The sequence below is a fragment of the Papaver somniferum genome, chromosome 5 (assembly GCF_003573695.1).
Source record: "Papaver somniferum cultivar HN1 chromosome 5, ASM357369v1, whole genome shotgun sequence".
Classification (NCBI taxonomy): domain Eukaryota; kingdom Viridiplantae; phylum Streptophyta; class Magnoliopsida; order Ranunculales; family Papaveraceae; genus Papaver; species Papaver somniferum.
In genome coordinates this window covers 143266719-143338807 of record NC_039362.1, presented here as the reverse complement: position 1 = coordinate 143338807, position 72089 = coordinate 143266719, and the positions used below count along the sequence as shown (strand labels likewise).

At 36.6% G+C, this 72089-nt stretch overlaps 4 protein-coding genes and 1 pseudogene across 7 annotated transcripts; 2 read left to right on the top strand and 3 right to left on the bottom strand.

Annotated features, from left to right (window-relative positions):
• Positions 1-21640: 21640 nt before the first annotated feature.
• On the bottom strand, positions 21641-22510 carry LOC113279775 (protein pxr-1-like). Its single transcript, XM_026528441.1, has 4 exons — positions 22339-22510; positions 22065-22175; positions 21861-21973; positions 21641-21766 (listed from the first exon to the last, which is right to left on the bottom strand). The coding sequence occupies exons 1-4, from the start codon at positions 22508-22510 to the stop codon at positions 21641-21643; spliced, it is 522 nt and encodes a 173-aa protein (XP_026384226.1).
• Positions 22511-29047: 6537 nt separating this feature from the next.
• Positions 29048-32423, bottom strand: LOC113283025 (selenium-binding protein 1-like). 2 transcript variants are annotated; one of them, XM_026532160.1, is made up of 7 exons: positions 32170-32423; positions 31664-31859; positions 31157-31381; positions 30751-30982; positions 30118-30225; positions 29749-30021; positions 29048-29536 (listed from the first exon to the last, which is right to left on the bottom strand). In XM_026532160.1, exons 1-7 carry the CDS (start codon positions 32312-32314, stop codon positions 29255-29257), a joined length of 1461 nt encoding a protein of 486 aa, XP_026387945.1. In that variant the 5' UTR covers positions 32315-32423; the 3' UTR covers positions 29048-29254. The 2 variants fall into 2 exon arrangements, with proteins under 2 accessions (XP_026387945.1, XP_026387946.1); XM_026532161.1 differs by having other exon boundaries at positions 31664-31914; positions 32170-32306.
• A 16448-nt stretch (positions 32424-48871) lies between these two features.
• LOC113283023 lies at positions 48872-55580 on the top strand. Of its 3 annotated transcripts, XR_003327290.1 has the most exons (5): positions 48872-49877; positions 50534-52128; positions 53930-54039; positions 54162-54285; positions 55451-55580. XR_003327290.1 is itself a non-coding variant. In XM_026532157.1 (4 exons), the coding sequence occupies exons 1-3, from the start codon at positions 49154-49156 to the stop codon at positions 53990-53992; spliced, it is 2382 nt and encodes a 793-aa protein (XP_026387942.1). In that variant the 5' UTR covers positions 48872-49153; the 3' UTR covers positions 53993-53997; positions 54162-54470. The 3 variants fall into 3 exon arrangements, 2 of the variants coding, with proteins under 2 accessions (XP_026387942.1, XP_026387941.1); XM_026532157.1 differs by lacking the exon at positions 55451-55580 and having other exon boundaries at positions 53930-53997; positions 54162-54470; XM_026532156.1 differs by lacking the exon at positions 55451-55580 and having other exon boundaries at positions 54162-54470.
• Positions 55581-55879: 299 nt separating this feature from the next.
• LOC113283024 (phosphatidylinositol/phosphatidylcholine transfer protein SFH9-like) lies at positions 55880-63123 on the top strand. The gene is made up of 15 exons (XM_026532158.1): positions 55880-56339; positions 56427-56474; positions 56560-56860; positions 56946-57045; positions 58076-58342; positions 58429-58506; positions 58603-58704; positions 58785-58834; positions 58928-59027; positions 59359-59442; positions 59542-59655; positions 60473-60557; positions 61559-61956; positions 62090-62164; positions 62630-63123. The coding sequence occupies exons 2-15, from the start codon at positions 56468-56470 to the stop codon at positions 62684-62686; spliced, it is 1818 nt and encodes a 605-aa protein (XP_026387943.1). The 5' UTR covers positions 55880-56339; positions 56427-56467; the 3' UTR covers positions 62687-63123.
• Positions 63124-63570: 447 nt separating this feature from the next.
• On the bottom strand, positions 63571-65374 carry LOC113279774 (annotated as a pseudogene).
• Between the last annotated feature and the right edge of the window lie 6715 nt (positions 65375-72089).

Sequence of the window (72089 nt, the reverse complement as noted above, 5' to 3'; positions counted from 1 at the left end):
AAATGATTAAGGAATCAGAAGATTCAGAACAAATAGATCGAGATTTCGGGTACCCAATTCACTCCTTAGTCTAAAATTAACTGAACACACACACAAAAGGAAGATAATAATCAAAATCAAAATTAAAAAAAAATAATTAAAAACATCACAGATTCACAATCATAATCATAATCAAAGGAATTAGTTACCTATTGTAGACTTCTTGTTAACTTATTGAATGAATCAAACAAACAGTGATGGATTTGGTGGTATGTTCTTATGAACACAGTGATGGAGGAGGAGACTCAGGAGAGCGGCGAAGAAGAAGAAGGAAAAAAAATGACACACTTCTGTTTCTAACCCTAAGTCCCTAACCTCATTTCTATATATACTAGAAATCTACCACCGTTAGATCAAATATAAATCTAACGTTCACAATTAATTGGTACAGTCGATACGGTTCGGCACGGGATATAGGTAGGGCCGAGTACATGTACCTCCCTAGACCCTGTTCCTAATTTTTGGAATGGTACATGGACCTCCTTCCTCGGTTCGGTACAAAAACAGGTACGGTTCCACCGGTTTCGGGACGGTCCGTCGGTCCGACTCGGTTCCTGTGCACCCTTAGGGTTAATACAATGTGGTGTTTCAAGTTTGGACTAGGTCTCGAGGTTTTTCTGCATTTGAGGTTTCCTCGTTAACAAAATTTCTGGTGTCTGTGTTATTTATTTTCCGCATTAATTGAAATTTCACAAGTTGTGTCTAGTTCAATCATAGTTGATAAATCCGACCTTGTTTGTTGGATAGAATTTGATTGACTCTCGGACATTGGTCTTTGGTACCATCCGAGTTATTCTCATAACAATTAGGCTCACGGATTTCTATCTGTTATATTTTGCTGATTGTATTGAGAAAGAGATAAAACTATTTGATATCTTTTTTGATTGAGTCACACTTTTAAGTTGGTGCTTTCAGAATTATATTGGAGTTAGTCCATACAGATTGTCGAACGAAAAAGTTGGGTGTGGTTTTTCTACCCACGCGTTTTCAATGAGTTAAATCTTCATCTTAAGCATACCTAGGAGGATGAATTTTGGGAGGCATTGGTATTGATTAGAGTGAGATTATCTAGAAATCGAAAAACAATTATAGAAAATTTTGGTGTAGAAGGTGTGATTTTAGATTTGAGAACTATTGAATTAATAGAAGATGAAATCATAATTATTGGATGAACCTAGCCGTTATCGGCCTAATGAGGCTCGAGCGTCTCAGTTTAAGACAAGTTACTTCTCAAAACGATCCAATACTCAGCCATATCGAGGCCAAGCATTTCAATTGTGAAAACTACAGGGAGACCTATTTTTACACATTTCCCTACTGTGAAACCCACCCCCACAAAATCTCACGAGCGCACCCAAAATCGGCCAACAAATTATTCACAGGCCCAGAGTTTTCAAAATTCGTTTAATTTCTTTTTTATTTCCCAGTTTAGCCTCAGTTTCAGTTTCAGAGATTTAGGCGCAGAGATTTAGATTCAGTGATTCAGTTTCTGAGAGATTGAGAAGGAGATAGAAAACGAGCGAGAGAGAGAGCTGAGAGATTGAACTATCGATAGCTGAGAAGGAGATGATTGAGATATTCGATTTACTCAGAAAATGTAATTCAATATTTAGCCTCACTGTTTTGATCGAGAGATTGATTATCGAGAATTGTCCTCGATTACCGAGATTCAATTTACTCAGCAAGCTTTAGCCTCACTTTTCCTTGATTACCGAGATTCAATTTACTCAACAAAGCTTCAGGTTCGTTCGTTTTCATTCCAATCTGGATTCTGATTTTTGTTTAATCTTGATTCGATTCTATGTTTTAGTTTCTGTAAGATTATGATCTATTATTTTAGGTTTTCGAAGCTTAATTTAGTTTTTCGAATCGTTTTTTAGATCTTTTAATCTTGTTTTTGAATTTTTGTTTATTTTCTAGGTTTTAAATTTGTTACCATCAATGTAGATCTTTTCGATTCAATTTTTTTGTTTCGGTTTCATGTTCCGATGTTGATATACCAATTTACTAAGTTTTGCTTCTGTTCTGTTGGATTTTTTATTTGATTTGTTTTTCATTCTTATTTTTGATCTGTTATCTGTTATTTATTTTGATATCTTGTTGATTTCTCATCGGATTAGGGTTAATATAGATTGTTTGCTGTTGTCGATTTGATCTTTTAATTTTGAGTAAGAATTTTTGTGAAGCAACATGCATGATAGATATGTTTGATTTTTTCTCTTTGTGTTTTGCAGGGTGAAAATGCCTGTTGGTAGTGCACTAGCTGTAAATCACTACTTCAGTCAATTCTTAGCACATCCTGTTGATGTCAACACAACTTTGGAGTCTTTGAAGACAGCCGTTTGCCAGAAGTGGACTCGTTTACTACCGCATCATGTCAGATTATCCTTTAATGATGGAAGTAAGTTTGTGCGAGTTTATTCTTATATTCTGCTTCAGTGTTTTGTATCTCGTTGCCACTGTAAAGGTTAGAAGATCTTTGATTTACTTGTCGAAGTTGGCTGTAATTCTTCCAGAAGTCGTAGTAGAGCTTCAAGTAGTCGTGTAATAGAACCTGAACCCGAACAAGCTATGGTGAATTTCCTTGAAGATGGTTCTGTGCATGTTAACAAGGTTCTTATTACTGAAGGTTGGGATAAATTACTTGGTAAAGTTGGTAAAGTGTTTTTTGGAGGTGTAGCAGAGGTACGTATTGCAGTAAAGAAGTATGAGTTAAAACCTGGGCGTGTTCTTGTATATACTAAGAATGAACCTAGCAGGTTTTATGCAAAATGCTCTAAAGAAAACTGCCCTTGGGAGTATAAGGTTTGTGTTGTTGATGTTGAAAACACGATGCTTAAGGTTAAGAAGTATGTCAGCAGTCATAGTTGTGGTGTTGGATGTGAAAGGCTTTTCCACAGGCTCAGTAGTAAATTTGTTTATAGTCTGATCAAGGATGAAATTAGAAGTGATCCGAGTTTCAAAGCTTCTGACTTGAAAAAGTTTTTTAAAACTAGCTACGGGATTAATGTGAAATTTTACCAAGCTTACAATGGAAGTGAGAAAGTGTATGAGGATATATTTGGTGATGAATCCATGTCGTATTCGCATCTGTCATGGTATGTAGATTCCATTCGAAGCACAAATCCTGGGAGTTGGATTGATTTTCAAGTTCAAACGGATGAACCTGAAGCGAACGAGGATAGTTCAGCTGAATTAGAAGATGAGGCACCTTCAAATAAGTTTGTGCTTTTTTTTATTTCTTTCGAGGAATGCATCCATGGTTACCGTTACCTTCGCCCCATGGTTTATGTCGATGCTACCTTTCTTACAGGGACATATAGAGGATGCCTCATGGCTGCAACCGCTATCAATGCTGAAAATGGTAATTTTTCTGATAATGCATCCTTTTTATATATGTGCATAATGTGTCATCCATTATTTATTTTTGCTTCATAATGTCTTATGCATTATTGTTTTCACTTTTCTGGCTATGCATCATTTCTGTTTAGATGCATAAGACATTATACATTTTTTGTTTTAGCTGCATAATGTCTTATGCATTATGGTTTTTACTTATTGATTTTATGCATACTTTTTATGCACATGCATAATGTATTATGCATCATTTAGTTTAGATGCATAAGACATTATGCATTATTTGTTTTCACTTTTCTGGTTATGCATCATTTCTGTTTAGATGCATAAGATGGTGTGAATTCTAAGATGCACACAAAACACTTGCAAGTATACAAGGTCAAGATTTATAATATAATGATGAGTAGGGGTTTGTCCACAGGGAGAGGAGCATATAAGAAGTTTTCCTAGCTAAGGTGTGTAATGAGCTAAGGGCAGGCAAGGTTTCAGGCAGAGAAATAAGAACACAAGGTAAGGCAAAAGAGAAGCAGGTTAAGAACCAAAGCAAGGAAAGATAAGCAAGAACCAAAAATGCAGGGTAAGGCAACAAAGGAGCAGTTAAGAAAAAGCAACAAACTACCAAGGCTTGGCAGCCAAGGGCAAGAGGCAAGATTGTGCACTGCCTTCAGTGCACAGTAGCTACAAGATGCAGGAACATAAAAGGCATGAAAATAAAGCTGAAATGCAAAAACACAGAACTTGAAAAAGTGACTGAAATTAAGATTGATTAAAAGAGAAGTGGTGGGCAAGCCAAAGCATATGATCCACCTTGTATCCTAATCAAGTAACATGGTCTAGGTTAAGTTCTTTCCTAAGCATACAACTAGAAATGAGAGAACACCAACTTGCTTGCTAGGCTACCCCTAGCATTGGCTGTCTTTTGACAGTACAGCCAATCACAGGCTCTATAAGCATTGGCCTCTCTCAAATACACATTCACAACACAGCAGGGAAGAATTATCCTAGCTCAATCACACTTGACAGTGCACAAGGCTTCACTGAGCCTTGGCCTGAAAGTGATTAGCTCATGCTAACCATGTTTAAAACAATCACATTCAACATATGTAAAAATTCAAGCACAAGTAGCATCATTTGAGATAACAAAACACATAAGCAATATTCTACTGATAAGTATTGAAATTTGAAATTCAACAAAATTTTGTTCAATTCTCTACTGGCTAGTCCAGAGAGGTAAATAGTCTCCCTCTAATACTTCCCCCAACACCCATTTATACCCAATTACAAAAATCCCCAAAAATCAGGACTACATCAGTCCAATTAAGGTTTGGTGAAAATACAAAATAAATCAAATAAAATCCTACCTAACTATGATAACAACCCTAATTGGACTAACCCATGCTTCAATTAGACGTACAAGTTATTTCCCCAAAAAATTCCCAAATCAGAAAAATTAGGGTTCTTAAAATTTTTTTTACCTAATCACTGTTGACACTGATGGATGTCGACCCATGCCTCCAATCCTTCTCCTGATGCTTCTCTTTTTCTTCCCATGCCCTAATTGCTTTTCTAGCTCATCTATTCCATCAATTTCTCTTCTAGGGTTCCTGTGAGAGGAAAAGATCGAGGAATTGATGTTATAGAAAGCTAGAGGAGTAGGGGAATGATGGCTCGAATGGTGATGGTTGAATGATTTGGGGAGAGGATGGTGGAGTGATTTGGGGAGAAGATGGTGGTGATGGAGACGGACATGGTGGTGGTACGGGTTCTGAAGGAAGAAGAGATGGAGAAGAAAGAAGAAAGGTGCGTTTGGCTGGGTATAGGGTGTTCGATACTTGGGTGTTAGGTGGGCGTATCGAGTGTGATGATCTGCGACGCGCGCGTGGGCGGGGAGATGAAAGATCAATCGGACGGTGATGAAGTGAAGCTTGTAGAGACCGCAGATTTTTTGATACAACGAAGTTAACGGCTCTAGATGGGGTTAGGTGTTGTAGTGTAGGCGGAGATATCAAACTTGATGAACAGCAAGGGAGCGACCGTTGGATTCAACAACCATCTAATCTGAAGGCTTGGAATTTCAGCGCTGTGGTGCTTGGCAGAGACTTCAGATTTTGATGCTCTATGAAGGAGCGACCATCGGATGCTTTGGGAACTGATCTGACGGCTGAGAACGGAGGCGCTTTTGTGTGTAGAAAATGAGGTTGTGCGCACCATTCTTCGCGGCTTCCTTGCGTAATTTCTCCCGGCTTTTCACTACTTTTCTGCTCTTTTCGCTCCGCGACTCATCCGAACTTTATTTATTACCTAAAAATGCAAAATTAATTAATAAAAATATTTATTCTTGAAAACAATGAAAATACAGAATATGGGATAAAATGTAGAATTAATGCATAAAAGATGAGTTAAATGCCAACAAAAAGGGATAAATATATACAATATTTGGCACTCATCAAATACCCCCACCAAACCTGAATTTTACTTGTCCTCAAGTAAAACAAAACTAAGGAAATCCTAACTATACCACTGTCGCTGGTCTCTCGAATGCATTTAGCGTATGCACTAAGCCTTTTAAACCACTAAGTGTCCCTAGTGGACGAGTTGAAGTCTCGTGAAGGTTTACCAGAGTGTGCCTACAAAACCTAAGGACAAAATATAAGCTCATATTCCATCAAACGTGACATGTGCAAAACAGTTAAGCTCACAGCAAAATGGAGATGTCAATCTAGCTATCGAAGGCACAATCCTAGCACTGATAACAAATAAACATGTGATAAGAGTGTAAAGTGTATCTACACATGTGTAAAGAAAGATCTGAAGTCATGACTACTAATCACCAAGAGATAGTTTCTCAGGCTAAGAACTGAGGTCGAAATCTAGCTAGCTGTCCGGACTTTACGAGAATTGTGAATGAGTTGGAGGTATTTCACAATTTCTCGCGTTGTACATCAATGGCATACACCCTCCTTGCTTATTACAAAACAAAAGATGACTATTTACATGACTCTTATTTACATTGACAATCTCTTTTTATTTTTGGAACAAGAGATGATGGAATTGATAAATACTTGATTTTTTTTTTTTTTTTTATTTTTCTGATATTTTTTTTTTTTTTTTTTTTTTTTTTTTTTTTTTTTTTTTTTTTTTTTTTTTTTTTTTTGACAAGGAAACACTTTTGATAATATACAAAAGGAAACAAAAGATTACATGACACTTTGCAAGAGGTAGCCCTTTTTGATGCACCCAGTTAAATTCGATGGTTGTCTTTCTTAATGTAACCTCCATCTTCTATCCCAACCAACCAAAGAACAAGCTAGTCCAGTTTCGTTCAGTATTCTAAAGTGATTGGCAATCGTAACTTCCTATCCAACACCTTGAAGATCGAGGCCATACATGTATTGGTAGATCGTGCGCGTGCAAATTTCTTATCACTATGTGAATTGTGCTAGAATCAGGGTGCCTAAATATCTAGACTAAGACTCCTAATAAAAATACATATTTGCACAAGAGTCAACATTTCACGGTAAATGAGCTCCATTTTTATGATTTTTTCATTTTTTAATTTTTTTCAATTTTGATTTTTCAATTTTTTTGGAATTTTCAATTTTTTTCAAAAAGAAGAAGGAGTTCGTTTTCAATTATGGCAAATTATCATGGTATCTACTCTATACCCCAAACCTAAACTAAACATTGTCCTCAATGTTTCAAAACATGGAAAGAATTATAAACACAATTATGAAGAGGAACATGCTGAGTAGAGTAAAAGAGGAGAGAGAATACCCGATTGTACGGTGGTAGCTCGATTAAAACTCCGTTATTTCAAGGCAAAAATCCATCATATTACAGTCACAATGGATGAGCACAAAATATATACAAAAGGAAATTTAACTAACACATTATCTACAAGAAAATTTGGTTTTGATGGGAAAACGAAAAATTTTGGTTTTTAGGGAAACATTTGGAAAACTTTTTGGTTATTTAGGGAAAGAGTGGACCAGTTTAGTCCACATAGACTGGGTCCTCCAGGTCGGTTGTTTCAATGTCGGGTGGAAATGGCTCAAGGAATGGCTTTAATCTCTGCCCGTTGACTTTGAAAACGTTCTTGTTGGAGACATCCTCCAACTCTACAGCTCCATGAGGAAAAACTGTGCGTACTAGGTACGGACCCTTCCATCTGGAACGCAGTTTTCCTGGAAAAAGATGTAATCGGGAGTCATACAGCAAGACTTTCTGACCAGGAGTGAAGGATTTGCGCAGAATACGCTTGTCATGAAATATCTTCATCTTCTGCTTGTACAGCTTGGCACTGTCATAAGCCTCATTTCTCAATTCTTCCAACTCGTTGAGTTGAAGTTTCCGTTGAATTCCAGCTTCGTCCAGAGAAAAGTTCAGCTCTTTGATTGCCCAGTAGGCACGATGTTCTAATTCCACAGGTAGATGGCACGGCTTTCCATACACTAGACGATAGGGGGACATGCCAATTGGTGTCTTATAAGCTGTTCTATAGGCCCACAAAGCATCATTCAATCTCAATGACCAATCTTTCCTGGACGGGTTGACCGTCTTCTCCAGAATGTGCTTAATTTCCCTATTAGACACTTCCACTTGTCCACTAGTCTGAGGGTGGTACGGAGTAGCAGTAGCAACCTTGTGAGTTATGCCATACTTGCGTACTAAAGACTCAAAGTACTTGTTACGAAAATGTGAACCGCCGTCACTGATGATAGCTCTAGGGGTACCAAAACGTGAAAATATGTTCTCTTTAGAAATGAAAGTACCACCTTGTGGTCATTTGTTCTGGTTGCTATGGCTTCTACCCACTTAGAAACGTAATCAACTGCGACTAGGATGTACAACTTGCTGTCAGACATGGGAAATGGACCCATGAAGTCTATCCCCCAAACATCAAAAATCTCCACAATCAAAATGGGGTTATAACCGGAAAAGCCATCTAGAAAACAGTAGTGACTGTGTCCAGACACACGTTCTAGCATTTGGTCAATGAAAGGGAGCGGGAAGTGATCCTTCCTTGTTACTGTGTTCAACTTCCTGTAGTCGATGCATACTCGCCATCCTGTGATTGTACGAGTAGGGACTAATTCATTCTTGTCGTTCTGAACAACAGTAATGCCTGACTTCTTAGGCACAACTTGAATGGGACTAACCCATTTGCTATCGGGAATTGGGTATATGATACCCGCATCAAGTAGTTTCAGGATCTCTCCTTTGACTACATCTCTCATGTTAGGATTAAGTCTCCTTTGCATTTCCCTCGATGGTTTGGCATTCTCTTCAAGGTTAATGTGGTGCATGCAAATGGTGGGACTAATTCCTTTGAGATCTGAGATGGTCCATCCTAAGGCCTCTTTGTGTTCCTTAAGTACTTCTAAAAGCTTACTTTCCTGTTCCGTGTCTAAACATGATGAAATAATGACAGGTAAAGTATCAGAAGAACCTAGGAATGCGTACTTCAACGTACTAGGCAATGTTTCAATTCAAGCTTGGGTGGCTCAACAATGGATGGAATAAGCTTGGAATCAGAGATAGGGGTGTTCCACTTCATATTTCCTTTCAGTGATGTCCATTTGAGGTACAGATTCGAGCAGAGATAGGACGTCACTACAGTATGCATCATCATAGAAATCAGGGTTAAAGTTCTCCATACATGCTTGAAAGGGGTCGACGGATAGAATGTTAGTCAACGAATCTTGCATTAATCCTTCAATCATATTAACTTCATGCACATCATCATCATCAAGATTCACAGGTTGTTGACTAATATCGAACACATTCAATTCTACCGTCATGTTACCAAAAGACAGTTTTCAACACTCCATTCCGACAGTTGATGATCGCGTTGGACGTAGCCAAGAAAGGACGTCCTAAGATGACAGGAATGTGACAGTCTGGGTTTTGTACAGGTTGAGTGTCTAAGACAATGAAGTCTACGGGAAAATAGAATTTGTCAACCTTGATCAAAACATCTTCCACCACTCCACGAGGAATCTTGACAGATCGGTCTGCCAGTTGTAGAGTGATAGATGTTGGTTTCAACTCCCCAAGACCTAACTGCTCATAAACAGAATATGGCAGTAGGTTAACACTTGCACCTAGGTCTAATAACGCTTTATTGACCGTGTGTTCTCCTATAGTGCAAGAAATTGTTGGACATCCTGGATCCCTAAACTTGGGTGGAGTTTTGTTCAGAATGATGGAACTCACCTGCTCAGCTAAGAAAGCACGTTTTTGCACATTGAGCTTGCGCTTTTGAGCACAAGTCTTTGAGGAATTTGGCATAAGCAGGGATTTGCTTGATTGCTTCAAGAAAAGGAATGTTGATGTTGACTCTCTTGAACAGATCTAACATCTCATTGTAATGGGTACTTTTCTGTTGATAGATCAATCTTTGAGGAAATGGAGCAACAGGAAGATGAGTTGGCAAAGGGACATTCACAGCAGTAGAATTGTCAGATTTTCCAACTTGCTCAGATTCTTTGGTTTTCTGGGGTTGTGGAGACACGTGGAATTTGTATCAGATTCATTAGGTTCGCCACGTTGTTCTCGATGACTTTACCACTTCGGAGGGTGGTAATGGCATGGATTTGATCAGGTGAGGTTTCAGTGCAGGATGTTGTGCCTGTTTGAAATATCCTCTTTGGATTTTGTTGGGGTTGGCTCGGAAGTTTACCCTTTTCTCTCTCACATTTGATCCATCTTTTGATCTAGATTTTTCTGACTTTGCATCAAACTCTGGAACATTTCCTCTAAGGTGGACAATCTCTTGTCGGTATTGTGTTGAGGATATGATTGTTGTTGAGAGTTTGATTGTTGTTGAGGGTTTCTCGGGTGTTGATAACCTTGATTGTTCTGATATCCCTGATTGTTTTGATAGCTCTGATTGTTGATAGCTTGAGGGTTGAGATGGTCCTCCTTGAGTGGGTCCTTTTGACCATGAAAAGTTAGGGTGGTTTCTCCATCCTGGATTGTAGGTCTGTGAATAAGGGTTATGCTCTGGTTTTTGAAACATGGCATGTGCCTGTTCAAGCCTAGACTCCTGGACTGCAAGCAAATCTGGACAATTTTGGAATTGATGGTTGGGGTCGTTACAAGCAGCACAAATAGATGAAGCGACATGTTCTCGAGAGTAGTGGTGGAAGGTTTTGAATTTTTTATGTAGTTCTAACTCTTCTAATCTCCTAACTATTGATGCCATGTCTGCTCTACCCTCAAAATCCGCTTCAATCCTAAAAGCCTTTGCTTCGGATGTAGTCTTTCTGGTTTCACGGATGGATTCCCACTGTTGCGTCTTTTCAGCTACTTCAATTAAGAAGTCCCAAGACGCGTCAACAGTTTTATCTACGAATAGACCATTACACATCGACTCAACCGTTGTTCGGGTGGACACATCTAGACCTTCATACAAAATTTGCACAAGTCTCCATTTTTCAAAACCATGATGGGGACATTGGAGCAATAATTCATTGAATCTCTCCAGGTATCTAGCTAAGGTCTCACCTTCTAATTGCACAAAGCTATTCAGACTTTGACGAATTGTCGCAGTCTTGTGGTTCGGGAAAAACTTTTTGAAAAACTCCTTTGTGAGGTCATCCCATGTTATGATGGATTGAGGCTGTAAAGCATAGAGCCAGGCCTTTGCCTTATCTTTCAGGGAAAAAGGAAAAAGCCTTAACTTCAGGGTTTCGTCGGTCATTTGAGTGAAACGCAGAGTTCCACAAATTTCCTCGAATTCTCTCACGTGGTGGTAAGGGTTTTCATTCTCAACACCTCTAAAAATAGGAAGCATCTGTATTGTGCTAGATTTCAGCTCATAATGGCCATTAGCCTCGGGCAGCAAAATACAGGACGGTTGACTGGCTCTAGTTGGGTACATATAATCCTTGAGGGTACGTGGTTCTCCCATTGTTTCTGGTTGATCTGGACTGTCTCCCTCAGAACTTAGAATTTCGATAGGTTCGTCTGGGTTAATTCTAACAAGTCTGTTTGTCTGGTCTCTGTAGGTCACAATCATGTCCTAGTAGGTACCTTAACTAACATGTTGGTCAGACAGAGCAATCGGAAACAATTTGGCCCAAGGGTTACGAAGATTTGGTTTTTGAATGGGTTTTGGTTTAAAGAAGGGATTAAAAATTTTGGGTTTTTGAAAATTTTTGAACTAAACCTAGCATAAATTATCACAACTCATAAAAGAAAATAAAAACAATAATAATAATTAAAACAAACCCATAAAAGAAAAAAGAAAAATAAAAGAAAAATAAAGAAAAACAAAAAGAAAATAAAAAATTATTACAATCCCAAATAAAAAAAAGAAAAAGAAAATAAAAATTATTACAATCCCAAAATAAATAATTAAATAAATTATTACAAGCCCAAATTTGAATTTAAATGAGGCCCAAGTGGGTTAACTCATGGGTTAGGCTTACTTGTTTTTGGAGGGAAGCCCAAAAATAGGCTTTTAGTCCCCTTTTAGTTGCAAGGCCCAGTTGGGCTTTAGGATCGTCCTAGCAGCTCACGCCCAAGCCCAGCAGCAGCAGGTGGAGCAGAGCCCAGCAGCAGCAGCAACGGAGCCCAAGAGCAGAAGTTGCAAGCCCAAGAGCAGAAGTTGCAAGCCCAGCAGAAGTTGAGGTTACTGAGCCCAGCTCAGTTGGTTCAAGCCCAGTTCAGAGATTGTTGCACAAGCCCAGCAGAAGAGGTTGGCAGCAGGCCTGGCAGCATCAGTTGGCAGCAAGTTGGCAGCAAGTTGGATCAGAAGCAACAGCAGCAGCAGCAGCTAGGCAGCTTCAGTTGGCAGCAAGCTTGGCAACAGCAACAGCTTGGCAGCAGCAGCTTCACTTGGCAGCAGCAGTTGCTTTGGTTCACCAGCAGCAACAGCAGCAACAGCAGCAGCAGACTTTGGCTTGGCAGCAACAGCACAGCACAGCACAGCAGCAACAGCAGCAGCACAGCACAGCAGCAGCAGCAACAGCAGCAGCAGGCTTTGCAGCAACAACAAATAATGCACAGCTCCAGCAGCAGTTAGCAAGTGAACAAGATAGCAATGAACACACACAACTATGCAAGCACAACAAGGCCACAACAGCTATGAAAACTTCAAAAATATGGCAGCCAGCTCCCCGGCAGCGGCGCCAAAAACTTGGTGGTCCCCGGCAATGTGTGTATAAAAATTATCCCCGGCAGCGGCGCCAAAAACTTGGTGTGAATTCTAAGATGCACACAAAACACTTGCAAGTATACAAGGTCAAGATTTATAATATAATGATGAGTAGGGGTTTGTCCACAGGGAGAGGAGCATCTGAGAAGTTTTCCTAACTAAGATGTGTAATAAGCTAAGGGCAGGCAAGGTTGCAGGCAGAGAAACAAGAACATAAAGTAAGGCAAAAGAGCAGGTTAAGAACCAAAGCAAGGAAAGATAAGCAAGAACCAAAAATGCAGGGTAAGGCAACAAAGGAGCAGTTAAGAAAAAGCAACAAACTACCAAGGCTTGGCAGCCAAGGGCAAGAGGCAAGATTGTGCACTGCCTTCAGTGCACAGTAGCTACAAGATGCAGGAACATAAAAGGCATGAAAATAAAGCTGAAATGCAAAAACACAGAACTTGAAAAAGTGACTGAAATTAAGATTGATTAAAAGAGAAGTGGTGGGCAAGCCAAAGCATATGATCCACCTTGTATCCTAATCAAGTAACATGGTCTAGGTTAAGTTCTTTCCTAAGCATACAACTAGAAATGAGAGAACACCAACTTGCTTGCTAGGCTACCCCTAGCATTGGCTGTCTTTTGACAGTACAGCCAATCACAGGCTCTATAAGCATTGGCCTCTCTCAAATACACATTCACAACACAGCAGGGAAGAATTATCCTAGCTCAATCACACTTGACAGTGCACAAGGCTTCACTGAGCCTTGGCCTGAAAGTGATTAGCTCATGCTAACCATGTTTAAAACAATCACATTCAACATATGTAAAAATTCAAGCACAAGTAGCATCATTTGAGATAACAAAACATAAGCAATATTCTACTGATAAGTATTGAAATTTGAAATTCAACAAAATTTTGTTCAATTCTCTACTGGCTAGTCCAGAGAGGTAAATAGTCTCCCTCTAATACTTCCCCCAACACCCATTTATACCCAATTACAAAAATCCCCAAAAATCAGGACTACATCAGTCCAATTAAGGTTTGGTGAAAATACAAAATAAATCAAATAAAATCCTACCTAACTATGATAACAACCCTAATTGGACTAACCCATGCTTCAATTAGACGTACAAGTTATTTCCCCAAAAAATTCCCAAATCAGAAAAATTAGGGTTCTTAAAATTTTTTTTACCTAATCACTGTTGACACTGATGGATGTCGACCCATGCCTCCAATCCTTCTCCTGATGCTTCTCTTTTTCTTCCCATGCCCTAATTGCTTTTCTAGCTCATCTATTCCATCAATTTCTCTTCTAGGGTTCCTGTGAGAGGAAAAGATCGAGGAATTGATGTTATAGAAAGCTAGAGGAGTAGGGGAATGATGGCTCGAATGGTGATGGTTGAATGATTTGGGGAGAGGATGGTGGAGTGATTTGGGGAGAAGATGGTGGTGATGGAGACGGACATGGTGGTGGTACGGGTTCTGAAGGAAGAAGAGATGGAGAAGAAAGAAGAAAGGTGCGTTTGGCTGGGTATAGGGTGTTCGATACTTGGGTGTTAGGTGGGCGTATCGAGTGTGATGATCTGCGACGCTGCGCCGTGGGATAGGGAGATGAAAGATCAATCGGACGGTGATGTGAAGTGAAGCTTGTAGAGACCGTCAGATTTTTTGATACAACGAAGTTAACGGCTCTAGATGGGGTTAGGTGTTGTAGTGTTAGGCAGAGATATCAAACTTTGATGAACAGCAAGGGAGCGACCGTTGGATTCAACAACCATCTAATCTGAAGGCTTGGAATTTCAGCGCTGTGGTGCTTGGCAGAGACTTCAGATTTTGATGCTCTATGAAGGAGCGACCATCGGATGCTTTTGGGAACTGATCTGACGGCTGAGAACGGAGGCGCTTTTGTGTGTAGAAAATGAGGTTGTGCGCACCATTCTTCGCGGCTTCCTTGCGTAATTTCTCTCGGCTTTTCACTACTTTTCTGCTCTTTTCGCTCCGCGACTCATCCGAACTTTATTTATTACCTAAAAATGCAAAATTAATTAATAAAAATATTTATTCTTGAAAACAATGAAAATACAGAATATGGGATAAAATGTAGAATTAATGCATAAAAGATGAGTTAAAATGCCAACAAAAGGGATAAATATATACAATATTTGGCACTCATCATAAGACATTATACATTTTTTGTTTTAGCTACATAATGTCTTATGGATCATTTAGTTTAGATGCATGAGCCATTATGCATTTTTTTAGCTGCACATACTTCATGTAGACGCTGGCTTGATTTTATATTTTTTTCTGTGCCGGGTTCTTTCCACTAGCCATGGCCCTGGTACCTGGTGAAGATAATGATAATTGGGAATGGTTCATGAGGAATTTGAGTAATGTTCTTGATCTTGATCAAAGGCCAATCACATTTTTATCTGATCGTGCAGAAGGAAAAAAGAGAGCGATTCCATTTTAATTTCCTGGAGCCTTCCATAGTTTCTGCTATTATCATCTTAAGATAAACTTACCTATTAATGCATCTGACGAAAGGTATGGTTCCGTTATTGATTCATTTCAAGCTGTTGCGTATGCTCTTAGTCCCGAAGGTTTCCAAACTGCCATCGCTACTATTAGGGGTCTTGGTTGTGGTTGAGTTGCAGACTATATTGAAGATATCCCTTCAGAGAAGTGGTCAAATGCCTTTTTCCAGGGTTGTAGGTATTGTAGGACATCTTCTACTCTTACTGAATCCTTCAATAGTTGGATGAAGGTACACAAGAAGCTCCCTGCAAATGCTCTTTTAGATTAGATAAGGAAGGATGTGATGAGTATGATGTCAGAAAGGCGGAATACTGGTAATAGTTTCATAACAATTCTCACACCGAAGAATGAAAATAAGATGAAGGCTCTTATTGATGAGGGTTTAACCTGGATGGTTATACAGTCTGATACTCATGTTTATGAAGTGGAGGGAGGGGAGAGTTCTCATAGTGCTAACCTTGAGGCAAGGACATGTACCTGTTAGAGGTGGCGCGTCTATGGGTTTCCATGTGTGCATGCTTTCGCATCGATAACAATGTCTGGTTCTAATCCATATGATTTTGTTGAACCTTATTTCACTACTTCATACTTCAATAATGCCTATATCCATGCAATTCATCCTATTCCGAACTATAACATGCTTGAAGTTTATGAAGGTAATGATATTATCGATGTACCTGATGTTAGGAGGCCACCAGGGAGACCACAAGCTAATAGGCATTTGAGCAGATTTGAGAAGCCGCCCAGGAGAGCTATGCGTTATGGTAATTGTTTTGAGCTTGGTCATCATAACAAGCAAACATATACAAATCCTACCTGTTACAAGAAGCCTCCGAAGCCGCCGAAGCAGCCTAAGGGAAGTTAAAGGAGAGCAATTATCTTGTTTTTTTCTTCAGACTATTACTTTTATGTTTGAACCTTATTCATTTTTCTTTCATTAGTTTATGTATTAGTTTTTATGAACAAGTACTTTTTCTGTATTGGTTTTATGAAAAAATACTTTTTTTTTCACTGTGTGTTTTTCTGCTTCTATCAGATAATGTTTTCATTTTTATTCTTAAATGCATAATGGATTATGCATTAGTTTTTGATGATGCATAACGTGTTATGCATTATGTTTGAAGATGCATAATCTCTTATGTATTCTTTTTTGAAGATGCACAATATGTTATGCATTTATTCTTTTAAAGATGGCTGCATAACGAGTTATTCAACTGTGGTTCCTTCATGCATCTGCATCTGCATAACAAGTCATTCGTCTGCATAACAAGTCATGCAAATTTATTTGATATTGCATAACATGTTATTTCAGGGTTTTTTTGTTGCATAACATGTGTTTTTTTATTGTATAACATGATATATTTATATGTTTATATGTAACCTGTTGTTCCTTCATTTTCCTTGTAAGATTTATATCATGTTATGTTTATAATCGGGGGTCGAGGGGGCAGCGCCCCCATGTTATCATAGTACAGTTAAATGAAATAAGATTGCAGCAAATACAAGCACTGAAACAAGCATTGATATATAATAAATATATATATAAACATTGACAAGATATAAGTTGTTCAGACAAGATTCATACCAACACATTACACATAAATACTGACTTAAGTTAAGCTTCACACTAATTACTTTCCCATTAGTTTTCACTCCCAAGTTAAATTGCTCAACCTACCAACAACACACAGGTTGTTAAAACAAAGCTACGTTTCAACCTTTCTATTATGCACAACATCAGGAACATTTACGCACAGCTTCATCACATTGACGCGCAGCATCATCCCAGATGTCTTCATTGGCATCTATCGCCCAAATGTTTCCAAGATCCGTCAGCATTTTCTATACCAGACTTACTCTTTTCTTGTTGGCTTTTTCTACTACATCTTCCTTTCCCAACTTCAGCCATTTCTCCCTGACTTCATACTTCATGCTCATCTTCATATAGTAGCAAACAAATATGAGGCAGTCGGGGTGATGAACTTGTTCAGGAACAATCTTGGCAGCAATATCCTTGTATACAAGTGGTTCCCTCTTTATATCCACGATTTCTGGTGATAGATTCAGTTTGTCATATCTTTCGATCAAATAAGGCATACAAGCCTTTGCCATTATAATAGCTTGTTTCTTGTATACAAGTGGTTCCCTCTTCAAGACTGTTATAGAAGTTCCATTCACCCTCTGAAAAGTCATAGTCTAACAATATCCAATGTGTACCAGACGGGTTTTCCTTTTTCATATAGTTCATTGGAATGAACATTTTCTCAACTTCAATGGGGAGATTCAAGATGAATTCTCCAACATATTTGGCAATCCCATATTTCTCCTTTCTTCTAACAAAGAACTTCAAAAGAAATATTTTTTAGGAAAAAAAAGGTTAGTGGATGCAATTGAAAGGGTGCACAACAGGTGTAGGAAACAATGCTGAATAACTTGTTATGCAGTTCAAACTAGTTGCATAACATATTATGCAGAAGTAATTATATGGGCATAAGATAATATGCAATAATGACTTGTTATGTAGCAAAATGGTTTTATTTTTTTTGACTTACCCAAGCATCTGGCATCATGAATGCAGACTCCGCATACCTATGTTCAACACTATCATCCTGCTTTTCATTTTCCCGCTTCGTGAACAACCTATAACTGTAGTAGCGCACTACTTGTTCTTCTAGGTATTCTTTGTTCATTATCTGCCTTATTATATCTCCGTGAATTCGAATATCCCACAAGTACGGGTCTTCTCCTTCTCTGATACTCCAAGCTGAATTTCTGCAGACAAAACCATAAACTAGTGAGATGTTTTATTCAAGTGACATGCAGCATAACCATAAACTAGAGGTTTGTGATACACATGGATTGTTTAAAAACATAACTTATTATGCATGGTTTCTTTTTAAGCATAACTTGTTATGCATTTACTTCATAAGAAGCATAACCTGTAATGCATTGATTTTTTAAACAAGCATAAATGTAGCTTTTGATGTACTTACAGGCTGTTGGCATTCTTAAAGTATGTCTCCAGTACTTCCATCAAGGTTGGTTCTATTGTATCCTTGTAATCTTAAAAGCATTCCATTGTTTCCAGCGGAGGTAATTTTCTGAGCATCCCGCCAGTAGACGTACGAAGATTTTCTTCTTCAACTTTATTCTCATCAGGCTTGTCTTTTTGCTTCTGTTGCTTCCCTATCTCACAATCTTTGAGTAGTACACTGGTTGTCCTTTGATTGCATGTTGTCCTTTTCTTTATTTATTTTTACCTTGCTTGGTTGGTTCCCATCCTCTCCTGCCTTGTTTGATTTCCCTTTAGTGGAGTATTTCTTCAAAGGTTTCTTATTTTCAAATTCTGTTCTTGGAACAAATTCCCCTGCTAGTTCTTCTTCCTACAGATTCATGTAACCAAAATGTGTTAGATATAACCAATGTAACCAATTTATTTTGACATTAAGTAAATAGTGGTTGATTAAACAACAAAACAACAACATAATAAAATAGTTGATCAAAAGTATATAGTTGATTCGACATTAAAAAAAACTTCAAGCAGTTGATGGTTTTTCAAATACATTAAAAAAAAATTTCAAGCAGTTCTGTTTTATATTTTCTGTACCAATGACTGTGTATCCATCTCCTTATCTGCAGCTTCATTAGAGTCTTCTTCAGTGGCTGAAGTTGAGGGATTCTGTGCTGCTGCATTTAAATCTTCTTCTTTGTTTTCAGCAACGGCCGTCTCAACAGCTGGTTGCTGCGGTTTTTCTGCGGCTTGCTCTTCTGGCATCACAACAGTGGGTTGTTGCGGCTTTTCTACGACTTTATCTTCTGGCATCTCAACATCTTGTTGTTGTTGTCCTCCAGCACCAACTTCTCCTTGTGAAATATGGAGACTAAATGTGGGCCCTTCATCTACTTCTGCTCCAGCACCATCTTTTCCTCCAGCAACATCTTGTACTCTAGCACCATCATCACCATCTTTTCCTCCAGCAACATCTTGTACTCCAGCACCATCAAGACCATCATCACCATCAGCACCGTCATCACCATCTTCTCCTCCATCACCATCAGCACCATCATCACCATCAGCACCAGTAAGAAATTCTCTTTCCTTTGCTTCAATTCTTTATTGAGTTGTTGCCAGATTTGGTGTTGTTTGCAATTCCTCTGGCGTGTCAGTTTCCTTGTCGTTGGAGAGATTAACAGCTTTTTCTAGGTCCATGAACTTGTAAGGTGAAGACTGGAGTCCCTGACTAGCAGTTTGGTCTTGGCTGTCAAGTCTAATGACTTCCGGAAATGATTCTTGTGTAGGTGGTTCAGTTGAAGATACCAGTTCAACAAGTGTCTCATTCCTTGGCAAATTATGACTCATTGGGATGCTAGGCTCAGCTGATGATGCATCGACGCTAGGGCCAGCTGATGATTCCACTCGCACCTCCTCTTTTATGCCTGAAGAAACAAGCAACTCCTTCACTTTATCATACAGCTGAGAATTGAAGTCTCCTCCAGTCTGTCTATATTTCTCCTGAGTCAGTCTGATGTCTTTTAGCATTTGTTCGACATTCTTCAACCTTGCTCCAGGACTATCAAGAAACTTCTCTTCTTCAATGATCTGTAACGCATCCTGAAATGCGTCTTCATACTTGTCCCTGTCCTCCTAAAGATCCATTGCGATGAGTTCATATATAGTTTTCCCGTTTCTTGGTTATCTTGTTTCACAGAGTTCCAACTCCATTGGACTGTATACATCTCTAAAGTTCTTATCAAACGGCAACATGATTAATAACACTCATCAGGGAATGCATAACCAAATATAACAACATTTTTTATATGCATAACATGTGATGCAGATGTTTTAAACAATGCATAACTAACCATGCATTAAACGTTTGAGCTGCATAACATATTATGCACTCATATTTCACAATCCTGCTTTAACACTGTCATTTTTAAATAATGCATAACTGGTTATGCATTCACAATCGCATACGCGTAAGATGGTATGCAGTTATTTATAAAGGTTCATAACATATTATGCACTCATATTTCACAACCCTGCTTAACACTTCATTTTTAAATAATGCATGACTGGTTATGCATTCACAATTGTATATGCATAATATGTTACGCAATTATTTACAAAGGTTCATAAACATTAAATAATGCATAACTGGTTATGCATTCACAATTGTATATGCATTAGATGTTATGCAATTATTTATAAAGGTTCATAAACAAATGCCTGTAAGTCTGTAATATGCTTCTTGATCATTGCTTTCTTCATTGCTGCAAAGTCCCACCTCCCAGCTCTTGGTGTAGTAGCACTGTCACTGACCTTGATGTTGGATGCCAACTCAGCTATGTTAGATTTCTCAGCCAACCAAAGCCGCAAAAAACAAAAACTAATATATAAGATATTATATAGATTTAGATTTATTGAAAGGGATTAAGTAAAAAAAAAAACCCAACTCACAAGAGAATATATAGTGCAACCAGGGCAATTCCTGATCTGAAGATTCTTTTCTTTCACAGTTTTGATGTCGTTCATCAGTTGTTCGTGAATCAAATCAGGAAATGATACAGAGTCCATGGTTTGCAAATTCTTCACCAAACCAACATATTTGACGTCCAAATTGTCTCACATTGACCCACAAAAGAACAAGACGACTAGCATATAGAGGAAGACAAGGCAGACAACTTCCTCTTCACAACCTTTCTTATCAAGTTTTTCCAACACCAGCCTTTGAATATCGTCTACCCACACCTTTGTTACCCGTGCTTTGGGATCTGTACTCACTTTACCTGCAGCTGTGTTGAGTGGAAATTGCTTGACCAAGGTAAGTGACTGAGTCGGCTCTACCTCTTCCTTTGAAGTCAGTTCTTCCTCTATCTCCTTGGACTCTTGGAATCAGAAAAGTAGCAGAAAGCTCACTGGCCGTTGACGGTATACACTTGTTTTTAGATACCTTGAATGAATGCTGACTCAAATCATCATGGTTATATGATAAAAAGACCTCATCCATCAGCTGACTTCTCTTACCATCAAACAATGTCATGTCCGCAGTAGATACCCACTTATAGAATTTCCCAAATGGACCTACATTCATCATACTAGCCTGCGTTGGAGTAAAACCACCTCTTTCTTTTATTTTTGTGAACAAGGTACCTACCCTTATTAATCCTGCTCTATAAGTACCTTTCTGAGTTGCAGGTTTGGTTTTAGGTTTAACTGCATAAATAAAAGAGCAAAAAAGTTGCATTTTACTAAGTTAGATTCGCTATTTTGACTGCATAACCTCCTATGCCTCTTATTCATGCATATGCATAAATTGTTATGCACATTTTTTGCCATGCATAACCTATAATGCACTACTTCTTAAAATGTATTTTTTTGCAGATTTATTATGTTGCATAACCTATGATGACTTGTTATGCACACCCAGTTGTCTGCATAACCTATTATGCACTTTTTAAAAGAAGCATTATGTGTTTTAGAAGCTGTTAACTACAAAACTAGCAGGCAAATAATGATCACCTGGTTTATAGACGACACATTGCTGACCAAGTTCTTATTCTTCTTCATCTTCTTCTTCACTTTCAGAGCTTTCAATTTGCTTCTCCTTCTTCTTCCTTTTCACATCTTCTGATTGTTTGGGTTCACATATTTTTCTTTTCTTTTGCTTATCAACAGCTTGCTTGGCAGAAACAGACCAAATCAACATTGAAAAAAATCAATCACACTAAACAAACAATATATCACACAAATAGGAAATCACAAGAAAATCTTACCAGCTTCCTTTGGTGCAGCTTTCTCAAAATCAAAACTTCCTTTGGTGCAGCTTTCTCTGCTTTCTTTTTTCTTTTAGTAGTTTTATGATGATCCTCAGCTTGCCGATCAGAAACTAAGAGCAAACAAGAACAAAATCATGCATAATTAGGTTTGATCAAGTTATGTTCAGAAACATGAAAGATGTGGGAAAGTTAAGTTCTCACCAGCTTCATTTTTAGTCTTTGTTTTCTTTTCTGCTTCAGGCTTAGGTGAACTAGGTGATACCTGATCTTTCAATCTCCGCAACTTCCTTGATGGTGCGGTTGCTTCAGGATCTAGACAAAAAATTGTTATTCATATAAGGTTATGCAGTAACTTTGGTAAGCATAACCTGTCATGCATCTGCATAACAAGTTATGCACATTTATTTTATTATGCATTACATGTTATTCAGATTTTGTTTGTTGCATACACACATGAAGGAATGTAAATGCATACCAAAGACTTTCTTTTTATTCTTCGTAGCGTCGTGCTTTACGTTGGTTCTAGTCTCCTTTTGTTGTTGGTCAACATCATTTTCCCCTTTTCCATCTTCTAGGTTATCATCATTAGCAGGTAAAAATGATGTTATGCAGAAGTAACTTGTTATGCAGCTCAAAACTAATTGCATAATATGTAATGCAGAAGTAATAATATGGGCATAACCTGTAATAATATGGGAATAACCTGTAATAATATGGTTATGCAGAAGTAATAATATGATTTGCAGGTTTCTTTGGTAAGCATAACATGTCATGCGGCTGCATAACAAGTTATGTACATTTATTTTATCTGCATAACTTGTTATTTTTGACAGTTATTTATGCATAATATGCATAACTTGTTATTTATGCATCTGCATAACAGGTTATGCACAATTATTTTATTCTGAATAACATGTTATTCAGATGTTTTTTGTTTGGATAACATGTTATGCAAACATGAATCACATATGAACTAGTGAAGATGCATATCAAACACTTTCTTTCTCTTCACAAATTTTTTCTTTTCCTTCATTTGCATTTCCTTCAGTGGTTGGTCACTATCACTTTCTCCTTTTTCATCTTCAACATCATCAGGTAAAATTGATGTTAAAATCAAGACTGGGTAAGTTGCATAAGAAATCAAAGACTGGGTAACTTATAGAGCATAAGAAATTATGGGTAAACATATTTAGGATGAAAATCTCACCAGAAGCACTTTTCTTCTTAGATTTGTTCTTCTTTTTTTCCGGATTTCCGGCTTCTGGTACAACGAAATTAAAATTAAATAAAAAATAATCAAACACTAACAAATGAAGAAGATGATAAATCTCACCATTTTTTTTTCTGTTTCTTCGACTTGATTTGGTCTTCTTCGTCTTTTAGGTCATCAACATCAAGAACAAAAACTAAAATCGAAGAAAAAAAAACAAATCTACTGAATGCATGCATGAATACCATGATTTAAACTAGTTTTCATACCTGATTTCTTCTTTTTTGATTTCTGAAGACGAGTTTTTGTTGGTGTTTCATCCATTTTTGACGAACTGAATTCTAGGGTTGAACTGTAAGTAGTTTCTAGGGCTTTTTTGATTTTGATTTCTAGGGTTTAATCAACTTCAATCATCGATTTTAAATGATTGAATGGAGGAATAGGGAAAGAAATTTTTTGCAGACCGGTTAGAGAGATTAATGGAGGAATAGGAAAAGAAACTGGCGGAGAGGAAAAGTAATAACAGGTGAAAATAATAAATGGAGTGACCGTTTTCGGGAGTGAATGAACTGCCAAAAACCGCTGAAGGGTAATGGAGTCAGTCCGCACCTTTTAAATATTTTTAAATAAATCTGGGTGCGACTGTAGGGCCTGTCGGTAAGAAATTTTTTTTTACAGGGCCTGCGCCTAATTTTCCCGTTTCAATTTGACTCGGACGTCTCAAATTAAAACGCTCGGCTCAATCTAAGACGGGATGGGCTGACTCCTAAATTTGGGCTTTACCCATCCCATTTACCTAATTGCCAAGAGATCTTTACTATTTAGTCCAGAAAACGCGACCCGGATTACTGGCTGGTCCAGCGGGATATAACAATTAATGGCTAGTCCAATAAAGTTTAAAAACATGTTATTTTACCTATATGTCCTGGACCACGTGATGTGTACAGTTTCCGTCCGTTTTCTTTTCATTTTTTTTTTCCAGTTGCATTCTCTATCTCTTCTGCAACCTAACTCTCAATTGAAAAACGCAAATTGTTTCGTCTTTCTTCACATTCAGAAAACTGTTCCCGTCTCTCTTCTGCAACCTAACTCAATTAATCACCATTATCAGAAAAAGATCGAAAAATCACCATTATCAGAAACGGAAACTGCTTTTTCTTTCAGTATCTGACCTAATTTTCATTAAATTCAATTGAAGAAGAAATGGGTACAAGTAGAAAAATTAAGAGGACGATTACAGAAGAAATTACTGAAGTATCTCCATCACCAGTGAAAAGAAGAAAGAAATCTGACGATGATTCACCAACAGAAGCGTCCCCTGCTTCTAAATCTCCTACATTATTGAAAAAAAGAAGCAAATCTGTCGATGATTCAGCAACAAAAACCTCCCATACTGCTAAATCTCGTACACCAGTGAAAAGAAGAAGGAAGTCTACCGATGATTCACCAACAGGAACCTCCCCTACTGCTAAATCTCCTACACTATTGAAAAGAAGAAGCAAATATGACGATGATTCAGCAACAGAAACCTCCCCTACTGCTAAATCTCGTACACCAGTGAAAAGAAGAAGGAATTCTACCGATGATTCACCAACAGGAACCTCCCCTACTGCTAAATCTCCAACAACAAGAAGTATGAGCAAGGTTCCTCAGGAAAAAGGTAAATCAAATCAAAAAAAAAGCCAAATATGTACTTCATATTGACATGCAATATTCCCAAAACCTAAAATATGTACTGTTACATATTGAAATGTAGTGTTGTTTAACTAATACATACTAAAATTTAGTATGTCAATTTATATGTGTACTACATATCAATATGTTGTCTGCAATTTGTACTTCATTTTTACAAGTTATATGTTGTACCATACTGATATGTAATGTGTACAAAACTTTTGGTTTACAAAAACAGCAAAAACCAAGGGAAAGAAAGCAGATGATGCTCCTGAAGCAAAAAGAAAAATAAAAACAGCAGCGGCAACTACTAAAGCAAAAGGAAAAAAAGTGACAAAGGCTGCTACTCCTTCACCACCAGCAAAGGGGAACAAAATAAAACAAAATAATGCATAATGTCTTATGCAGCTAAAACAAAATAATGCATAATGTCTTATGCATCTAAAAAAAACTGATGCATAACCAGAAAAGTGAGAAAAGTAATGCATAAGACATTATGCAGCTAAAACAAAATGATGCATAATGTCTTATGCATCTAAAAAAAACTGACGCATAACCAGAAAAGTGAAAAAAAGTAATGCATAAGACATTATGCAGCTAAAACAAAAATAATGTGTAATGTATTATGCATCTAAAAAAAATTAATGCATAACCAGAAAAGTGAAAAAAAAGTAATGCATAAGACATTATGCAGCTAAAACAAAATAATGCATAATGTCTTATGCACTAAACAAAATGATGCAGAAGACATTATGCACGTGCATAAAAATCCATAAATCAGAAAAGTGAAAAAAGTAATGCATAAGACAATATGCAGCTAAAACAAAATAATGCATAATGTCTTATGCATCTAAAAAAACTGATGCATAACCAGAAAAAGTGAGAAATACATACCTGACACAAAATCATTCTTCAGAAAGTTCATACTGTCGGATAAGATTGCATGCAAAGTTCATACTGTCGGTGAGTCAACCAGCTCCACATATTACAGATGCAAAATTTCAAATCCTCTAAAGTTGAAAACGATGTAACCTCATATGCAAAATGATATTGCTTATGGTATACATGAGAATATATGGAGAAGTCTGGTTTGGGAGCAACGTCAGACATGTTAACCCTGTAAATGATCAAAAAATTAACTAAGTCTCTTAATGGATATAAGTTATACATATTGATATGTATTGGCATCTACTGTATTGCACGATACATACTAAGAGCGCAGGCTATATGTAGTACGTATTGGTATGTAACATGTAGAATAACTAAGTCTCTGAATTCCTATACGTTATACATATTGATATGTATTGGCATCTACTTTATTTTAGTAATATATATTTGCAGGCTATATGCAGTACGTATTGGTATGTAACATGTAGAATATATTTTACAACATATCAGTATGTTTTGAGTTTCATCTTCTATAAATAGAAGAACTGCAGCTATATCAAAAAGAGAATACAAAATTACTACACGATCTATCTAACAAAACAAACCTATATCAAAAAATACAGTAAAACAAACCTATATCAGATTACAAAGAAACTAAAACAGAACAGCAGCAGAGAAAAGGTGATTATAGTAACATACCTTGTTATGAGATTAACCTAATTCGATTTTAAGATACCTAATTGAAACACACAAAAATCACAATATAAATCGAACGGAAACTGAATTGAACAATGTAAATTATCACAAAACTGAAATCATAAAAGAAAGATAACAATGTACATCATAGACAACTATTCTGATAGAAATCGGATCAGAATAAACCTAATTATTCATCAACATTCCAAGAACAACAGCAGAGGAAGATGATTTACGAGATAAATACCTTGTTCGAATCTGATTTCGAAGCACAGATGATTTACGAGATAATAGCTGTGATGAGCCTAATTGAAAGACGCTACCAGATACTGTGATGAACCAAAACGCAGGAGCAGAGAAAACCAAAGAGAAACAAATCTGAGATGAAAAAAAGAGAAAGAAACTGAATTTGATTTGTTCGTGGAGTTGCAGAAAGTGTATTTTTGGTACTTTTGAAAAAATTGTCTTGTGTGACCCGCACGTTTTGGACTAGGGAATAAATATTCTGATCCAAAAACATGTTTTTGGACCAGCGGATAATTTTATTCTAGGGGTGGATTAGAAAGTAACTGGTACTGGGTTTCCTGGACTACCTAGTAATTCCTAGAATTGTCAATCCCAGTGTGGGCAAATGAGCAGTCTTTGCCCTTAAGTACCATTTATCACTCTTACAGCAGCCACAATTTCGCGAGGATAGTAATGAATATTTTCAAAAACCAAAACTCTTTGACTTGATTTTCGTGGGTCGGATTGGTGAATAGTCGTAGGTTTTCTTTTTCTTTTATAGCTATAGAGAGAGATCGGGGGTTGGGGTTCTTGTATTAGCTGCTGATTGAGAGAAAAAGAGATGGCGGCAAGAGCAATCGTGAAAAAGTTTTTTATGAATCATCTAGCAGCATCGAAGTTTCGTGTTTTTGCACCCCTTGGAATAGATACAAAAACTGTTGAAACTTATGAAACCAAAACAACTAAAGATACGGCCGAAGAAGATGTTAATAAGGAACAAGTTGCAGTAGTTTCTGATAATGCGTGGAAGTTACAAAAACTTGAAAAGATAAGGAAATCGGTATCGACCTGCTCCAAAAGTTTTGCAAAGATGGTGAAAAAGAGGATAAGTTGAGTGACTCAACTAATAAATTGATCCTTTATTTAGAAATCATAAACGGGTGTTGGAATGAAAAGATCGAAGAGGAGCGCCAAAGATTCCTACAAAAGGGATGGACATACTTGAGAGATGCATTACGTGATGCAGGACTGGAAACTTGTCATAAAAGATTACTATTATCTATCAAGTTACTAGAACCTCATATCTATCAAGTTACTAGAACCTCATATCTATCAAGTTACTAGAACCTCATAAAACTGCTTATGCAAGCCGCCGCCACCATAGATCAGGGGAAGGAGAAGAAGGAATTGTCGAACGAATTGTCGAACTTGCAACTGCTTCACCTGAAAGAGGGGTAACACGTTACAGCAGATTAGCATTAAAGCATCCTGGTCCCTATGAATTACCAAGACAAGCAGTGGAGGACGTGGTATGTATTACCACCAAGGATGCATTTCTCTTGTATAATACTACCACTGGTGCTAAATCGCCTTGGGTTGAAACTACCACCACTTGGGATACATATAGACGAAAACCGACGCGCCAAGTTGAGTCCATCGCTTTAGGATATGCTCCACAAAGCAAGAAACATAAAGTCGTATGCATATCAATTAATGTGAAGAAGAAAAGGTCTGCTCCTGAAACCGAAGGAAATGAGTTTCTGGTAGCGGAGGTCTTCACTGTTGGGAATAAGACATGGAATGCATTGGCTACTGGTATATTTGAATGGAGAAGACTGGAGGGTGATGGAGTTCCATCAGCCTCCAAGGAGGGAGAGATGTTTTCGTTTGTAAATGGTCCTGTTTATCTGGATGGTCAGATACATTGGCAGTTCAGTTATTCGAGAAAAAATGAATATATACTTGCGTTTCATGTTGAACGTGAAGACTTCAAATTAATTCCAGTTCCTAAATTTCCCATTCATAAATTCATGGGTTATTCACGACTAATTCAGTCGATGCTAATTGAAGTCGATGGGGAAGTAGCTATACTGAAGAGTGCAGATGATGAGGAAACTTCTTCTTTATGGATATGTCGTCGGCTATCTAAAGGTGGCAAGATCAAATGGACGGAACAGAAGGTCTCGATACCTTGCTCTTATTTATGTCCAGCTTATTCCATTGAAGCTCTTACAGGGACAGATCTCCTCTTCGTACAATCAAATCGTTGGATTTCCTATTATAATTGAAAGTCGAAGGAATCATTATCCCAATGCATTCCAACTTACAAACAAAAATTTTAGCTCATCCCTGACCCCTTTGATTGAGGGGGAAGGATAATACAACTTCGCTCGTCCATAGGGTATCAACTCGACGGCCTTGAAGCTGAAACCCATGACTAGCGTGCGAACCGAGAAAAACTTATGAAATTCAGTGCTCTGCAAGAACCCCTGTCAGGTAATGCTAATTTCTTCGTTTTTTTTTTTATACAACTTTGCTAGACACACCGTGCTTAGCATCGGGACTGGGAAGGACAGAAATGGACCCACCATCCTCTCACACGATGTAATCACGGTTAAAAAAACTGTTTCATTTGACAGCTTTCCCAGTCATTACTGGGAAGTGCCATTTATATACATTTGCTCAGAAGTTGGCAACTTGTTTACTAAAACAGTGTTTCAGATTAGATTTATTCAGAATCAGAACAGCTTTCCAAGATACAGTATTTCACTTGCCAGCACAATACTTGACAATATATATATATATACAGCTACAGATCTTAATAATGTTAACGAATTGACCTTGTACAGATGCTTATACTGACCATTGACTAAGTTGATCTCAGTCAGTTATTTTTCATTGCGAGAAGTTCATTAGTTTAGACCCAAATATCCGAAGTGCAGTCACCACCAGGATATCGCATTTCATGAGCCAATGAAGGACCGTCAGGTTCAGATTCAAAATCCACAAAGAAGTTTGGGTTTATCGCTAAACCTCCTTTCTCAGTGTCGACATCAATTTGTATCATGTGAGAACCTTTCTGCACGAGCTCCGGATAAAACTGTTTGTCCCAGCTGCTGAAGAGAGAATTTGTCACATACAGCCTTTTTCCATCTAAACTTAACTGGAGCATTTGAGGGCCTCCCCTCAGTTGCTTACCCTGAAAAATTAGTGCACCATTAGGAAAGAAATGGCACCTAACATGTATGGTATTATGGAGCATAACAAATCATTGTGAAGAAAACAGTACGGGTATGCATGTGTCCTGTGTGAAATGGTGTTTGATTCGTTACATAGACACTTGGCTTATTGGCAGCAAATCAGTCTATATAATCATCTGTAAAGAGAATGGTTTTATTAGTACAGACATACCTGGACCTCAGGAACATCACACTGCCAATCATTCCCATTCTCATCTTCCGCCACAACGGGGCTTCCCTTTTTGAGCAGTGTACCAACCCAAATTTTCCCTTTCAAAACAGGATTCTTGGGGTCCTCTATGTTATATTGTCTAACATCTCCATGAAACCAATTAACAAAGTACAGGTAACGATCATCAAGAGAGATAAGTAAATCAGTGATAAATCCTGTCATTTCAGGAAGAATCCAGTTTTTGACCTTCAATGGTTCCACTGAGATGACAACCTACATATGTAATAGAGATCGAAGTCAGGGATATCACTGAAATTTGCTGTGAATTTCATGCTAACAGGAAATATAAGATGGAGACTATATACGCACCTCATGGCTCCATGAATCATCGGGATTCTTAAAAAACCTCACCATGGTGCTAGATAGTGCACACCCAACATACCCTATATCTCTTGAAGGTCCATGAAGGAACCTAATCTGTCATGCACACACGTTTATTTCAGGCACCTTCATGGCAAGATGATACCAAATATAAAGAAATAACAGAAGGAAAGAAGTTTTAGCAAGTGGATAAATGAAACCAAAATAAATTTTGGTGGGAGAATTCAAATGATTGACAAAAGTCAACCTTAACATTTGAATCTATATGATAGTTGGATGGTGCGGTTTTGTTAAAGTAATTACTTAGTGGGTCAACAACGAGAAAATTTTTGATGGGGGCGTTTTCTGATGGGGGTATGGGGGACAAATAAGGTGCTGACATGTGTCATTCTTTTCACATATCATATTTGCAAAAATACGGAACATAAAATTTAAGCAATTAAGATAGAGAAGATTTTCTCCAAAAATACATGTTTTTTTATATTTTTGGCAACAAAATTTGTTGTAAGCAATTAATAGGAAATACTTGTGTCAGCATCTTATTTGTCCCCCGTGCCCCCATCAAAAAACGCCCCCATCAAAAAATTTCTCGTCAAGAAGATTGGATTCTCCAAAGCTTACCTCTAACGGAACCATCCCTGTATTGCCGAGATCAAGTGTTTGTTTAAGTTCACCTCCAGGCCAGCTGTAGGCATATATTTGTCTTCCATACAGACCATCAGATACATGCTGAGGTTTGAAGCCCTTTATGAATGCCCATGGAACTCCCAGAGATGTACTGATCATGGTGTTATGCCGTGGTTGATACCAGTAGTCATAACCAAAAAGTGGACTGTGTCCTGGTTTTTCCCACCTGAGCAGAATCAGAAAAGCGGGAGTGAAATTAAATGTGGAAGTCCGTGAAGAACTTGAACAAAATACAAAGATTGGGTTCACACGCAAATACAAACATAATGCGAGTGCAAGAATGAGAATCCATTTGGCTCTGTTGTAGTTCAGTTTCTCAATTTCCAAGAAGAAAACTGACCTTCCCTTAACGTTGAATTCTGAATCAAGAAGAAGAAACCCATTTCCCTCGGCATTTCCATCTTTATCCCCAATGCATGATATCATAATGTCACCAGATGCAAGACAATGGGAAGTATGTGGATATGCTAATCCAGTCTTTTGGACGATTTCTTCTGACTGAATAACCTTGTGCAAACAAGGAGCCTTGGGATCCCTTGTGTCAACCACATATATCCGACCAGACCTAATAGAAGAAAAAAAAATTATTCAATTGTTAATGTGCCTATATCATGATCTTCTGGTGGAATTCAGTTATAACCTATCTAACCAAAAACATGATCAAGGGAAGGAAAATGTGATGCTTTTGGCATCCTTATTCAATGTAGACAAATTTTGATAGTCATCTGATATACTTATGTCTCAAATTGGCGTCACTGGCACAAATAAAACTCAAATGTCCGTTTTAACGCATATTGGTTTTCTAAGAAAGAGTACTACTACAATATAAAAAGATCATGAATCTTACACAAATGACGGCAAAATGAGGAAGCGGCGGTTGGCGGATGGATCTCCATGGCAAGAGCTGCATGAATTCCACCCAGAATGATGCAATTCATCACCCACATAAGGAACAGGCATCCTATGGATTACTTTTGAATAGGTTGGTGAGCTTGGGTCAACATCTATTGTAGCCAAGTAATCAGGCTTCTCTATTCCTGTTCCTGCAAAGATAACACTGTAACACACTATGAGCACTGCTCTTTGCACAATTTACTCCTGAAAATCAGATAAAACTTGTTCAGCTTCATGAAGTTGAAGTCTTACATAAGCCTTTAAATTTCCCTACAACTAAAATGATAGCAATCTGAACAATTTCTAATTTTTTGTTAATCAATTATGTTTGCAAAAATCACCAAAACCCCAGAATAGGAATCAAATTTCAGGGTTATATTACTGATCAACAAAAACCCATAAACCCACAATGCAGAGAAGATGACTCTGTAACTAATCAAACTTCAAAAACATAGGTACCTGAGTAAACACAGGTAACATAAATCAGTGATTCTTTAGGACCAGACATAGCTTCAATTGGAGTTGCATAACCAGGACCTTTCTTACTGCAACAACCATTACTCTTAGTACTCATTTCTGCGTGTTCTACTATAACAGTATCCATCTCATCTCAATCCTTCTTCTTCTAATGAAGTTCAGTTACTGCAAAACACTCAAAACAGTGTTTTCTCACTTACTTTTCTCACTCTGTGATCTCACACAAGAATGGACTCTATCCCAATTCCCAACAAGATTGGTCTAGGACCTTAGGTGTATTTGTTTACTACAGCTTGTTACGCACGTGTCTTTTGCTATTTCATCTGCTCGTACTCGTAGCATGACCTCCGTCTGAGCAGGCGCGGCCCAACCCCTACAAGGCTACATGCATTTTGAACATGGCTCTAATGGGCCTTCCCCTCCAGCCCAACACCACGGGAAGGGTTTCAATTTTTCCAATCTCATTCTCATATGTAGCCGTACGGGTGTGCAGCGGACGGATGCGGATTAGGGATCACCAGTGTCCAATCCGTCAAAGTTGCGGATTTGGAAAATCCAACCGTGTCCGGCTCAATCACCCATGAATTTACGGATGATACGGTCGAATGCAAACTAACCGCGGATTTAGTCAAATCACAAAAAAATAAAACACTAATTTTGCATAATACCCTAATCCAATCAAGAGAGAGTTTTCCGTCCCAATTAGAATTTGGTCTGAACTACTACCATAATCAAAATTTTGATTTCTCCTGATTCCGTCATTTCGAAACTAGTGAGTCAAAGATGATATAGGCAAAAAGAGCAATGTGATAACTGCATCATGAGGGAGATGAGATTAGAAGCTTGATAGTTGATACATTAGGTGTATAGTAGTATCGACCAGTAGATGTTGGTCCACGTATAACCATTTCAATGAACCCAAACATAGAAGGATATGCAGTGGCACAAAAAGTTACTACTTGATACACTAGCCCTAATACAGAACTTTGGGTTAAATTGGAACAAAGTCCTATGGTGCGGTTAAATCCGCGGATTGCAAAGTCGAATCGCAACCAAACCGTGTAAACGTGCGGATTTGAAAAACCCACCCGTTTCCGGTCCATAACTCTTGCGGATTGGATTTCACCCGCAATTTAGCGGACGGATACGGGTGAAACCCGCGGTTCTGGTTTTTTTGCACAACCCTATATGTAGCAGAGAACCCTGTTTTACTGCATCCATGAACATTTCTGGGCATACATAATTGTTTTCCCATCTAGGGTGACTTTATAAGAGGTGTCTAAATGGTAGTGCAATTACTTATATAGCCTTAAACAATTAAATTACTAATCTATCCTTACCTTAATATAAAAAACTTAAAATCTAAAATCAAAATCAGTTTCTATCCTAAACATCTCTTCTTCTTCTTTTCGCCCTCACGAACCGTCTGACAATTTTTTTTTCATCTCCACAATTAGTCGTCAATCGGTAAAAGTTTGATCATCGATTAAATTCAACTATATAATGACTCGCACAATGCAAATAGTAGGAAGTATGCGTTCAGAATCCTCGTCTAATCCATCAATTGAAGAACAAATATAAGATGAAGGTGCAGAAACTGAAATTGAACCAGAAATTCAACCGACTGAAGAAGCAACTCCTGAAATGTGGGTTAAAAAGTATTTATTACAAACCGATCTCTTTTTTTCTTGTTTATGATTGATAGAATATGTTTAATTCGAGAAAAAGTTGGTTTTTAACGATCACAGATTGATGTTCGGCTGATAATTGAGACCAATTATCAGCTGAATTGTTTATTGTTTTTCACCCTGGAGGTGTTTATGAACAGTTCGTCTTTATAAGTTCGTATCAATTATCAGCCGAACCTGAAACCATTTCTCCAGGTTCTATTTATAAGATAGGTTCGGCTGATTCGATAGTTTGTTTATAAGCCGAACTTATAATTTAAAATGGTCCAGTTAGTTCTTTATTTGGTTTATAGGTCAAACGACTCGAACCTCTAACTTGATTTTTCTTCTCAAAATTGATGTTTGTCGTTTTAAGATTTGGATGTCTTCTTTATGATGCGGAAGATAATATAAATGATAGAATGTGGTGTAAAGAGATGATAAAGATTGAAAGATCTCTTCTTAGGGCTTTGGATGTCTTCTTATATAAAGCTCTCAAAGTTAGGCTTTATAATCCTTCTGGGATCGTATTTTCTTGAAATAAAAGTCAATTTGGTACCAAATATGTCCCAGAACAGTGTCAGGTTCGGCTAATACCTTGCCAACCTTTCCCGACCGAACCTGGGAAGTGAAATTTACCCCAGCTGGTTTCCAGGTTCGGCTGAATCGATTAGATCATTTTCAGGCGGAACATATCTCTATAAACACTTCGAAAATATTGATTTGCGGGCTTTAGGTTCGGCTATCTCGTGCTGATGAGTTATCAGCCGAACCTTCCATATGCAGACTTAATTAAGTCTTTCGATCTTGTTTTGGCCATAATTTTTTCGTCCGATGTCGGAATGACCTCATTCTTTTGGCGTTGTGTTTGTCTTTTCATTCTATTGAAGTTGAAGATAAGATCTCCTTGATTTTAATGATTTTAATTTGGACCTTGGTATTCTCCATCATTAGACTTCACTTTCGTACCACTTTTAGTAATTTCCACTTTTTTTTGTTTGATTCATCCTATGAAAAGGCTGCACAATAAAAAACATATGTAATAAAAAGCCTAACCCATAAATGTATTTGAATTTAAGTGTTTTATGAAAAATCGGTAACATGTTCGGCTGATATGATTTTTTGAATATGAGCCGAACTTGAAAAAATATATGGTTCGGCTGATACGATATTTAGAGTGAAAACCGAACCTAACTCTCAGGAGAAGAAGGTTCGGCTTGTAATGAAAATTTCTTATTATCCAAACATTTAACTAATAACTAGACAGAAAGTTACAAACTATAAATTCGGCTAATAACTATTGTATTTCGAGTAAACCGAACTGTTCATCTTCTGTAATATACAAATTAGGTTCGGCTGATAATTTCAAGCCGAGCCTATCTATGGTTCGCCGAATTAGGGTAAAAATCAATTTCTTTATGATTTCAACCTACATAAACGAAATTAAATATAATATGAAAGTATACTTGTGTATTGTTAGCATTGGAGAAGGGTGAGTATTTGCCCTACAATATGGTTCATAGGAGAAGGGGTGAGTATTTTCCCCGAAATTCGTGGATCTGATCCATCCGCAAAAAGTGTCCAAACCTTTTTACTCATGGACTGAATGCGGATGCTATATTTGAGATCCGACGTATTTTTAAATGTGTGCGGTTATAGTCTTAAAAATCCGTTGGACACCCCTACCCATTAGATTATGAGTATATAAAACATTTTTTTAAAAAATATGGTTTTTTAATAGGAAAGGTTAAATAAATATATTATTTTATAAAACACATATCATATGTATAGTTCAGATGTTTTACATCCTTTTGGTTGGTAGCCTAACAACAAGCTGAGCACCAACGCCTTTTTGAATAGCTATACCTAGTCTGTAAAAAATAAAACTACCCAAGCCACTGCTAGCATCATTATTAACTAAACAGTTTTTCAAACGCTTAAAAAAACACAAAGTATCCTCACCAATCTCTCCTAAAGTAGAGAAAGCTAAAACACCCAAACCATAACCATGTGAAGCACATTTATCCAAGTATTTGGTGCGTTTACGAGAAACAACATTCGAGATAGATTTGTCTGGGACAAAAGCACGAACACCTTCTACCGTGAAGGGTGAGACGCCTGTGACATCCATACAAACATCTTTACCATTCTCCCAATTACAAACAAGGATGTCTGCAGGGCACAAATCATTGTTATCATTGGACACAAAGCCAAGATCAACTTCCTTACGAGCAGACACACCAACTTTGTAAAAAATATCGATGATTACATCACGAACAAAGGTAAATGGATTGATAAAACTATGGAGTTACATGAAGTTTATCTCTAAGTAGAGATTTAAGCCAATCGGGCAGACCTTGCGACCAAATTACAATATTCTGGCTGTCCCTAGCATCTTTTGCTAAAAGATCGTTGCTCCATTAGTTTCTCTAGGAACATACTTGCAAACCCAACTATCAAAATAACTAAGTAAATTGTGACAATCACTATACTGTTGGTAGTCCAACTAGTAGATCATATGCTACCATTTATGGCATTTATTACATTAAGGCGGTCCCCTTCTAAGTAAAGCTTAATAGTCTATTGTACAATAAACTAATCTCCTCATCATTTTCTTCGATCAAACTTTTATGGCTTAAGACAGAGGCAAATTCAAGTCATTTTTTTTCTTTTTTCTTGATTAGTCATTATTCATGTCATTTTTATTAGTTTTTTTTCCCCAATTTAAAGTTTTCATTTAAAAGAAATCTATTGGGTCATTCTCATTCAGTCCATCAATTTGTGCATCCGTTGGATATTGAATTGGATGCAGATGACAATTTTTTATGTATCATATTGAAGTGTAAACTGTTTTAATCGAATAAATTCGATCGATTTAGCAAACAATTATGAACGCAATTTTGTTTATTTCGAACAAAATAAAAGTACACATTGATGTATTTCGATGAAATCAGTAGAATCCGAAGTCAAATTGGAATAAAGTTGTTGCTAATTAGAATAATCTGGAAAACAATGAAGAAAATCGATTATTATTTGAAGAAATTGAAGAAATTGAGATGAAGAAAAAAGAAAAGAATGTGACCATGAAAGTGTGACAGACAAAGTTCAATGCAGTCCTCATATAATCCTTACAGTTGGGCGATGCAGACCATCCCTCCCCTATATAAGAGCTGCAACATATACAGGGTGTAGATCGTGGAGGAATTAAGAAAAAAAACAATAATTACAATAGTAAAAAAAATACAAATCTAAACAATTTTAAAGGAGGAATCAAGAAAAATACAATAATTACAATAGTAAAAAAAAAAATAAATCAATTTAAACGATTTTAAATTTTGGATAAATCAATCTTGTACCAAAATCCCCAACCAGAAATCAAATTTCACGGATCCACAAAACCATAACAATGAAGAACTCTGTAACTAATCAAGCTTAAAAAAAAACCCAAAGAGAATTAAAATAATTGATACATGAGTAGAACATGTAACATATCAATGATTTTTTTAGGACCAGACATATATTTAATTGGAGTTGCATAACCATGCATGACCTTTCTTACCACTACAACAACCATTAGTATTAGTACTAAAATTTGCATGTTTTATATCTCGTCTCAATCTTTATTCTTCTTCTAAATAAAGTTTCGTTTACAACAAATCACTCAAAAAAAGTTTTTTCAGTCACTTTCTTTTTCTATGTAAAGTCAAAAAAATGGACTTTATCCCAACCTCATTGGTCGATGACGGAGCTACCAGAGGCAGTGGTGTTAGAGCACGGCTCTGTCGAACTCGCAAGCGTTTCTATCCCAAGCTTGTTTGTCAAGTTTAGTGATCAAAACTATAAGTCTTGATTTCTTATAGTGATGTCTCGGACTAGGATAGATTGTGTAATTGAGCTTTAGACTTCACACCGTTCATCAATTGAAGACGAATAACTACTAAGGAAAGCTTGTGGAACTTCATCAACAAAAGGTATATGGAGACTGAAACTCATCTATCATTCAAAAAGTCTATTTCTACTCTATCTCCTTCTTGAGACAAAAGTCATATTACTATATAGTATTCTATTATACACATTTGATATTTCGAGCTGAGTTTAACTCGCTTACATATTTCTCGAAATATGTGTTGGTAAGCTTTCGCTTTAACCAAGTCCATCTTATATTCTTGACGCAAGTCAAAAGATGATCATGTGAAAATCGTCTAGTAACATCTTACATGACTTGTGTGAGACAGTCATTTGATGTAGACCTGGAATGTTTCGTATTGATTATTTCAATAACTTGAAAATTGCTTTGATTCTAATAGTCTGTGAAAACAACTAATGTCATCCTCTAAGAATGTTTCAATGATTGTAATACAGTTTAGAATACTTAACCATAATTGGATTATAGACATAGTATGCGTACTTACATATATGTTGATCCAAGACCGATATAGTATGCATACACGTAGCGTACTGGCGAGGTCAGGTAAAGTCCGGGAGTCTTGGTATGCGTACACGTAGCGCACTGGCGAACTCAGTTGAAGTCCGGGAACTATTGTATGCGTACCCGTACGTGTACCAATTCAACTGTTATTTTTGGATGTGTGGTAGTATGCATGAACGTTCGCATACTATCGGACACAGTCCAAGTCCGGCTACTTAAGTATGCGTACCCGTCTGCGTACTTGAGTGGGTTAAGTTCTAGAATCGGTTGTGTCATGAAACAATACATTTATATAATAATGAATGCAGTCTTTTGGAAACCGTGGCTATAATGTTCATGAATTGATTCGAGTGAACCAAACCGATTTTGCTTCAACTGTGTCTTGTATACTTCTATGAGAATATAAACAACTGAACAACTCTATAAATAGTTTCATTTGAGTCATTTAAACTAGTTGTGGTTAAGATGAATAAGGCTGATATGAAAGTGTTCATATGGATAAATTCGGTTAATTGTTGTTGAACCAACAAGGTGTACACTTTTAGGTACGATTACTTATATCTAAATGAAGGTACATTTCATTTGTGTGTAACAAGCTAAGTTCGATCTAACGGTTGAAAGATATTAGCTTGATTCTAATCAGGTTTTCATCTAACGGTGAATATTGAATGCTTTGTTACCAAGGTAACATTGATTGCAAACCCTGATTTGAAAACTATATAAGGAAGAACTCTAGCAACTGGGAAACATAATTCCAACACCTCCTGTGTGATACTAGTTGCGACTAGAGTCGATTCTCCTTTAACCTTGGGTATTTTTCCAAAACCCTTTAGGTTAACGACTTGAAGACTTAATTGGGATTGTGAAGCCAGACCCAATTATTTTCTCTGTAGTTGTGTGTTCTGATCTTGCCATGTTCTATCGTATTGAATACTATCTTCTCTAAGATTTGCTCGAGATTGATCTCCGATAGGCAAGATAAAAAGAAGTCACAAACATCTTCGTCTCATCGTTTGTGATTCGAAAATATCTTGTTTCGCTTCCTTATGATTAATATTATTGTGATTGTGATTGATAATACTAGGCTGTTTTTCGGGAATATAAGTCCGGTTTTTCAATTGGTTCCTGTGCACCTTGATTTATCAAAAGACGGAACAAAACTTATAGGTATTTCTCTGGGAGACAAATTTATCTATCTCAATAGACTTTTCTGTGTGAGACAGATTTGTTTATCAAGTCTTCGACTTTGGATCGTAGCAACTCTTAGTTGTGGGTGAGATCAACTAAGGGAATCAAGTGCGTAGAATACTGCTGGGGTTCAGAGACGTAGGGAGCGCAACTGTACCTTGATCAGTGTGATATTGTTTAGGGTTCAACTATATTCCAGTCCGAGGTTCATTGGTAGTAGGCTAGTGTCTGTAGCGGCTTAATACAATGTGGTGTTCAAAGCTGGACTAGGTCCCTGGGTTTTTCTGCATTTGCAGTTCTTCGTTAACAAAATTTTCTGTTGTCTTTGTTATTTATTTTCCGCATTATATTTGTTTATATAATAGAAATATCACAGGTTGTGCATTAAGTTCAATAAGTTCTTGAATCCTGCCTTTGGGTTGTTGATCTAATTGATTGACACTTGGATATTGGTTTGTGATACCGTCCAAGTTATTTCTCTTATTCAATCGGGCTCGCAAATTCATATTTGTTTGATTGAGGATTGAATCAAGAAATTGAGATATAACTCTTTGATATACTTTTCTAAAGATTGAGTCTGACTGTCTAGTTGATTCTCTTGAAAGTATATTGGAGTTTTTCCTTGTCGAGCTAGATGTCAAGTCGGCTTTAAGCAGATGTGATGGAGAAGGCATTCGGAGTACGTGCAGATTCATGAAGTTGAAAGGATCCAGTAGTGAACAAGAAGTTCAAGAAGAAGAAATCTCTGATCATGAAATAAAGTAGTGGGCCGAAATTCAAGCGATACCCATATTGAGAGTTAAAGAAAGGAAACCAAGGTCCAAGTTTCATTCTCATATATCAAAACAGGGTCTTCATGCTTAACATGTTAGTCTACTGCCTTTCCCAAATCTCTTTTCCTTCACGAGAAACAAGTTCTCTTATCTGTGTCATTCTCTCCCAGATTTTCACTCCATCAATCTTTTATTTGTCCCCCTTTTTTATTGGCATGTCAAATCTCTCTCACACCCGACACCACCTCCCTGATGCCCTATTTCCATCTTTCCCTAATCAACCAGTTAACAAATTCGTATTATACCCATTTCAACCTAACCCTAGGCTATGAATTGAAGGTTGATCGGTTTCCAAGGCGACATAATTGACAAGTGAATGGTCTGATTTACATCTCTTCGCAACTCCAACAAAGTCAGGCGGCGTTGTAAGGTGGCAGTGAGGAATACAAGCAGCATGCACTATCAATTCATCTGAATATGAGTTTGCATCACCGACAACAACAACAAGTCTGAATTTTATCTATCTGCAACTCCAACAATGGCAGCAGGCGCGTCAAATTAGGTCTGAGTTGTTTTCTTTTCAATCTCCGACAACATCAGCAATTGGTGAAGGCAGTGTAATGGCTACAAATGACAAGGAAGAGTACATTAGTGGTGAGCTCCAAGAACATCAAATGCCTAAATTTCTTCTTGTGTATATGTGGATGAGGTATTGTGGTTTTGTGGGAGAATCTTGTATAAATGGGGTTGCAGTTGTATTTGGAAGTTAAGCCCAGACTAGCCGGAGCAAATAGCAGTAGTAAATTAGGTTTAAGTTCGTTTTGTATTATGTTCTAAACATCTTTGCTAGGGCATATATGAATCCCTTAATTTAATGCTAGATTATTCATGTTTTCAATATTGTTCTTCTTGTGTTTCATTGAGTAAGGATGGGTTTAATCCAGAGATTCCATTTACATAACTTTCACTTAGTATGTTTTGCATCCTAGGTTGTTAGAAATTGTGTAATTGTTGCTCCAACTTATGATTAATTGAATCAATTGGTCTGTGATTAGTTGTGCCTCAGACAACTAGTGATAGAGATTAATACCTTAGTTGACATTAAGCTGTCCAAACTGAGATTACCCTGGATTAAATGGCAGGCTTGAACCTTCACCGGTGTCCATTGTAAAGAGACAAGAACATAACTTCAAACTGAAATAGATTAGCATAGATTAGGTGGTGGATTTTCAACTGCCTTAGTTCCCATTTATTTGCACTTTTGTTTTCTAATTTGTGTTACATAAACTTATCTTGTTGTATCGACACACAACAAACTCCCTTTTGTTACTTCTCGTTTGAATCAGTATAAAAAGACCTTAGAATCAACTCTACAACGCCCTAGTCTCTATGGGATCGACCTGTATTTGCTATGTCTAATAGACACTGTGCACTTGCAGTTTAATATTGTAGGCATCTTTCCTAGCCTACCATTTGGTAACGACTTCGCGAACGAAGTCTTTCTATTTCGACGTACGTTGTTCATGATAACACATCATTAGCTTTCCAACGAGGCTTCTTCTGGAAAGAGTTGAAATATCATTTTATTTTGTGATGCATTTTCTTAGACTCATATAGAGTTGGAAAAGATCTCAATTTTTTTATCTCAATATCCTTTTAATAAATAGTCTTACCTAACGCATGTGAGGCATTCACTATTTCAGAAAACTTGTGATTAGATTCCTCAAACGATCCTCGTCATCCATACGAAGGTTTTCCTAGTTAGAAGTTAGATTTTGAAGCATTGCTTCTTTATATGAGATATTCTCTACAAATACAGTCTCTAAGATATCCCAAGCTTCCTTCGACGTTTCACATGTAGACACATGATGTTGAAGATCTTGTCTTATGGTTCGGAAAATAATATTCAATCCATCAGAATCACGCTTTGCATCACTAATTTCATCTACGTTGTAGGACCGGTATAACCTTTGACAACTCCCATCCATGTACCGAAACCACCGACTTCCAAGAAGCAACGCACAACCATTTTTCACCATAAGTAATTTGTTCCATCGAAAGATGGTGGTATGTTAATCGAGATAGAACTCTTGTCCATGTATTCAGATCACCACAAACACATACTTGTTAGATCTAACAGTGTTTGCCTTCTCTGATACCAATTGAAAAAGGAAAGGGTACCAAGTAGGTCAATAGAAAAACCCTTGAATAAGATCGTATATAGATTTTCTCTCTTTCTTTTCATAATCAATATATATCCTTTAATAACATTGTATATGAAGGTATGTGTATCTGATGATGTAGATTAGTTCTTGGACGATTCAAAAATCAATATCCAAGATCAACCTAGTATGTACCCGAATTGTACAAGATCTGAATTCTGACAAGTATGAGACTTGTTATCTATGTTTCAAGATATGAATTCAACAAGAACGAGTGTTGGATGATCTTAATAAGTTAGAGAATTGCTCGGTTGAACCACCAAGCGTTGGTATGTCAAGTTTGGTTGTCATATTTTAGTGAATCAAAACTCATTTAAAGAATCTCTTGATTATTTACTAGAATCAACTTCGTATAGGTCATCTAGAAAGTTATTAGGATATGATACATACAAGTATTACTCGAAAACTTGAAGAATGTGAAGAAGTAAAGAGCTACAACGACGATATCATCCTTCCTCTTGAGGTTAGTAATATTTTGACTTGAACTGTTTCATTCCTAACGTATCTTTCAAGTCGTGCTATATTGAAAACATAACTGTGAACCTGTGAATGATTATACTCTAGTTAGACGTAGTATGGCGGAATTATAATACGAAGTATAACGCTTATCTTTTGAACTTCGTATATAAGACATCAACATAATCGTATGAATGTTATTATGATTATGTGTATGGGTATGGGTATGGGTGAAGATTTCGTCATAGAAACAATGTTTTACATTTGTTTAAAGGAAGTACAATTCATAAACTTGTTTTATGAATCGAAAGGGAAATCGCTAGGCTTATTGGTATTGTTACTCATTGCAAATCTTTGGATTACCAATATGTGGGTTTGGTATAACCGCTTATAACTTGTTTATGAATCTTGGTAAAACTATTCACAATGCCTGACTTATGTATCGGTATGACTTTTATTAGTGAAACCAATCGTAAATAATCACCTGAGATGGTATGATCGATATTTGTAATTGGTGTGACCATTCCTAGTCATTGGGTAACCAATCCTAGAACTTGGTGAGACTAATCACAAGATGTGTAATCGATCGTTGTAGAAGGTTAAAAAGTTTTAGTAATTCGTGTAACCGATCCTATAACTTTTGCAACCGATCACAAGTAAGTACCATAAATAGTGGTAACCAATACTGGTACTTAGTTAAAAAAGTTTTGGAAACTATTGTGACCGATCCTAGTATCCACTTGGAAGTAGGACCAAACTTGTGTTTGGTAGAACCGTTAAACCCATTAATGTTGATTGAATATTTTTGATCAATCACATAGTTCTCGGAAATCAGATGAACCAATTCTAAACTCGTTTGGAAGTGTGGCAAATCGGTTCTAAGATTGTAAATATGAAAAAGGATTTACAAAGTAAAGATGTAGACATACGTTGAAGACGTGCAGTAATTCTTATCTGTTATTGTTCAAAGATATTCCTCAATAACTAAAGGAGAATCTCGTAATCTTTTAATTAAGGTTTTTAGTTTTATATGCTTTTAATTTCCAGAAATTAAATGCATATATTTAGAAAATAAAAATTAGTAATGTGCATTTACCAATTGGAATATTTCTACTGAGATTTCGGTCAATATTTGGACAGAGCATTTACAGGAATTATGAAAACCTATTTTGGCTTTATTGCATATCTTTGAGAATATTCGGTTTTGGAAATTCCTTGATGGACAAACTTCCTTGGTCTGTAAATATTGAAGTTTGTATTTCGATGAAACTAATCCTCAGAGCCAACAAAACTACCTAGTTGTGTTGTTACTGGTGGAGCCGTCTACTCGGAGAGGAAAGTACCCTAATTAGGCGAAATCTCTTACGACCGCTCGTTTTAAAGACTTCTTTGGGATTGAGAAGTTCTACGAGTACCGTTGATGGGAAACTAGATAATTGCAGTTTGTTATTAGTTTTCAATTGATTTGATTGACTAATAGTTATTGAACTTTGATTGCATCTAGTTTGTTTATGCTTAAGAATCTTCTCTTCTGATATAAGATTCACTCAAACTAGATCGAAGTATCGACGGGGATCTTTAGACTGTTTGTAGATCTAAAGACGTCTTGTGATAATCCATCGTTAACAGACCCCGTTCTGTGTGTGATTGATCACAAGAGATTCAATTGGTTTGTGTGCATATGTTTATTGAAGATCTAAGAAGATTTGAAGACAAAGAAGATTTCTTATTTGAGTTCATAATCTTTGGCGTGCACAAAACTTGATCGGTTGGGGATCCAACTATAATCGGTTTATCTTTTGATAGATTTGATTGATTAGTTGAGTAGATCGACATCATTATTTAGTATCTTGATCAGATCCTATTATTGATTGCTTAGTCTAAACAATTACCTTGGTAGTTGTTGAATAGATTGATCTAAGAACCCGACAAAGGAGTTTATTGGTTAAACGGAATAGCATTTTTTTCAAACTCACGTTGTTTGAAAAGAGTTGTTACCGAACAGATTGGTTGTTCCTTTACTATTTGGAATACGAACCAAAGTAATTTTTCCAAGTGCGTGACTTATTACAAGTTGGAGGCGTAGGGATATTGAGGGAACTAGGTGAACTATTCGTTTAGTTGCTTGGTCTCAACTATACGAAGTTGGTTTAGATTTTGTATAACGGCTTATATCTGAGAGTATTCAATTCTAAACAAGGTCCCGGGGTTTTTCCGCATTTGCGATTTCCCCGTTAACAAAATCTTTTTGTATCTTTTACTTTTCTATTTCCGCAATTATAATTTTTTTTATTATAATTAGAAGTAAAATACACAAACATTAATTCCTAATTACTTTATAGCAATCCTATAGTGTTTGGTTAAGTCCGAACCTAATATCAAGTAATCATACTTCATTGTTGTATTGTATGGATCTTGAATCCACAGTCAATCACACAAGACATCTTGTTGTTGTGTTGTTTTTATCTTGTATCGATAGACGATCACACGAAGTGTGAACCAATTCGTTGTATTGTATCGACCCAGTCCATAGACAATCGCTTTCGTAGAAAGGACTTATACGTGGAAAAGTTTTAGATTGAGGTATATTTGGGTACCCTCGTATTTTTATAATCAATGAGGGCTTAGACTGTCTAGATTGATTACGTATTACTTGTGATATTCCTATTATAATGATAAAATAACAGAAGACATCAGAATTTTTTTAACAAGGAAAACTTCAGTGGAACGAAAAACCGGGGACCTCGACTAGTTTTGAACACCGTGCTATATTAAACCGCTACAGACACTATCCAACTATCAAAGATCAGACTTGACTATAGTTGAGATCGAATTCACCCTTCAAGCAATTCAGCTTCAGTAGTGCTCATCTACGTCTCTGAACTCAACGTGGTTCTACGCACTTGATTCCCTTAGCTGACGACCTTTACAGCCTAAGAGTTGCTTCAGCCTCATTGAAAAATTTTGAATTTATGTGCCTCTAACAGACAAGCCTATCGATTTCCCTTTCAATATGTTCCAATCAAGGTTGGAAAATCTGTTTGCAGTACACAAGTATAGCAAGACTCACGGATTCGAAACACTTATAATGGCGAGGGAACCAAGTACACAACAGTCTTTTCGTATCAACCTATTATAGACACACCTTGTATAATCTTATAGATGCAATAAATGTCAAAAGAGTACTTCAATAAGATGTACACTCGGTAAATAACTTGAGTTCGTAACTGAACCAATCTATGTGATCATACCAAGTGTTTGACTAATATATAATATTATTACTTTAGTTTCAATATAATAATATTATAAAGTGGAAAGTAAAATAAAGACACACACAAGATTTTTCTAACAAGGAATACTGTTAGGCAAAAAATCCATATGACCTAGTCCAGTTTTGAATATTTTCAAAATTAAGACGCTATACGAATTGACTACCACAACTTGGTATAGTTGAGACCAAGTAACAATGCTTCGTTACTCAGTTGCTTCAGTATCCCTGCCCCTATAACCAATCTGGTCTACACACGTGAATCCTAAGATAGAGTCCGCTATCTCAAATCGTTTCACCTACTGTGAAGACTTCAGCAACTCAACTTCTTTGGATCGTAATCTGAAATATTAAAGGACTAACATGTTTCACTAACCACTCCATCAATCTCAAGAATTAAATCAAAGATATTGTTGAATACAAAGGATCTTCCGTTTAATCAATATAAACTCCTTTTGGTAAAAGATCAATTAAGACATAGATTTCGAAATAACCAATCTTAGTTTACAAACTATCAAAGCAATTATTTAGATAGAAAAAACTAGATAAATTGTCGATCTATATAACAAGTATGATATCTATTGAAATAAACAACTTGTTTGAATCCCGATCAATCAAATATGCAAGAAGTATCAATGCCAAAAAGAAGGTCTTCTAGTCTTCAATCTTCAAAGTACCTGCACAAACAACTTGCTTCCCACCAATGATCGATCATACATGGAATGAAGTCTGTTAACAATAGATGATCACTAGTCTTATCTTCAAATCTTGAATCAATAAAGTAGATCTGAAATCGTCAATCCTTGAACTAGTATGAGTGACCTTACATCATAAGAGAAGGATCACATAATAAACAATACAATTTACTTTCCCACCAACGGTACTACTAAAAATTTCTTGATCCCAAAGAAGACTTTAAACGAAGGTCATGCAAGAGATTTCGCCTAATTGAGATATTCTACTTTATCAACGAGTATGTAAAATACTACGATTAGGCTTACCACGCAAACCGGTGCGGCTACGATGTGGCCGGGCCACATATTTCAAGTATGTGAGCCCTCTTTAAATGCTGGCACGTCATACAATGTAGGAAAAACTTGAAAAACAGTTTTATTAACTAACCTTTTTTTTTTTTTTTAACTTCTTAATTTTTCTCAAAAAGTAGAGCAGTTAAGGGGATTTGGAGGGGACAAGTTTATTAATTAAATAGGTGTCAGAAAATAAAAAGGGGCCACATCCAAAATGTATGTGGCCCGACCACATCGTAGCCGGGACGGTTAGGCAGTATGTCACAAGATGGGTTTGTATGAATACAAGCTCCACTATTTATAATGTAATGACCAATGTTTATTTGGACAACAATGAATTACCAAATTCGAAAATCATAAAGATACGTAATCATAAGATATTTTCGGTTTTGTCAAAATTCCAACCGTAATCCAACTCATGTACCTAAATCTCTCTTGGATGACAACTAATATTAGCTATCGTACAATATATATTTTACTAATATGACAACAAGAGATATGCGATCCTTTAGAATATGGAGAGCATATAACTCTGAATATTTAAAGGCTATTACAATATTTCGGTTCGAGATCTCACCTTGAGTATTAAGGAAAATACCCGAACATTAAGTAATGAGAAATTATCACATGTTCAAATACTATGTCGACATCTTATGAACTTTCCACTTTAACGAAACCACATTTTCGATATCTACATAAACTATAAAGTCGTACACACACTGAAAATGCTTTATTTGTTATATAGGATCGGTCCTACTAGAGATCCATGTTAAGGGATTGCTCCTACTAAAGATCATACCTATTTCAACTACAAAACAAGTTTCACAAATTTACTTCCTTAATCTATGCAGTTCAACATAATTCCAAGGTATGGATTCAATTGAAAGTTCAACACACTAAATAAGTTACCGATTACAGTCATGTCGATTATAAGAACTCCAAATAGCTAAACTATACTTCGTAACCCAATATACCAACATTGTATAATGCAAATAGTATATCTTTCCTTGACGCATGGATCATCGAATGACCAAGTCATCAAATAGCTAAAACAAGTCAAATGGTTGGAATTTTAAAACTGTTCTTCCTCTAATTTAATCGGATCTTATTTATACTAATATTTATCTTACTCCGGTAATTCATATTTTTTTCTTGTTGGAATTTTCGGTATTGTACTTTCAATATGTTCTTGTTACTTTAAATTCTCTTATTTTCAATTCTAAACTCATTCTAACCTTGAGTTTCCATTAATAAAAAGATTCATTGTTTATTAAAAAAAAGAAACTTCTCCTGAAAATTGACCTGGACTTTGAAATCACTCCACCCATTAAAATATGCTAAAGAATTTCAAAGACGAAAAAAGTGCAACTTTTAGTGTCAAATTTATAAAGGTTAACCAATTTTGCACTAATCGTAATCGCAACTAAACTTTATTAAGCTGAAAGTCTTTGAACATCAACCGCCATGGAGTGAACCAGGCACTTAATCGGAAATGGATAAAACCTCAATGCCGATATTCTGTCACTACGTCCAACTAACTTTGTTTGTAGGTTCGAAAAATATAAACCAGACAAAAACAGAAAAAACTTTACCGAAGCTTTAATTAAACAATCATAATATTAGAAAGAAGAAAAAAGACAAGACAGCGTCTCCCTCGGGGCCGAAACACCCAAGCTGACTCCTCTATCGGGCTCTCCTGGTCCTCCACCTCCTGCTCAGACATCCCACCTAAGATTCAGTACTTTCCATCACATAATAAACATGTAGCACTTCTCTGTCTTCGTCAACTTCAAACTCTCAAATTAATCATTTCTTTTCCAACTCAAAACTCCCACCCACGATACTTATTACTCCGTCCTTCTTTGAAAAATCAAAATTAGGGTTTCAATTTTTCATTTTCATCTTCAGTTCTACTACTCTTCTTAAAAAATCCTGATGGCATCACATCCAATCCATTCATGGACGTTTTCGTCACTAGTAGGAGCTTTTCTAGATCTTTCATTAGCTTATCTTCTCTTATGTGGATCAACTCTAGTTTTCATCACTTGTAAATTCTTATCAGTATTTGGATTATATTTACCATGTCCTTGTAATGGATTTTTCTTTAATGATCGAACTAAATGTGTGAATAGATTCTTAACGGATGCTCCTTCTAGTAAGATCTCTTCTGTTCATATGTCTGTTATTAGTAAATTTCCGTTTGATTCAATTCTGATGAAAGATCAACGAGGTAGACAGTTGAATTTGAAATTAGTAAGAGATCATAATAGAGATCGGTTTGATAGTGGCTTCGTGGAATTGGATAGAGGAGGAGGAGGAGAATATGGTGATGGTTCTTGTAGTTCTGTTTCTGATACTAGGGCACCAATTAGAAGTGAAGTTGTTGGATTACTTAATTCTAGTGAAAATGGATTGGTTAAGGGTAAGACTGTTTTGAATCAGAAAACTAGGGTTATTCGAAGACGAAAGAGAGCTTCTGCTGCTGTTGAGCATGGGCAATTCTCATCTGTTTCTGATAATCTTCAACAGTCGAGTAAGCGAGATGTTTCTCCTTCGAATTATGGCGGTGATCAAACAAGGAGGAGAGTGTTTTCTGATGATGATGATATACAAGAGGAGAATCAGACGGCTGTGAATCCACCAATAAATGCAAGCCAAGGTAATTAGTTTGCTATCCTTAAATGAATGCCTTAACCTTTTGTTTTATTTTGCTTATTTATTTAATTTTGTGGGTTCTGCTTAAAATTAAATTTTAGCTTTTGTCCAGAGAATGATTTAGGTTTTATTTTAATCCTCTTAATAGAACCTACCAATATGCAACATTGATACGGGTTGGTGTTGAACAGTATCGGTATGTGATGTTCGACAGGGAGAGCTAGAAAAGGCTGAAACATTTCATTTATTATGTGCTTGGTTTAATTTGGTTTGTTGGATTGGAAACTGCTGTACAGGATACAATGCAAGACATTAATTACGATTTGAAAATCATGTTTGAAATACAATTTTGTGCAACTACAAACATAATTTACCCTCAACATTTGTAAGTACTCGTCACCGAGTGTCGGACACGGCAAAATTTTAGATAGTAGGCTGTTTTTGCTGCATGGATCCTCTATCTTGAGTATTGCTCACAGTTTGAGATTCAAAAGCATGTGTTGTATAGGCTTCGAGCATTGGTTGGGGAAGCAAGTAAAACTTGCTCTTAAAATTTTCTTGTTCTTTTGTCTGAAGTGAAACTTGTTTGTCTTATGGTGATTAAGCTTTCATTGATCCTCACTCCTGAGTCCTGACGTTTTATATATTATGATATTTTAGAGGTAAAGGAAGCACCGGCCGACATCAACTCAAATCAAGGAGTCCAGGGTGGTTTTCAGGTGACCGAGTTGGATGAAGATAAGAATACAGAGAGGGGTGCATCTTCTGCTGGGGAATCTGTGTATGATGTTAAGGGAGAGCTCGGATTAGACGAAAACGATGCGCATTCAGTTAGAATCTTGCAACATGCACTTGAAGAAGAGCATGCTGCTCGAATTGCTCTTTACAGGGAGTTGGAGGAAGAGAGAAGTGCTGCTGCATCAGCAGCTGATGAGGCTATGGCAATGATATTGCGTCTGCAGGAGGAGAAAGCATCTATAGAAATGGAAGCACGGCAATATCAGAGGATGATAGAAGAAAAACATGCTTACGATGCTGAAGAAATGACCATTCTTAAGGAGATCCTTGTGAGAAGAGAAAGGGAGAAACACTTTCTGGAGAAGGAAGTTGAAGCTTATAGGAAGAACATGGGTCTTAGGAATGAGCACTCAGAAGGTGACCTTCTTTCAATGGAGGACATGATTGGGGAAGGCCATGCTTCCTTCAATTCGAGCGAAGACCCGATGCTTATGCTGCTAAAGCTTAGTGAGTCCATGAGCAACAAGGAGACAGTAGACAATGTGGACAAATCAGTTGAGTTTGATGTTATGAAACAGGATCCTGTGTTCGCTGTTGGGGAGAGACTGCCTTCATCAGACAGTCTTGAAGATGGTGATTCTCTAAGACGAGTGAATATTCAGAGAGCCTTAGACGCTGAAAAACAGCATCGAGTTGTATCTGAGTGCATGGATGAACTTGAGCAGAAGTTGCTGGAGAAAAGGATAGTATCATCTGACAAACAACCATCTGCTCCGCAACATCCGGGTTTGGCACTAGAGGGAGGCTGTATGTCTGAAAAATCGTTCGAGGAGGTACATGGACCTGATTTGCATGAAAAAACAATTATTTTACTGGATGAAGATGAAAGGCATAAGGATAACTGTAGCCTATTCCAAGGGGTTGCTTCCGAGACAGGCCAAATGCGTAGTGATATTGAAATTAGTTTTCCATTTGATGTTACGGATCTGAAGAAGCAAGGGAAAGATACTGATCGCGGGGTCACGGATCTATCTTTTGAAAGTGTTTACGATGTCCATGTCATTGATGATGATTCGAAGACTAATAACCAGGAACCTAGTACATCATCTTTTCCGCTTCATACTTCTGGTTTCAGGAGTTATGATCGCCCTAGTGCAAGCAGTGCTGAAGCCCATCCTGACATCCACAGAAGCTATTCTGACATCACAAATGTGTTGCTACCAGTAGATAAATCAGTGGGCAAAGACATACATTTTGACTTACTAAAGAGGAGTTCCACATCTGGGGTTGATAGTGAAAGGATGAAACTTGAAACTGAGGTTGAGCGACTCAGAGAAAGGCTAAGGGTTGTTCAAGAAGGAAGAGAGAAGCTTCATATTTCTGTTGAACCCCGAGAAAGAGAACAAATCCAATTGCAACTATTGGAGGACATAGCCAGTCAGCTTCGGGAGATCCGGCTGTTAAACGAACCTGGAAAGGCTGTACGACAAGCTTCTTTACCTCCTCCATCTGCTAAGGTACTTGATAAGAATTCCATCCATCTCCATACACAGGTCTATGAAAAATGAAAGTAGTGTTATTCGTATACTCTTGCTTTTAGTTAGTGTGGTCATATCATCTCATACTTCTGTTGCTGGAAGTTTCTTGTAAATACTAAGCTGTATATAATAACAATAATAATAATTAACTGAGCGTTTTGGTGTTTGATATGTCTGACAATTTAGCTTAATAGTTGTAATGTATAACATAAGGAAACAGCTATATAACACAAGTCCTTACTCATTATCCTATGGGGTGATTCAGCACATACAAGTATGCTTCGAAGATGTAACACTTAAGTTGCTTAGTGAAGTAAAGTAAAGTAATTTGGAAGTTCTATTGAGGTAGTGTGATAAAAAACTTAAAATCTTCAGGCTAAGTACAATTTTGTTTGCACCAATTTAAGTTTCATCCAGGGTTCTTTGAATATCATTAATGCAGATCTACATTATCATCAATGAAATGTTATTTATCTCAATTTTTTTTGGGCTTATATTCCGCAAGTTCTTCTGTTTCTTCCCTTGTGAATCTCCTGTCCAGATTGTACATCGCAGGGCCCCCTGTATGCTTTCAGTGAGCTTACTGGAGGCTGTGAGATATCAGCTCTTTAATGCTTATATACATTGTATGAATCCTACTCTTTAATGCTTTTTTTTTCTTTTTTTCTTTTCCGTTTTAATTGTGTTGCCGGAAATAACTGCTGATTAAGATGTGCATGCTTCAGTTCCATCTAAAGGTGGTACAACTGTAAGATTGTTAGAAATGATGTTATTCCCTGGTGATACCAATTGTGTATTCAGCATAGAGGTCTGTAAATTCCATGTATCCCTTACAGTAATCTTATACTTTAAAATCTATGTTGTCGTATAGATATGTACCCTCATCCATCCAATAGTATATGTATCCAAGCTCTGTAGATTCATGGAAGCATATGTCCATGTGTACTACTGGCACTTATCAGTGTCTTGTATGTTGACCTCTGTTATCCTGATCTGTATAAATTATTCCTGTTTACGTTATGGAACATAGTTGGGTTTTCAGCTAAAGCAAAGGTAAAATATGCTGATGTCTTATTTTGAATGTTTCATTTATTTACCTAGCAGTGGCAAACTAGCTCGGAATTGCAGTCCGGTTTAAATTTTTTTTACTGGCCAGTTTTGTAGTGTTGAGCTTCCCCTGCAGATCTAAATGCTAGAATTTTAACCTTCTTCACTATGGATACCATATTGACTATTGATTTCCGATAACTGTTGTTGAAAGTTTTATAATAATCGTTAAATTCAACCAGGTTCAACCATGTGTACTGAAGAGTCGTATGTAAAATTGATGTTGGAATCTATGTTTCAGCTTTTTTCTCCATGTATTAGTAGTGTATATTTCTGGTACAAATTTCTTATGATGTTCGATCCTTAATGAATGCCCTCCCTGTCTTTCTGAAGTTTAAATAGGACTGGAAACCTTGATTCATTCGCTCTGGAAACATTTAACTGTCAGGAAATTGTTGCTTTTATGCGATATACGTTAATAACTTGATATGGAATTGGTATTTCTTGTATGTGAAACGTGAAGAGTTTTCTCACTTTGATGCTTTCAAGAGCATCACCCCGTTGAAACTTGGGAGAAAAGAAAATGAAGAAAGAAGTGTTTTAAGCAATGAGAAAGGCTGTGCTACCCGTGCATTTTTGTTCAGCAACGAACTTCATTTCCTCCTCACTTATCTTCTAAATAGCTTTTCAGGAATTACCAGCCAGTGTGGCTCATATAAACTCTACTTTGCAGGTTGGCTCGAAGAAGAGACGCTGTCGAAGTAGTGCACATTGGGGTATCCATGGTAGTAGCTGAGCCAGGTACCAGTTTGTTTGCTGAAAACGACATATTCCTGAATACTTGTGAGCATCTCTACCGTATTTTACATTTGAATGTGGTAGTTGACTATCAGTATTTAGCATCCTATTGTGCATTCATATTTTCTGGTACTTGGTTCTCAAAACTGTTGTGTTTTGGTTGACAGTAACACCAACTTTGGTAGAGCTTCATGCGGAAATGCTACTTCTAAATGAATCAAAGCTGAGAACATGATGTTGTCTAGAATCTGTGTGAAGCTAAATCAAGAAGGGGTCAAGAGGAGATAACAGGTACTCTTAAATGTAATATGTATACACACTGGTAGGACACTGTTTTGTCTTAGTGTTATGCTCACATACCATGTATCTGCGGCAAGAACCATGTTGTATAACAAAATTTGCAGGTTGCTATCTAACCCTACAAGTCTGAGGTACATGTTGGTAGACTAATTGTGGCATCACATAAATACCCAAAATATGAATATGGGATGACTAGTCAGGGTCGCAGTTAGTTCTTTGATAACTGCAAATACTGATTTTTTTCTTGACTAATTGTCATTGTATCCCTTGCTTGTTGGGCCCCGGAAGGGCACTATGGCACTATCTATGAGGGTTAGGCGGGAGACAGCTTTATTTTCCCTCCAAATATAGTTGTTACTACTTAATAGTCATACTATTCCAGGACTTCTTGGTGGCATTCAAAAAGCTTTAGAAGTACTGACCCTCAAGTCCCGACAAACTTATGATAATACTGTAATAATTTATGGCCAGACCAGTGACATTTCTGTTGATTGAATGAAGTCGGATAACTAATTTTTAAAATAGTTTAACCTTGAAACTTTCACCTTGATTTCTTTGTGTAGATTATACACAACTTGTTTTAATCTAGGTTGAAAAGTACCGCCCATGTGAATGCCATCGGATGCCTTTCAGTGTAATTTTCTTTCTTTTGTGAAAAAGATTTCTTTTCTTTCAGACACACAGAATATGTTCATATTATCAGGTGGCATCTCGAATTAGGAGAAGTTTGCATTAATGAGTAAAGTGATTGTGATGTTGGATATGGTACCACCACATGATGTGTAGTTTCCTAGTCGGCATAACCATGTGTATTTGTACAAAAGGTCAAATGCTTCTCACTGCTGGCTTGTTTTTTTATCCAAGCAAACTATGCATACCTTATAACTACACAAATATTAAAAACCATATAGATATTGACCGTGTTCGAAATTTGATTAAATCAAATGAAAAAATTATGATGTCACCGAGACTCGTTCCAGAGAGTGTGCACAAAATCGGACTTTATCGGTATGCATTATGAATACAGAAGCAGTCAGTGGGAAGACTGGAAGTTACAATCCCATTTCTGATAATCAGTCAAAATGTTATTAGTTCCCTTTTATGGCAGGTAATTATGGCTGAGTAATGGATTTGCTGAATCTAATTCCAATTCCAGAATAAAATTGACCGTCACTACTGCGACATAAAGTTTCTGAACCAAATTTAGGAGGAAAAGTCAGTAGTTATATCAGTGGACCTTCAGAATTATACTTGGCAATATAATAACTGTGGACTTTGCAAGAGTGGGATCAGGTTGTCAGCGACTCAGCGGTGCTATTGATGTGTGCAGCAAGAGGACCAGTACCAAACCCCACCTGGCCATCAGGCCATCCCGTCTGTTTTGAATTTCTTTCCAAAAGAAAGGTACTATTAGTATTCTCCCTTAACCCATTGTACTGTGCACTGTATTGATAATTGATTATTGGTATTTCCTGTTCAGAATCAGCAGAAAAATTAATCAATATTAAATGTGCCTTCGAATAATTCCAAATAAAAATTCTATTCCAAGTTGAACTTCGCAGTAAAAAACAACAACAACGTAACGTGGGGGCGTTAAGTACCAGAAAAACGCTAACACTTTTCTTTCTTACTTACTTCTTCTTCGTCTTCACAGAAACCCAACTAATATAACGAGCTGCTTTGCGTTGCTTGTTCCTTTGTATTTCCCTCAAACTTTCATATATTTGGAAAAAAAATACTATTCAATAATAATAAAATATATTCCTCCTCCTCCCACCTCCATAGTGTGTGTTTTTATTGGAAGAGTAAGAGAGAGAAAATGTGGTGTTTTTTAGAGTCTGAATTGTCCAACAACTAATACCTTTAATCTATTTGTTGATAGAGAGAGATTTCTTTTGACAATTCATTTTTTTTCCTTGTATTTGGGAAATTGTTATTTGATTTTTGATCATTTGGATTGGAAATTGTTTTTATATTTGATTTCCAAATTTTTAGTCATTCTGAATTCTTCAACAACCGGATCTTTGGTGCGCCGGGGAGCTCAGGTTTGTAATTTTAAGTTTTCTTTTGATTTTGTTTGATGTCAGATTTGGGAATTGAATGTGTAAATTTGTTGTTGTTGTTTAATGTAGATGAAATCAGAATCTTTCTAATTGAATTGCAATTGAGAAGAATGACAGGTAATTTGTATTTCATTTTTTTTTTTTTGAGATTTGCTTTTCCGGATCCGGTGGATAATTCTTGTTTTATTTTTGATTGTAATAGTTGGTGAAGGATTATTAGTTCAAGAAGAAGAGATTTCAAGAAAATCGGATCCTGATATAATATTTGATGATGAGAGAATACGAAGAGCTAGGATCGGATCTCTCAAAAAGAAAGCAATGCATGCATCTACTAAATTGAGTCATAGTATTAAACGGCGAAGGGGAAGAGTAAGCGATTGTAGGTTTCCGATTGAAGATTATAGAGATGCAGAGGAGGTAGAATCAGTTGAAGCATTCAGGAAGGTCTTAATTTCCAAGGATCTACTTCCAGCTCAACATGATCATTACCATACAATGAGGAGGTAAAACTAAATAAATAATTCATTGCTTAATCAGTGTGGAATCAGCTTAGTTTTCATTTAGTGTTAAGAGTATGGTTTCCTGCAGATTTTTGAAAGCACGGAAATTTGATATCGAAAAGGCACTTCACATGTGGGAAGAAATGCTCCAGTGGAGAAAAGAGAACGGGGTGGATTCTATTTTACAGGTACCTATGAGATGTGTTATCAGTACCATTTTCTACTGTTTGAATAGTTTTAGTGTTATACCATCTACAATGCTCCTCATCATATTCATCAAAATGCTAATAGGGACACCTTTCACATCTCTGATATAAGTAGAATGATTTATTAGTTTTAATCAGCATTACCTTAGATTGTTATCTGAAAGCCAGTATGTAAACTATAACTGACACAATTTTTTAGGATGGGTGTCCACCGGGAGTTCTGTTTATGAAAGATCGAGTTATTAGTTAGGTCTTGAGAGCTAACATTGTGCAGTGGTACTTAGATAATCATAATCTATTGTAACACCATGTCCATAGGACCTGATATACATACCTTCAACAGAAACTACACCTTCAGATGCCTGGCACATACTACAGGGACCACCTGCTAAAGTGATCAGTGTGCTATGATACTAGAGTTAACAAGAGAGGGTGAATATCAATCTTTAGGATAGGATTATTCTTGAGTTGCTTCTGATGTTTGACTTCCTATGTGGCTTGTGCACACCCGCCATTTTATATATAGTTGAATGCTAGTTGATGACTTGGAGTTCACACCTTCTTTGAGAATCCAACTTTCATAGACAGTTGACTTCATATCGCACTATAAGATTCTAGTGAGATGTATCTGCAAGTGCTACAGAACAGAAGTGATGGAGTTCTCATTCATTTTGTAATTTGAAATTAGGTCTTTAGTCTCACATACTAGTTGAAACAGTGCTGCCAAAAACTGAAACTTCTTCAATTTGTTTTGGAGATTAGGTCCTTAATTTCGGATATTAAGTTCATTAACGAATCTCCTTCTTTAAGTCTGTAACAGTTAGTATGTTGACTGACATGAACTTCTTACTACAATAGTCAGCTTTAATAAGTCACTGAACTCATAAATCCTGACTTCACTGGTGACTCACACTAATACTCTAAGAAATCTAACCCTGTTGTCGATGTTCCACCACCTTTAGAATCATTCTCAGCGTTCTATGGATTTAAAAATTAATGAACTTTTATTCAGGATTTCAATTTTGAAGAATTTGACGAAGTTCAACGTCATTATCCTCATGGTTACCATGGGGTAGACAAAGAGGGGAGACCTGTATATATAGAAAGAGTTGGTAAAGTTGAACCAGGTAAGCTAATGAATGTGACCACAGTGGACCGGTTTCTGAAGTACCATGTTCAGGGGTTTGAGAAGACCTTCCTTGAGAAGTTTCCAGCATGTTCAATTGCAGCCAAGAGACATATTGATACGACAACAACAATATTGGATGTCAATGGGGTGGTAAGCTTCGAGCCTAAAGATAGTCCTCCATTTGTTCTTTTTCCTGTTTGGTAGTGTTTGTTTCTCCTGACGTAGTTGATATGCAGAACTGGATGAGTTTCGGGAAGGTTGCAAATGATCTTCTTATGCGCATACAAAAGATTGATGGTAATAATTATCCAGAGGTGTGTGTTCAGTTCAGTACAAAAAACTTGGAACATGAATCTAGTTCTTAAGAAATAATCACAGATGTTTTACTTGTACCAGCTTCTGTTTTGCAGACTTTACATCAGATGTACATTGTTAATGCCGGCAATGGGTTTAAGTTACTGTGGAACACTGTAAAAGGTTTTCTTGACCCAAGGACTACTGCAAAGATAAATGTAAGGTACTTCACTTTTTTGTGGGCCATTAACATGTATTAAACAAAGTAACAGTGTTTAACTTTTGGCTTAATTCACAGGTTTTAGGAAATAAATACCAGAATAAGCTGCTGCAACTTATAGATTCAAGGTTTAAGCTTCTCCTACTCTTTGTTTTACAGTGTTTTGGAGGTGTGTTGTAACTATTGTTCTAACATTTTGATATCCTTCTCCTTTTCAAAAGCCAATTGCCGGATTTTCTTGGTGGCTCTTGCACATGTTCAACTTTAGGTGGGTGTCTTAGATCTGGTAAGGGACCATGGAATGATCCCGAAGTAATGAAGGTATGTCTTCTTAAATCAGTTGCCCTGCATAATGACCTTTATACATATAATGAACTAGGTGACTAAGACAACAAAACCTGGGAATATATTAAGTGGTATGTTTGTGGTATTTTAAATAAAAAAACAGTACTCGAAGTTTTAAGATAAGGTACTGTTTAGCACTAAGGTAGTAAACCTAGTTGATTTTTGTACCTGTATGGTTAACAGGGTTAAGAACTTATATAATACCTTAAATAGTTAAAAAGTTAAAACAAGTTGCCTGGACCTTTTGTAACTTTTTTGTCTAAAAGTAAAAGCTAATCCATCACTTCTTATGACCCTTTTTGTGCAGGTAGTACATAATATGAGGGAATCCAGTACTTCTGATGATGGAGATGGCAACAAACACTTGCCAGTCACATTGCCTGTTTTCAAGGTGATACTAGATCAGATGCATGGAGTTGCTTATATTTCTCAACTGGTCAGTTTGATATTATATTCCTCGTGGACTAAAATGCTCTTACTTTATTTACAGTCTGTAAATAATGAAATATGTTCTGCGGAGTCAGGATCTGACTTTGAAGACTTACGGTCCTCAACGGGCTTACGGACTTCAGCTTTGATCCAATCAGTTAAACTTGGTGAACACGTGAGTTTTCTGATCTAGTTATCCATAGTTGTGCTAATCTTGAAAATTTGGGGGAACATATTGTGAAATCTTTAAATTTTCAATTTTCTCTATAAATGGTCGTTAGCCATTTCTCATTTGCAACACTGAAACTGGAGCATTTCACTTTGATTTGGGAATTAAGCCAAGGCTTAAAGTTATGCTTACTATCGAAATATAATACATGAGACTGAGAGATCTCATCAAAGTATATAAGTTCTGTATTAAATTGATAAGGCCTAGAGTTTGAAGTTACTCAGACCGTTTAGGTCCGAAATCTAAGTACCTCTAGCAAGGGGAAATAAAGTTTCTCTTACATCCAGATCATCAAACTTTATTAGAATGGTGAAGAGTTTGGGTTTCACTGGTCATTTTCACTCTGCCATATTACACCTAAATTGCTGCAGTATTGGGTGTTATTTTGTCCAGCGTACACAACCAAGTTGTGATTGTAAAAGTTTCTACAATGAATCAAGTGACGGGGTTCTACAGTTGTGACCACATTGATGGAAAAGATTACAAAAATGTGTGAAATTGATTAGTGGTTACTATGTTTCTCATAATTAGAATCATCATCCATAACATACTTCCCATGTCAAAAGTTTCTCGAACATTAAAACAATTTTTTGATGTTAGTTGCCGACTATTCAGTGAATCAAGCTGCTGGATTATGCTTTTATTTTAACATGTGTCTTGTGAAAGCAGCAGTAGTTGAATCTTACGTGCACGGAAATTTGCATAAGTAATTGTCTGAAAATGGTTTACATTTCATTTACACTAGTGCATATGACTTCCTCAGGTAAGGATGGCTGATCCTGCGGCGGTTCATAAATTGGATGAGCCAGTTGGTGCCTCTGTTAGAGCTGGAAATGTTGCTTCAGGAGGTATGTACCACCTATTAAACACCATGCTTATCTTTTTGTCATGTTATGAGGTTGTTGTCTGACTTCAAATTACTACTCTACGCTGCACGTCATAATGATGACTTGATATCACCATGTAATATTTATTTTTTTCCGCTAAACTATCAACTCGGTTTGTTCTATCATTAGTTTGTAAGATCCGACTAGAATGATTACCTACTAGCCAATTTAAGGAAGGCAACTGCCAAACACAAACTTTCCTACATATATATTAGTTTTGTAACTTTGGTAGTCCCCGGTATTGGTGCCACACCATAATGATAAGGTAATTGCTAAAGGACTGTCATTTCTCCTGCAGACCACATAGCTGACTTTTTTGTGAAAAACTTAGGCCTCCTTGTAGTGAATCTACTCATGGTTTTGTAAGGATGATTTTTTCGTCATGTAGTTCATTCTCATAGAAAACTAGCTAATTCATAAAATTACAACTCCATCATCAGTTCGTTGCTTATTTGATGACTAGAAGTGATCAAGTCATAAGATTGTTGTGGTTAAATTTTTTTAGAATGCTGATTTTTTGCAAGGATGGGTCTATAAGACGAGTCAAAATTTCCCTCCAAAATCAGCCCTTGATGTGGTCCAATGTCCACAAATACTCCATAATATGTGGTCTTTAACATTTGTTTTTGCGTCTGAAAGCGTGAGCCTTGTTAAATTACTCAGACTCCCTAGATAAGCATGCATGTCTAATTGATTAAATTGCTTTCATGCATGTCTTGTATGCAGGGTCCCTATTCCATTTCAATAAGCAACAATTTGACTAATTGATTATGGTTCTAAAATTAAGTATTGAGTATGTATGTTTTCTTTCTATAAAATCTATGCCCATAATCATTTCATTCGAATGTTACTGATCACGGGGTTAGCGTTTTGTTAGTATTGACGTTCTTGAGAAATTACTAGTATATAATGAATACCAGATTACTAGTTTTCTCTAAATTAAAATTTGTCTTTGATGACAGATGGTAATATCAGCTCCGTCCTGGCGACGCAGCCTACGGATCTTATATCTCATTTAAAAAGATTAGGGGTGACTTTTGTACTCAAACTATTAGCAGTGTTACACCTTGTACTGTACATGTTAAGAAAAATGTGGGAAAGGGGTAACATGGTGAAGCCGTTGGAAGAAAATCAACGCCATACTGATTTAATCAATCCTGTTGCTCAAGACCAAGTTGCACCAATACCCGTGGAAGTTGAAACTGTTCGTCCATACATGCAGAGGCTACAGAGACTAGAAGAATTAGTTACAGAAATTTCAAATAAGCCTGTGAAAATTCCTCTGGAGAAAGAAGACATACTTCTAGAGTCATTGAATCGTATTAAAGGCATCGAGTTTGACCTGCAGAAAACAAAAAGAGTAAGGGATTTTCTCAAGTTGTCATTCTTATTGTTAATCTTTTCTTCCATTACGTTATTTATATAATTTGCATTTTACAACATCTATAGACGTAGCCGTTTTGCTTCTTCACTTACACATCTACTTTCTTTAGGCGTTGCATGCAACATCGTCTAAACACGTGGAGCTTGCACAGTCCTTGGAGAATCTAAAAGAACCTGGAATCAGAGTAAGTTTGATTGTCTTGTTTGAGTAAACTTACAAATTGATTTATTTATCAAAAAATCAAAAACAAAACTAAGGAAGCAATAGCATGAAAGCGTTACATATCCAAATCATAGACAGTTATAAAGTATACAGTAATCTTTTAGTAACATCTTCTATATGAACACTTCATCTTCGTGGAGTTTTAAAAGTTAGCATAATATCAATCACCTCTACAGCTCTACTTGTTCTGCAACATTGGTTTGAGTACTTGTTTCTTCGGAAGATGAAATATAGTGAGTGATTAACCTGCGTATGAGAGTGCTTGCAAAATGTAGTCTACAGTTATCGATTCTTTTATAAATTTGTCTCTTTTGATTTTCCTTTTTTTTTTTTTGGTTTCTGTTATGTTCCTTTCTTTCTCAGTTGCCTTATTTTTCCTGCTCCTTCCTCACATGTTTGTATGTTCATAATGGACCTCGAAATGCAGAAAAGGAACTCCTGTTGGTACAGAAACTGTGGAGGATCTTATTCTTCAGAAGCATGAGGTAAAAACTGAATCTGGAGGAAGATGTATTTTTCGCAGCGACTATAACTCCGGCTTTACAACTACAAACAGAAGTCTCTGACCGTGCATCACTAGATAGATTCGCTCAAGGCTGGCTCTCATGCAATCAGTTAGGGAATCCCTTTGGACACTTGGTCGAGCCCCTTCATTTTTATCTCTAGTCAGGTTCCAATATTGGTTTGCTACCCACAAGCTGACATCACAGAAAGGAAAAAAAAAAGTAGTCCTCTAAAGGGTTTACATGCTTTTCCTTGAGTATAATTTATAGTTCCCCAAGGCTGTTCTGCATCATTTATAGTCCTCCGTACAATTTTTTGTAAATAGCATACAGTTTAACTCAAAATAATACCAGTTGTGTTCAATAACAAATGGATCGCATATATCTTTTAATAAAGCAATAGTAATATCGATCTAAAGAAAATAAAGCAATAGTGATGGCTTATACATATTTTTGGTCATGGATCAATTTTTCGCTGTTCTTTAGAATTCAGTACCAATCTACAGGGCTTATAAACTAATTTTGCAATCTACATACTTTTCAAAGATGGGTGGTAGAATCAATCAGGCCAGCTGTTTTACTACACAATTCAGCTGTTTTTCCAAGTTTTGGTTGGGAATACACGCATTATGTATGCCTGCAAGTATGAGCAACCAAATTATGGAGTAAATTCTATCGAAAAAATAAATAAATTAACGAGTAAAAAAGAAGTTTTGAAACAATTACCTGTAAATGTTTTCACATGATCAAGAATAACTGAACATCCAAAAAAAAAAAAAAAAAAAAAAAAAAAGAAGGAAGAATATCTGCCATCAGTTTCGGAAGGTGTCATCGAGAGCTCTAGTCATTTCGTCGAGCAGGCCTATCAGAATATGATCCCGGCTTGAATCTTGAAGACATCCGAGTCATGCAAAGTCAAAAATGTTGTGGCAATACCTGTGTTCCCAGCTCGACCTGTTCTTCCAATGCGGTGGGTGTACATCTCAATTGTCCCAGGCAGGTCATAGTTAATTACATGAGCAACATCAGATATATCGATTCCACGCGCTGCCACATCAGTCGCTACAAGAACATTGAACCTTTTGTTTCTAAACCCTTGTAGATTTCTCTCTCTCTGATCCTGTGATAGATCTCCATGAAGAACCGTCACACGATAACCATTGTAATCCAAATTCTTGGAAACAGAATCGGCTGATTTCCTTGCATTGGTAAATACAATAGCCGTCTTCTCACCTAGCTCATTGAGCAACTTCTGTAACTTCGGAAATTTCTCTGACTCTTTGATCATTGTGACATTCTGTGTAGTAAGTTCATTTGCCTCACCAGCAGTTCCAATAGTAACCACCACAGGATTCCTCAAGTATTTCTTAGCCAATCGCTCCACGGCAGACGACATTGTAGCACTAAACATGTAAGTTGTCCTATAAGTACGTTTCGCGTCAAGTTCCTCATCTTCATTATCCGGCTTCAAATTACTGGAAGGCATTGCATCTAAAATTCTCATGACCTGCGATTCAAAATTCATGTCAATCATACGATCAGCCTCATCAAGAACAACATAACTTCACTGTTGCGAAGCCACATAACGGCTCTCCAAACAATCACCCAAACGTCCAGGAGTTGCAATTATAACTTCACAACCTTTTCTAACCTCTTCCGCCTGTTCCAGAATAGATTTTTTACCCACTATAGAAACAACTCTGATGCCCAAGTAATGAGCAAATTTGATAGTTTCGTTTTCAATTTGTTGTGCAAGTTCTCTAGTAGGCTCCAAAACAACAGCATAAGGCCCTTGCTCCGCATTGGCGTCGGTCATGGGAGGAAGTCTAGATATATATGCGAGCATAGGAAGTACAAAAGCAGCAGTCTTACCTGAACCTGTCTGCGCAATTCCAATAACATCCCGTTGCTGCAAACTAATGGAATCGCATCCTTTTGAATCGGTGTTAGAGTCTTATACCCAACTCTCTCCACAGCTTTCAACAACTCAGTACTGAGCAGCTTGCTCTCACGCCAATTCCTCATAGGGTTTGGTACTTTTGAACCCTTGTATGAAATATTGAAATCCTCTCTGAATATTCTCCAATCCCGTTCAGTCATGTCTTCCAGTTTCTTGTCAGACCAGTGCCTATGGATTTTCATGTCAGACGTATCGTAAAGACGATCAGCTGCTGCATGTTCTTTCTGTTTCATAACTGCTGGTGCATGTTCAGCTGCTACTTTCTTTTTCTGTTCTCTACGGTCCATACCGGCACGAAAGCCTCTGCCGAATAAAAGCCTGGCTTCATGAGGGTTTTGATACAAAGAATTCAAATCTCTTGAAGTGTCTTCAGTGGCATCCCAATCGAAAGTAAAGCGAAATTTCTCGCTAGGTTTAGTGACTCGCATCTTTGGTTTCTTAGATGTACCCAAGTATTGTTCTCTGATGGCTTCAAGATCTTTTTCTTTCTCCTTCTCTGCTTGTTCTTCCTCTCTGATTTTTTTCGAGTTCTTCTTTTCTCATCTTCTAATTCTCTTCCTCTTTTTCTTCTCTCCGAATCTCGTTCTTTGTCTTCAAGACGTTTTTGTGCAGATGCAACATGCTCATCACGCCGTTGAAGGGATGCTGCTTGTTGCTGGCGCTGTGACCTAGTTAGAAAAACTGGTTTTTGAATGCAGGAGGAAGCCATGGAAAGAAGAACTGTTGCTAGTTTTTTTACTATTTTCCTTGCTTTAGCTTGGTGACCTATTTATAGACGTCGAGATAGGAAGGCTTTCTATATATATATATGTCAGGGACGACCCAGGAATCACTGTCGGGTAGGGCCAAACTTAGGTAAAAAAAGAAAAGATAAAGATAAAAAATAAATTGTACAATGCTAGACCTTGTTGTTTATACAGGCTTCAAGCATTCCTAAAGCAACACCGAGACTGCTAAGAGAAGAAAATCTTGTCAACTAGGAAACAAAGCACTAGAGTTCAGAAAAGAAAACCATCTAGTATTAATAAAAGAAAATGGCTCATTTGTCCAAATATTTTTAAAACATGGTTCAAATGGACGAGTAAAAACTAGTATGAGTGAAATGGACACAAAAGAAATAGCAAGGATGAAACTAGATTCATCCGGACTTAAACTTAAAAAATAGCAAGGATGAAACTGGATGCATCCTGATGTAAATTGAAAATAAGAAAAAGTATTTGAAAATGGGTAGGATGAAACTGTTTACATCATGGCTATTTTTATATTTTTTGTCCATTTAAACAGTATCAAAATCTAAATGTCGTTTACACCCAGAAATTGTGGATTTTGGTTTTTTTAACCAAGTTTGTGTATTAGTAATAGTGTTCCACTTCATAAAATAAATTGGATTAAATTTTGTATGTGGAATTGGGATCCTAGATAGTTACTCGAGCTAGCATTGTCTAACGGGAAATCCAACTAATCTCATAAAGTACTGTACTAATCGACGATCAAATTTTTGATTACCGATGTTGTCAAAATCAAATTGAACAGAGTTGAAACTGAATACGACAGAACAGAGTAAGTTCTCTTTCCAACTCTTCGACCAAGCAAAAAGAAAAATCTTCTCAGCCTTAATGTCTTCGACTAGTGGTGGACCTGGTGGTGTGGGAAACTTATTTCTCACGCGTATCAAAATTTTGATGTGGGCTGAAATTTGGCTATGGTAGTGTTGGGCTAAGTCCGGCGGGACATCAAATGTCTGCAGCAGTCACGGTCTAAACGGTGCGGATTAGCTCTCCTCCAAAATCACCCGATCGGATGCGCACGAAGAGAACAAAGGGTAATCTTCACAGTGTTGGGATAAATCCTAAAAAAAGATTAATATGTATACTTACAATTATCTTTTTCAAATCTAGGGACGGGTTGTTGCCCGGGTTAGCCCCTTGCTAGGCCCGTCCCTGATATATGTGAACTGTCCTGGAATCGGAAAAAGTACTCCTAGTTCGTAATGGACTATATTCCCTACGTTCATAACAAAATGACATAGCTTTCTCAATTTGGCCTAAAACTGACTTACTTTTAGAAGTCCACTATTTCAAGCCTCCGAGTTTAAACGAACATATTTACATTCTCAATTTATATTGTGTTATTGGTTTCTTACATGAGTATCTACCATTCCAAATTTCTTCAAGTTGTCTAAATCGCCTTTGACCAAGAAATTTAGCGTTCATATGTTTTCTTCTGATTTTCGTCATTAGAAAATTTTAGAAGTTTCCTGTCCATAGAATGTCGCATGGTGTCTCCCATAGCGTAGTGGTACTGTTATCCAAGAGGGTGTTCTTCAAGTCCGGTCCTGAGATTATGGTGGCCCATGCATACCCAAATTTGTGACCACCCCATAAGTAGACAAAAATATGTCTAGATTTGCCTAAACTTTGATTCCGATACACGTCAAATCACCGATCAATCGAGATTTTGAAAGTTTTTCTTGCTCAATAAAATATAATTTCTACATGTATTTGATATTTTTGGATTTATCAATAGCGATATCTTTCCATCTCGAAAAAACTATTTTACATCAATGATACTACACTTACCGAAATATATTCATGATATACCCTGAAGAGGAAATCAAGGGCAGTCAATGAGCGGTGCTAGCACTGGGATTGATAAGGGTAAAAAGGGTCCCATTGTTTTGTCTCTTGTTGGATATATTTCTGGAATATATCTCGGTTAATATATCATTTTCAATTTTACATATACTAAACATACTAAATAAGTACATTTGTAGGCCGACGAAAATAGAAAACTGTCTAATAATTAGAAATTATTTAGATCCAGATTTCTTCTTTATTAGAATTATTTTTATTAATACGTGACCAATTAATAAAATAACTAGCATTTTTAAATACAAAGTGTTAATTTGGAGAAGAACCCCATCAGATTTTCAGCTTCAATAACACTGTTAGGCTTAGTGTATAAGTTGAAAATGTCGCCCCTAAATTTGTGGCCCAATGCAAGGCATTGCCTGCTTGGTGCGAGGGGCGACCTTGGTATGCTATTCTAGATTGAAGGGAAAAAAAGACAACTAACTAGATTATAACTTTCACAACAACATAACTGATATCATCGATGTAGTTTGGGTGCTCGAAGAGGGATATAATTTGGAAGTGCTGGAGAACGATATTGATTTTCGTGATATCTCACCCGAAACTGGTTTTCGATTAAGATTTGCACGTACAGTAATATCTTCGATTAAACAAACACAGGTCATAGCTTTCTGTCCAATAAACCAAAAAGTTGTTTTACTATGCTGCAGGAATTACATTTGGGGGTTCAATATTCGAATCAGGATATTATCCTTTAGTTTTGGATACCTAAATTAATTTTAGCAATTTAACTATTGAATAAAAAGAGAATGAAGAAAGTACACAGTACTTTTTTAATGAACTCATTTGTGTCTTTTAAGTTATTTGGTCTTTTGCAAACATATTAAGAAACCAATATAGATATTGTTGGTGTTAATATGTTGATTACTTGATATCTTGCCGTTTGAAAGTCGGACTACAAAGTTTACCCATTATATGAACTTGATTTTCTTTCGAATCCTATAAAATTAGGTTGATGCTTTATTCATTTTTATTAATCTTTCAGTTTTATGTGTTGAAAGTTTTCAATTTTTTATTAGTGCTTTTTTGTTTAGGTCATAAGAAGAGGAGGAATTATATATGTACGAAAACAATGGATTTTTAGGCAATTTAGGGACTCTGTTTGAGGTCTTTCTTATCGTACTTGATTTCAAGTAATCAATACAAACTATTTAATCCTATTTTCATTCAGAAGTGGGTTAAGTTGAACATAACATCTTTCTTCACCCATCCCCAAAGGCTGTACCATGTTTCGTTGATGACTATTTAGTCTAGCCGCATTTTCATGAATTGGGTGTAGTGGTTAACAATTGCTTTTGATCCATGGGTGTTATTTGTTATGTTTTTGTTGAACTATAAGATTGAGTGCATCATGCATGCTTGTGGTACCAACTAGGATCATCAGCTAAGCTTTGGTTCAGAAATAATAGACCATAATTTGTACTCTTGCTTTCAATTGATTAGAGGTTAGAAAGTGTTTTTTGTCAATTTTGACGCCTGATACGAACTCGTTTCCCCAATCAGATACAAACTTTATCTAGGTACTCCATGCCGTAAAAAAGGTCTTGACTCCTTACAAGTAACGAAGGTTGCTTGGTAAACTTCAGAAAATGTTATATTTGGTGAGGCCATACATCAAACAAAAAGTTCATCTAATTTAATGCAAAAAGACTCCATACGCCTCCTCTAGGTTCTTTAATTATTAGAGATGTAATTTTCAAGAAAATGGTAAATAAATTGAATCAAATCTTATACTCAAATATATATTTTTGATGATTATCAAAAAGCTAGAGTCCAAATTTGTGCACCCCTTTAATACCGGGTTGCACATTTCGTCCCTTCTTATTGAAGGGTTTTGTGAGTTGAAAACTTCATATTTTTGATACTTTTCTCGGTGCGCTAACTACCACTTTTTTATTCTACAAAACGAGGAAAAATTATCTCTCCCTCCTATTCTTCTAAAATCCTTCAACATCACCAATACTGTGTGTTTTCGTTCTTATAAATCGTATTTCATGGAGAGCTTGTTGACAATGCTACCCAAGACTTATTCTTGGAAGTTCATAATCAAAACATCTTAGTGAACTTGAACATGTAAAGCTGTATAAAGATGGGATACATTAAAACAAGTTTTGTTGAATTTTGCAATCTGATAAACTAACATAGATGTGATCAACAACTTCAACATCATCCTAAAAAGTTTCATGTTTTAAATGAAATAAATTGTCACAACCATGTATGTATATGCATATATCAAGTTTGTTCTGCAATGTTGGATTCCCAACAATCTAAGATTGTACATCGAAGTAATGATGTCACATCAGTTACATTGATCTTGCGATAAATGAGTTTATTGAGATTAACCACAAAGAGTAACGGGAACTCCAAATCTTAAAAGTATCTAAAATCAAGGGATATATTATGACCATAAAACCAATTTTTACAGAAGACTTTTTTTTAATATAAAATAGAAGAAAAGAGATGAAGAATAAAATGAGTCTAATAAAAGCCTAAAATATCGTGCACGAGCATTTTAACTCGCCTATTTTCGATGCATTTTAGAGTTTAACAATAAAAAGAATACCGAAAATACAAAATCAGATGGAGATTTCTCGACCAATAATATAGGCCGGAACGTGCACCCCGGTCTTAGAGGGGTGTACAAATTTGGACTTAGAAAAAGTTAAATGTGTTTTGTGATAAATATAGAAAAAAAAGGTTTGTTGATGGTGAATTTTCGACGAAGGTCAAAATCGTAAAATCATGATACTGCATGTTTCTGACCCGACTTCGGGAACACATGTGATGATTCATATTTTACAATACGTGAACCCTTTCACGATCTCTGACTGAGTGAGCGTTCCTCTCAGAGCTATGATGAATATGTTTCTCGAAAGGCCTCCCCGGCTGAGCGTTCGATGCTTCACACATTTCATCATCACCTCTACGTAGAATCTTAATGATCGGGCGGTTCCCTAGACATAATTGTTTGTTAGAGAGCGTAACGTCTTCTAGTGATTAACGTCAAGGTTTTGGAATAATGGTGGGTCAACACGTTTTTCCGCAGAAACAACATGCTCTTCTGCTTGTTGTTGGCACTGCGCCTTAGTAAGAAAAGCGGGTTTTGGGATGTTGGAGGTAGCCATGAATGAAGGTTTTTAAAAGAAAAACTTAAAAAGAATAACTGTTGGCCCGTTGCTAGTTTTTTTATTTTCTCTTTTTTGCGTCTCACTTATATTTATAGACGTCAAGCAATCGGGTTTTGGAAGGGATTTCTATATTTAGACTGTTATGGATCAGAAAAACCTTCCTAATTCATAAAGGAATATAAGTAATTAAATATGACTTATTTTTAGAAGTTGCATTGTGTTATTGGTTCCTTACGTGACCATCTCCGATTTCTTCAAGTCCGGCCATGAGTTTATGGTGGGCTAATGAAAACCCAAATTTGTGACCACCTCATAAGTAGACAAAAATATGTCTAGATTTTCCTAAACTTTGATTTCGATAAACATTAAAATACACGTTAAATCACTGACCAATCAAGATTTTGAAATTTTTTTTGCTGCTCAATAAAAAATAATTTCTGCATGTATTTAATTTTTTTGGGTTTATCAATAACAATATTTCCATCGGGAAAAAAATATTTTACATCAATGAGGCTACACTTACTGAAATATATCTCGTGATATATACCGAAAAGGAAATCAAGTGCAGAAGATGAGCGGTGCTAGCATTGGGATCGATAAAGGTAAAATGAATCCTATTGTTTTGTCTCTTGCGGAATATATTTTGGAAATATATCTCGGTCAATATATCGTTTTTACACTAAATGTACTAAATAAGTGTATTTGTAGGACGATGAAAATAGAAAACTATCTATTAATAAGAAATTATTTAGATTTAGTTTTCTACTTTATTAGAGCTACTTTATCAATATGTGACTAATTAATAAAATAACTAGCATTTTTAAATACAAAGTGTTAATTTGGAGAAGAACCCATCAAATTTTCAGTTTCAATAACACCTTTAGCCTTAGCGTATAAGTTGAAAATGTAGCCCCTAAATTTTTGTGGCCCAATGCAAGGCATTGCCTGCTTGGTGCGAGGGGAGGCCTTGGTGTGCTATTCTTGATTTAAGGGAAAAAAAGACAACTAGATTATAAATTTAACAACAACATAACTGATATTATCGATGTAGTTTGAGTGCTCGAGGAGGGATACAATTGGGAAGTGCTGGAAAACGAAGTTGATTTTCGTGATATCTTACCCGAAACTGGTTTTAGATTAAGATTTACACGGAACCTAATATCTTCGATTAAAAAAACACAGGTTATAGCTTTCAATCTAATAGACCAAAAAGTTATTTTACTATGCTGCAGGAATTACATTTGGGGTTCAATATCCGCACCAAAAGATTATCCTTTAGTTTTGGATACCTAAATTGATTTTAACAATTTAACTCTTGAATAAAAAGAGAATGAAGAAAGTACACGGTACTCTTTTTAAGGAACTCATTTTTGTCTTTTAAGTTATTTGGTCTTTTGCAACCATATTAAGAAACTAATATAGGTATTGTTAGTGTTAATATGCTGATTACTTGATATCTTGTCGTTTGAAAGTCGGACTACAAAGTTTACCCCTTATATGAACTTGATTTTATTTCGAATCCTATAAAATCAGGTTGATGTTTTGTTCATTTTTATGAATGTTTTCAGTTTTATGTGTTTAAAGTTTTCAATTTTTTATTAGTATGTTTTTGTTTAGGTCATAGAAAGAGGGGGAATTATATGTC

Bases quoted from the DNA above. Each gene is read 5' to 3' on its own strand.
- LOC113283025 (XM_026532160.1), bottom strand. From the start codon at position 32,314: ATGGATACTGTTATAGTAGAACACGCAGAAATGAGTACTAAGAGTAAT. The intron at 31,382-31,663 runs GTAAGATTCATG...TTCTTCTATTAG, and splicing joins CTCATTTTGCCGTCATTTGT to GTCTGGTCGGATATATGTGG. The intron at 30,983-31,156 runs GTCAGTTTTCTT...GATTCTGCTCAG, and splicing joins GAATTCAACGTTAAGGGAAG to GTGGGAAAAACCAGGACACA.
- LOC113283024 (XM_026532158.1), top strand. The intron at 59,028-59,358 runs GTATGTCTTCTT...CTTTTTGTGCAG, and splicing joins ATGATCCCGAAGTAATGAAG to GTAGTACATAATATGAGGGA. The intron at 60,558-61,558 runs GTATGTACCACC...CTTTGATGACAG, and splicing joins TGGAAATGTTGCTTCAGGAG to ATGGTAATATCAGCTCCGTC.
- LOC113283023 (XM_026532157.1), top strand. From the start codon at position 49,154: ATGGCATCACATCCAATCCATTCATGGACGTTTTCGTCACTAGTAGGA. The intron at 49,878-50,533 runs GTAATTAGTTTG...ATGATATTTTAG, and splicing joins ACCAATAAATGCAAGCCAAG to AGGTAAAGGAAGCACCGGCC. The intron at 52,129-53,929 runs GTACTTGATAAG...TCTACTTTGCAG, and splicing joins TACCTCCTCCATCTGCTAAG to GTTGGCTCGAAGAAGAGACG.
- LOC113279775 (XM_026528441.1), bottom strand. From the start codon at position 22,510: ATGCAATTAGTTTTGAGCTGCATAACAAGTTACTTCTGCATAACATCA. The intron at 22,176-22,338 runs GTATGCATTTAC...TTTTTTGTCTAG, and splicing joins GAATAAAAAGAAAGTCTTTG to ATCCTGAAGCAACCGCACCA. The intron at 21,767-21,860 runs GTAAGATTTTCT...GTTTCTGCCAAG, and splicing joins AGCTGCACCAAAGGAAGCTG to CAAGCTGTTGATAAGCAAAA.